Source organism: Melanerpes formicivorus, unplaced genomic scaffold (assembly GCF_026170545.1).
Source record: "Melanerpes formicivorus ecotype bairdi unplaced genomic scaffold, bMelFor1.0.p_v2 SCAF_4, whole genome shotgun sequence".
NCBI classification, from domain to species: Eukaryota; Metazoa; Chordata; class Aves; order Piciformes; family Picidae; genus Melanerpes; species Melanerpes formicivorus.
Window position 1 is genome coordinate 8,722,989 of NW_027142356.1, and position 64,594 is coordinate 8,787,582.

At 39.2% G+C, this 64,594-nt stretch overlaps 1 protein-coding gene across 1 annotated transcript; it reads right to left on the reverse strand.

Moving 5' to 3' along the window:
- Positions 1-17,210: 17,210 nt before the first annotated feature.
- PAPSS1 (3'-phosphoadenosine 5'-phosphosulfate synthase 1) lies at positions 17,211-59,948 on the reverse strand. The gene is made up of 12 exons (XM_068136883.1): positions 59,710-59,948; positions 51,937-52,051; positions 48,262-48,497; positions 47,660-47,798; positions 45,583-45,701; positions 41,238-41,351; positions 39,402-39,513; positions 35,927-36,132; positions 33,121-33,256; positions 32,029-32,297; positions 28,062-28,291; positions 17,211-18,184 (listed from the first exon to the last, which is right to left on the reverse strand). The coding sequence occupies exons 1-12, from the start codon at positions 59,767-59,769 to the stop codon at positions 18,046-18,048; spliced, it is 1,875 nt and encodes a 624-aa protein (XP_067992984.1). The 5' UTR covers positions 59,770-59,948; the 3' UTR covers positions 17,211-18,045.
- Between the last annotated feature and the right edge of the window lie 4,646 nt (positions 59,949-64,594).

Genomic DNA, 64,594 nt, shown 5'->3' on the forward strand with positions numbered 1-64,594 from the left:
AAGTATTAAGCAGCCTTTACAATGTAATTTTAAAATCATTTTATTGTAGGAAATTCCCATATCAGGGAAGACTACATACTTTGTTTGCTTATTTAATTTTGAGTGTCATTCAACAAGCAAGTTCTCTCAGAGTTAATTAACAAACAAAATTGCTATTTGCAGTAAAACTAACGGATCTTGGTGGTGTTCCTGAAAATCTCTGACTTCCTCCCACAACTGTACTGAGCATTACTTACCAAGATTTATCAAATAATCTCCTGAGATCTTGTTCTTGGGGTAAATGACAGTAAAGGAAGAAGTCAAGAAGATATTCATGGAACTACTGCAGCCAGAGGAGGCTACGACAGTGCCACAGGGACTGGAGTCTCTCCTAGGAGGAAATACTGAGAGACCTGAGGCTGTTTAGACTGGAGTAGAGAAGGCTGCAAAACGATCTTCTCAATGATGTTCAGTATCTGAAGCATGGGTGTCAAGAGGATGGAGCCAGACTTTTTTCACTAGTTCCCAAAGACAGGACAAGGGACAATGAGCACAAACTAGAACACAGGAAGATCCATCTGAACAAGAGGAAAACTGAGGGTAACAGATCATTGGAACAGGCTGCCCAGAGTCTCCTCTGGAAATACTAAAAACCTGGCTGGAGGCAATCCTGTGCAACCTGCTTTAGGTGAACCTGCTTTAGGCCATGGAGGTGGACTAGATGATTTCCAGAGGTCCCCTCCAACTCTTACCATTCTGTGATTTCAGTTTCAAGCACACAAAGAGAACAGAGGAATTCAGAAATACTCACATCTGAAGAGAGGACATCAAATGTACCCAGCATTAGGTTTTTAGAACAGGATGACTTATGAATTATTTTCTTAACTTGTAATTGTTTTTAAAAAATCTATAATACTGAAAATCTGTAAGGTTCTCAGCAGGCTGCTTCCCATCAACTCCCAAGCATTCATTTCAGCAGGCATGTGCCATGTGTGCCAGAAATCAAACAGTCATTGTTATCTTTAGAATTTTTAGTCACCCTTAAGAATCTGATGTAGTAACAGCACCCTCTGCAGCAGAAGATTTTAAAATGATATCATCAGGTGCTACTTCAAAAGCATGAATCATATCCCATATATCATATCCCATACACTCTGAATGGACTTTCCAGTATATTGAATACAGAGAAGAGGGGTACTATGTTTATGTACTTCAAAAGTATACAATAGTTTATCTGTACTTTCATAGAGGTTTTTTGAGTGGTTATGATGGGTTTTTTCAGACTCTTTCATGTAGCAATTTTTAGATGTATCCTAATATTCCACATTTCTAGGGTGGTATAGAATATTCAGAATTAACAGCACATTTAAGCAACTATAGTGTTCTATAGAGGACTGTTAATATCCATTTGCATGTGACACTACTATACAGTAGGCAATGATGTGATGCATGCATCCATTTGATATAAATAATGTGATTTTATGTGTATTTAATTTTTAGCAAGCTAATGATCCACTCTTCAAATGACAGGGGGGGAGGGTGTGTCTGTATGCCTGAACATACACACACAAGTGCCTTGACACTATCTGAAAAATGGCCAACTCCTAACTTGTGTGGCATGAGTGACGTGGAACTGCTGCAATGGGTTCAAGAGGTCACAGAGAAAAGAGGGCTGGAGAACCTCCCCTATGAAGAGAGGCTGTGAGAGTTGGAGCTATTCAGCTTGGAGAAGTCTATGGGGACACCTTATGGCAGCTTTTCCATACCTGAAAGGGGCCTAGAAGAAAGCCAGGATGGGACTTTTTACAAGGGCTTGTAGTGATAGGACAAGAGGCAATGGCTTTAAGTACAAGGAGGGTAGATTTAGACTAGATACTAGGAAGAAATTCTTTATCATGAAGGTGGTGACACACTGGAACAGGTTGCCCAGGGAGGTCATGAATGCCCCCTCCATGGAGGTGTTCAAGGCCAGACTGGATGACGCCTTGAGCAACCTGGTCTAGTGAAAGGTGTCCCTGCTGATGGCAAGGGAGTTAGAACTAGATGATCTTTAAGGCCCCTTCCAACACAACCCATTCTATGAATCTGTGAATTTATGAAAGTTTTTTACTTCTTACACATTTTGCTACCACTAGAAAACAAAATTACCTTGGCAGAGGCTGTGTGATTAGAGCAAGTGTACTGCTCCAAAAGAACCACTGATGGGCTCATTTAACTTTGGTTACTCCTTCTGAAAGAGAAGTAACTTACTGTGAGGCAGTAGAAGTGAGAACTTGCACACAGGAAGCAATTTGCAGGGGGCAGCTTGTTCTCTCTGTGTTAACATCACTGCTTTCCACTATCAGTGTGTGAGTTTGCACCATTGACCTCTGTGAGTGAATCAGCACTTTCCTCTTGTATACTACGAGTTACCATGCTGCAGTTGCACTTAAAAACATTAGTGAGAGGAATATGTTAAGAGGGAGAGTTACACTCCTTGGTATAAAACACTCAAGGGTTTTTATTTTTTTTCCAGCCACAATGAAGAATAATTTGCAGTTTATGAGCAAGAATTTTCCAAAAATGAAGAGTTCCAACCCTCTCCCAGCGACAAAACACAGCAATCAGGGCTGGCAGCTGGCATGCCACATTTCAGCTGGGTAAAATTAGAAATGCCTCACATGTGGGATCTTAGGAATTGAATTTGCCAAGCAAAAATGCAACAGTTCTGTGTACAAACACTTCTGTTCTAAGAGGTTTTAAAATCCCCCATTACCACAGATATTTATTTCCATCTTTATAAACTAAAATGAACCACTTTTGTTGTTGTTGTTGTTCAAAGCTTGTATTAATATCTTGTTACAAGAAAGTAATTGTCCTAAAGTAATTTTTAGGATTTTTCCTTTTTAATTATATCTTCTGTGAGGATTAAGTAAATGTCTAAATTAAAAGTACCTTCCATCTTCATACATTTTCTGGTGAAATCAAGGTACACCTCTTCCAGGTCCATCTCACAAATGGTTGCTGACACGAGTCACGGGAAACCTGCAAAAAATGCAGGTGACCATCTTTCAAACACAAAGCCAAAGCAGTGTGTTAGAACCATGCATACATGTGCATTTCATACTTGCCAAACAGAAATGCATAATAGATAATACTGGTTAATAACCTACATATTTTCAACCTTTCAATAAGCCATTACCAATGGTGGTGGAGAAAGAAAACACTTAATAACAGTGAGTAGCATAGTCTTTTGAAAGACATTAAGAGAGCTAAAACATAGTTTAGCAATTCTAATTGTGAAATGAGCTCTCACTAGAATTGCCTGCCTGCTGTTTATGATTTGCTTGTTCCAGGAGTTTCTCTGTAACAAAGCCACAAAACCACGAGGCATTTACCCCTATTGGATTTTCTGGAGTTCATAGACAGACCAAGCAGCACAATCAGGAAATACATTTTTCCACTTTTGACATCATTAGCATGCTTGTGTTCCCATCAACCTTATAAGGAAGAAGAATTTGTTCACAACTGATGCTTCTGCAACTCACATTCCTTTGTCACTGCAATCAGTGTGACATGTGTAACCTGAAAACTTCTCATTCAGGACAAACTATAGTATAGATGAATATATTCTGCAGAGTGACCTTGTGGTGAATCAGCTGTAAACCTTTGGTATAGCACTTCCTCTTACCTACAGTGTTTCGGCTGGACACTTGTACATCATGCCCAGTGTTGTCTGCAGCACCTTTCAATGGCATGTGGCCTTTTCATGAAATGAGAAGGGGAAATCATCGCATCTGTAGGTCATTTGTTCCCACTGGTAATCATGCTCTCTACAAAATACACCCTTACTTGAATTTCTTTGGCCGGTGTTGAAATACTGTTTCTGTGTCTGTCTTGAGATCAAGGATCTCTGTTCCCCCCCAGCTTTAACCTAACTTGGGCATCTCTCAGCTGGGTGGGTTTTTGACTGAATTGAATGATGGACCATTTCAAATGTCTTTCTGTAAAGTGTTTCATGTTCTAAATTTATTTTGATCTTATTCTGTTTGGGTTTTTTTCTATTTTTCCCCCCTGTGCTAACCTAACATTCAATTTGATACCAATATTCCAAATTCTGTAGAACAACTGAACCCCACTCTCCATCCTACTGCTGCTCCTATCCCATTTATAAAACTAAGAACTGCAATAGCCATTATAATCTCACTTCAAATAAAGTTTCAACATTTTTCTTGCTACAATGCCATAATCCCTTCTAGTGTTTGCATCCTACAGAATCTGCATGCTGTACTGATCTGGCCACTCCTTGAGCCAGAGCCGTTTTGAGCAGTAAATGATGAATTCACAAGCTCATGTGGAAAAAAAAGCCCACACAACAAAACAACAAACAAAACCCCAACCCAACAGAAACAATCAAGAAATCCACACACAACACAACAAAACAAAAAACCTCAAACAGAAGAAAAAAGGAGAGGAAAATTAAAAACCAACATAAGATTAGACTCAGTGAAGGTTTAAAGTTCATTCACTGACCTTGGTAATATCAATCGTGACACTGTAAGGGCTGACAAAAACCTGTTTTCTGAAACAATAGAACCTTGCATTTTGTCATTGCTCCACGTAGAAGGAAGGTCAGTTTTGTTTTTCAGATGGTAAAAGCTAAACTGGAGCTATGAAATAAACTCCTAGAGCTCACAGTTTTACATTACATTAAGATCACCTTGCAAGTTGCCTTTCATTTATTCCAAGAGAGCAAAGTCATATTACCTCTTCCAAGGGTCTCCACAAAGCTACAAATATCTTGATACTATGATCAACTAGAAGACAAACTCCAGCAATAGTGTTTAAAAAAGAAGCACACTGTTTCAAATTCCCTTCCCATTATTTTTTAGCAATAAGAGTAGAATGAATATCTTCTAATCAGTTCTGTATTCCGTTGCCTTGAGCAGTACAGGTGCCCAAAATGCAGATGAAACATAGAATTCATGCATGCTTTCAGAGGTCACATCTTCTGGGGTTGTTCCTTTCGTCTTCATTTCAGTAATCTACAAGACTCCTGGCTATAAGCTGTTCCTTCTAGCGACCACATGCCACAATTTTGCTGGCTATTTTTATTCATTAATACCAGCTGCTTCGCAGTGCCTGGAGGTAACAGGAAAAATATGTATAAGTGTTTTAACCATATGGTAAAAACTGATTAAGATCTTTTATGTAGGATAATCCTTATACCCGGGGTAAAATTCACTCTTATGCAAAGATGAGGCTAAATAGGCCTGTTCTGCACTTGAACCTTCAAGGACCCACATCAAGTTTCTGAGCCAAATCTGAATTTGTACATTTGCATTGCTTCTGTGATGGGAACAGAGAAAAAAAACCACTTCCATTAATGCGGATTTTTCCATTCAAGAGCAAGTCTTTATTATTCCTCTGTAGAAGGAGAGATTTTATCACTGCACTTAAAGCTAGAAAAGTACAGGCTCCCTTCTAGCCACTCCTCATGGCACTCTTCAGTTTCAAATGTTTTCTGTTGCTATCATTGCTAAACATATAAGGCTGTCTCTGAGATTATCTTGTTCCAAAGTTTAACATTTAGACAAAATTTGAAATGTGGATGACACAGCTGTAAAAATAATGATTTTGTGTGTTTCAATCATCTACAGTGTTAAATAAAATCAAGGACATGAAGTGCTAGCTCATAATCAAGGGCAGAAGGCTTGACTTCAGTAAACACTAAGTTTGTGCACAATAACAAGTTTTGTGTCTCTTAACCACAACAGTCCCGAACACAGAATCACAGGACACGTCAGAGCAAAATACAAGAAGATCAAAACAGAGAGGAAAATGGCATTGACAGAAGAGTAACAACAAAAGAAGGTGGAAGAGAGTCATGGACGCATATATCAAGGGGTACCATTAGGATCCCAAGCTAAACTAATTCCAGGAAACTATTTTGATTCCTTTTTTCCAGAGTTGCAGACTATTCTGCGTGACCTTTTTTCATTCCATGATGATCTGCCAATTCAGTTAACAGAGCATTTTAAATTTTGTTACACTGCAATGGAACAGACTTGTATGCACCATTTGTGAACTTTCTTTCATATCAGTCTCTCATTTTCTCCTTTACAACTACTTTCAAGTATGAAACATTCTCAATAATTATAATAGCCAGCATATTCATTGGCACAAGAGAAAAGGGCAACTAAGCCCTATGAAATCTTGTTCATCCATTTGTCTTGCAACTGGACATGGAGAAAAACACCCTTGTATCATCAAGGACATAATGTCCTCTAGACTTGCCATTGGCTTAAACAGAGAAAAAATTCCTAAGTGTTGGACAAAGTTATACCTCCTTGGAAAGTTCTCACAGAACTCCTCATTGCTATAGAGTAGAACTAATATCTTAAAATGACACCAAGATGAATTTTACCAAGTCATTAAATGAAAGTTAACAATGGACTTTTTCCTTACTACACTCTCAGTGAATATCAAGTTAATTCAAACCATGATTTTTCTCTTCTATGTAAAATGTAAGGGCTTTGCCTGAATCTAAAATGGTCTTTATGAAATCCTAGGCAGTAATAAAATCTAATAGCAGTGAAAGTCTCTTTCCCTTTAGCTGAATAGGAAAATACTTCTCAGTGATGTTAAGTACTGCCTTTTTTGCCATTGTACACACACCATTAAGTTAAAACAAAGTATGGCAAAACCACACTGAGTACACTTCTCTGAGCAGGAAGCACATCATATTGAATTACAGGAACCTTCCCTTATGTGTTGACATTGTTAGCTAATGACAATCCTAAGAGGCTTAGGAGGTTTGTCTAGGTAACTTTGACAACTGAAGTGTGTAACCTCAAAGTGCTTCAATAATATTTATTTACTACTAAATAAATAATACCCCTTTAATCTCCAGTAAGTATTTGAATACTGAAAAATATATCCTTTGCTCTTCCTCACTGATTTTCATACTACTGGCTTTGATATGCAAAGCTTGGTTGTATAGCATATATGTTTTTCTTAAATGCCAGCAAAGAAAGAATGACAGGATCTGAAAAATCATGTTGTATTATTACTGCCAGAGGCTACGCATCTGTCCTCTGCACAAAACAACCAGACTAACCAACCACTTCGCTGATAAAGCAGTATGGCATCCAGCTCATTCTTCCATATCTGCTATAGCCTGCAGTCCTAACAGGGATAATCATGTGGCTTTGTCACTGAAGGAAACAGGTGAAACTCAATAGAAACATATGTTGTGGTTAAGGTACTTTCTCTCTTTTCACGTATCTATACATGTATGAAACTACATAGCCCAGAAGCCAAAACACAAATATTTTCATTGAGGAACTAGAGTGAGAGAGAAAAATTAATTTAATTCATTATTTTCTTTATGACAGAGGTAGCCTGATAACATTATACTAAATGGGGGCTTCTGTCAGCAGGAAACAAAATGAGAACCAACTAACCAAACATCAATGGCTAGATATTTCTTTATTAAAATGATAAAATGGAGAGCAGAAGGAACCATGTTGCAAAAGTTTTGTTCAGATAAATATATACTCCAAAACTGTCTGCATTAAAAAAAAAGGTTTAAGTGAGCACATCATTGATTCCTATTCAGCTCCTGCTTTTCATTTGGGCCAAAGATCAGAGCAAATGCAAATAAGTGTGTCTCATATGAACAGCAGGTCTGGCTGGTATTTAATTCTGAGGAACACCAATGCAGTCCTGCTTGTTCAGCAAAGGGAAGACTTTTATTCTTACACACATATTTACAGAGAATGTCAGTTTTACCAAATAGAACAGAAAGGGGAAAAGAAATCCCTCAGCAGCCACTGATGTTTAAAACAATATTTCAATCTTCCAATTAAGTCATTGTAACATACAAGACAGCAAGGCCTCTTCAGTAGTGGCAGGAAAAGACCAACTATTGACTCCTGCAGTGAAACCACAATGCTCTTTTTTAGTAGTTACAGAATGACTTTTCCAGGGACAAGATTCACCTCTAAACATAAGAAGGCATCTGCCAGCACTGACTGCCACAGAAAGGTCAAAGTGGCTTCAAAGTCTACCAAAGAACATGCTAAGCCAGCTGTTCTCATAGCAGCCCCACAAAAGTCTGTGCAGCATTTTGTACCGTGCCCATTAAATTGATCCCAGAGCATAAGCAGTGTGGACATATCTGCTGTTATCCCATTGGGAATGACATCTAATTAGTGCAAGGCCGACAGGCCGAGAGAGGCTGTGAGAGAGCTCATTAACACGCCCATGTGTAAAAACCATCAGTCTGCTGATTCAGCTTTAGATTCTCAGGTTGGGTTGAAGGCACAGTACCACAGACAAAGCAAAAAAAAATCTAAAACATCAAGAAACTTACCACGTGCCAAGTGCAGCTTTTCTATCCTACAATTCAAATTTGCTATTGATTAAAACAAACCTAGCACCTTTTGGATAACTGAAAGTCATTTTTAAAACAAGAAATGGTGATACTCTGTTCTTCAAACAAGCTTAATTTCATGCAGTCAACTCTTCAGTAAAGAGCTGCTTAAGACCAATACCACTAAAAACATGAAATTCCTGTAGTATTTTGTCTGGGCTGATTTGAAGTTTTGACCTGTCCCCATCGTACTCACTGCACGACAGGTGTGTTTTTACTCAAGGACACTATGCTTCTCTTTGGCTCTTTGTTTCCAGCAAAGCCTGTAAAAAGTCTGCCTTTTCACTTTGTTCCCAGTTTATGTATCATACCATGGATGATAGAACAGCTCTGTGAACATTTTGCAAACAAAGCACTAGGGCCTGTGTTACAGTGCAAACAAGGCAGTGATAAATAATCACTACCATGATTATTTATCATTTTACCCTGAAATACTGAAGAACCACAGACTTTAATTTAGATTAGTAGCAAACAAGGTCTAATCTCTTTGAGCCATATTGCTTGTCATGGAACCATTAGAGGAAACAACATACAGAACAATGGAGAGATATGGTCAAAAGATGAAATCTACATTATTAGGAGACATTAAAAGAAAAAGGGTTCTTCAGTTTCTTAATTTGAGTTGCTTCCACGTTTGCACCATTTTCCTTCATTTTTGAGGAGAAATCACTTTTATAGTTGAATTAAAGTGATACCATAGCAAGAAAAAAAAAAATCATAGATAATTGCAGCACTCTACTTCCAGATCTAGCACAAATTCTTTCATCTGTCTTCACACTTACACGGTGTTCCATAGATAGAAACATAAAGATGTAGAGCAGCTACACACAATTGCAAATATTTTTACCATCTCTCTGGCTACAACAGAAAACCAATTTCTGCTCAATAGAGAAAAATTACAAGATTTCTGGAGCTGCAGCTGCTCTGCCTTCACAGCTCTATTTAAGAAGCAAAGGTTTAATCGGTCTGACACTCACTGTGTTTTGGATTTGTGTCTAAAACAGTATCACTAACACACTAAAGTTTTGACTGTTGCTGGACAATGTTCACACAGCATCACAGCATTCTCTGCTCCTCAGCAAACAGGCTGTTGACCCTCACCCACAAAACCACAGACAATAAGACACGCTCAAGAGATAGTACAAATAGCAAAGTTCACTGAAAACCATGCTCAAGAAACCAAAAATATCTGGCTGTCAGGGAGATCTGGCATTTGCCACAGTGAGAAAGCAGACAAAAGTCCCCAAAGAACCAACTTCTGGAGCCCCACAGAAAGAGCTAGAGTCCAGGCAAACAAAACGTATGAAAGGTCAAGGCTATCAGGACCAAGGCAATCCCAAAGCAGTCAAGCTTAAGGCAGCAGCCACATACAGACAACTCTTGCTTTTCTAATGAAAAAAGGAAGTAGGAGAACATTGGCATTCTCCATGTTTTCTTCTTACACCTACAAGGTTCAACATTTTGTGCACACAAAACGATTCTAGACGAACATTCCACCAAATAAAGTAGTGGCGTTTACCTTGACAGGAACATACTCAGCCCTTGAATACTGCTTAATCCACTGAAAATCTTACTTTATTCTTTCATTTTTAGTCTCATTTCTTCATGTGCTCCTATGCTTTGTAATAGACACATTAATGGACACTCATTAATTGTTACTCTAGAGTGATGGTTTTAAGCTTGTAAGCTGCACTTCCAGAAAGGCTCATACATTAACATTACAGGAACCTCAGAAGAGAACCACAATAACAAGATAACAGGAAGACTAATGCTTACTAAGACAAAAAAACCTCAGCCAAACAAAAAAAAATCTACACACCTGTAGTAGTCTGCAAACAGGAAAAAAAATAAAGGCCTTGGTTATGCTGGCCCTGACCAAAAGTCAGAAGTTCCATTGTCACAGAACTCTCTCCAGCCCCTTCCCTCATAGATTTTAGGTTTGGCTGATGAAGATGTAAACTGCATGAGTTCTCTTGTAAACTTGATGATTCCCTTGGCATATCTAAGGTATGAAAATTTTCAGCCTAAAATAAGAGAATATTTTGCAATAAAAGGAAGAAAACGATCCAAGAGCAGAATATACTGTAAGCACATATTTTATTCAAATTGCACGTGGAGATTAAGCAGACATTGAAAGTTCCACAAGAATCATGAAACACATAATAAATTCATACTGCATAAAACCTTCTTCAATGCCGGATTTCTTCACATCATTGGTAGCCTCTGTGGGGATACACAAAGGCATAAATTTCTCAGTTTCAGTGGGCAGAACATCTTTAATTTGTACTGATCACTTTGCAAGTCACTGGCTAAAAAGCTCCTAGTGTATGTTCTTGTTTCTATATGGCTTGCTAAGATAAGCCTGTTGCTACCACCCTTCCTGTCACATTTAAGAAAACAGTGAATTACCCCTTAAAGTCTCTGTAAATAGGAGATTTAGCATGCACTCTGCAGCCCATCAATGCAACCAGATTAATTTCTCCACAGGAAATCAAACCTTTCTTCAAGTTCACATTGATGAACATCAATCATGTCTTCCAGAGTCAACATCACAAAATTGTTAGTTTCAAGATCTACCAAAATGTGTAGGATAATAATCAAGCCAAGACTAGGTAAAGAGGTTGGATTTTCTTCCAATAGTTACATGGATATGCAGAGAAATCTTAAGTAAGGCACTGTTGCAAGTTACATACAGATGAAAAATGTGAATTAAGCATGTCTAAATGAAAAATGTGAATTAAGCATGTCTAAATGAAAACATGGTTTTGTTTTTCTGTAACTATCCAGTGTAGGAATGGTCTAGATAGGCCACGATTTTCACTTCATCGTTAATCTTCAAACTGAAGACAATGCAATTGTTTGAGTAAGACAGAGAATATGCTGGTCCCCCATCGAGACATATTTAAGTATGGAAATTGAGGATCTGGACATTATGTGTCATTTTTCAAGTACATTAAAAATGTGAAAAGGGAGGTGTTTATGTTCCCCAGAAAACCACTGCCTGAAGAATGATTGTTTCTTTCTGCACATCTTTTAGACAAAACATGCTGCTTTGATTGGGACTTATATGCCAGCCATGATTAGAGAAAAGGCACAATGTTCTTTTGAAAGAATTGCACATTACAAGATGTGGTCTTTTATTGTTAGTGCTTGAACAAGCCTATCCTGGGACTCTGCACCTTCAACTCACCATCTTTAAATACACTTTTCTCCAGCATTTTTAAGTATTTGACAAGAAATCCTCACAGCATGAAGGAAAGAACCAAAAGCTTGTATTAAAAGACTGGTTAGAGTTGTTTAACAGTTGGTGAAAATTCTGTAAGCAATCTTTGCATACGACTTTGTTTTCTTTGTAGAAGGAAAACTGACCAAACTACTAAAATAGCTACAAATGTTTACAAAACACCCCACCCAAACCTTTAAAGCATTAATGCTCTTTGCAAAGCCATTTCATTGTGGAGCTCAGAAGTGTGCATGTATTCAAAAGGATTGCTGCCATTCTGAGTGTCTAACTACCAAGTAAGGCAAACAGTTTTCTAATTTTCAGAAGAAAAAGTATTTTTCCTTTAAGAAATAAGGAACAAAGGAGTTATAAATAACTGTCTCCAATAAAGAAGTGTCAGTAATACTTAGAATGTTGCCCTGTACTTCTGATGTTGACTCTGATGGCAAGTTTATTGCTCTATTGTCACATAGTATGATAGGAAATTGTTGCTCATATAACACTGCATCCTAGTTTAAATATAAACTAGAATAGTGCTAAACTTTTTCCTTGTGGAAAGTCATGTTTAAACATGATCTTGCCTCATAGTTGTCTCCATTGTGTGGAAAGAGTTTAATCAAATTATGCAAACAACCTTAGAGAGGCAATCTAGCTGCAGTTTTACCTTCTACCAGTGGGCAACCAATTTGAACCCATTACTTATGGGTCAAGGAGGCTCTTCTGATTCCACGTCTTTGAAAAGGCTGTGGATTAGATCAAATGAATAGTACAAAAGCCTGAATGTTTTCTCTTCCTCTGAGGAGCCCTCCTGAAATCACAGAAACATTTCCGTGTTGGATGAGTGGGTTTGTCTTCCTGAACAAAATGTCATGTTTTGTAATAAGATGTTCAGGAAATACTCACAGATGGATACTGGTGTGTTTTGTCTTCTCTCATCACAATTATTGCAACAAACTTTACAATCAATCATTACAGAAGTAATTGGTTTAGACCACAAAAATTCAGACACTGGTTATGTGGGTGGAAAGCCTGGAGATGTGCAGGTATTTAGTGAAAACAGAGCTTAGACCATGAGTTTCTTACTTGCAATAATAACTGCAGTTAAGAGATGAAAATAAGTGGGGATACTGCCAAACTGAATTCTCCTAAGATGCAACTCAGAGCAATGAGTATTGGACTCCACAGACTAAATAGTTTTGTTTGCAGAGGATGTAACACAGATTTGGGCACTACTTTCACCCCACTAAAGTTTATAGTGAAACTGGTATCCTTATGTTTGGGGTTTTTCTCCATAGACAGGTAGTGTCCTGACTACCATGACACTTCAAAGGATCGTGTATGTGGATTTTAATGTGTAGGTTGGATGACTGTCCTTAGACTGTCCCTGAGTTCTACTGCATATAAAAACCTCTGTAGTCTCTGTTTTAAGTAGGAGGCATTTACTGGCTAAGAATTCCATATGTGGGCTGAAAGATGTCTTTTCTACCTTTCACTGTAGTTGTCTTTCCTCTGCACTTCAAAATGTTATCAAGATGATGTTTCTAGGCCAAAAAACTCTGGAAAAGTTGAGGGCATGATTTGGGCTCATGTACATATATACCCTCCCATAAAAAATAGTTATTTTAATAAAGACTAAGTAGCAAAAACTGATGCAGGTAAAAAAATTCCCAGCAGACAGAGTTTGCAGCAGACACACACACACAAAATCTTCAGTGGACACTTTGAAAGCCTAGTAAAGATCCAGGTATATTACTAATCAAAAAGCTTTTGTGAGATGAGAAAACAAACTTATGAGAAGCCCTGCTATTCCAGCCCTCAGGCTTTCTTCAAGGTCAAACAATACAACTGAGTAGAAAACCCAGCAGCCTTCCTTTAAATTACGTTTACCCAACACCTATTTGGCTCCTGGCAAAAAACTCTCATATGCAATGAACTGGCCACTGAAGGCTTTAAATTTACCCTTGGCAATATAGCTTCTCAGCTCCATCTTGAAAAAACTCTTAAAGATCAAAAAGATTGAACAAATATCACTTTCCTCTTTAACAGCATCTAAATCAGGAGTTTTGGTAAGCAAGTTTCTGAGACCAGTTCACAAAGAACAAAATACTAGTTCTGAGCTATCAGTTGCTTTCATTCTAGCATTTAATTTGGTCAGCTCACTCCAGCCTGAAGTGCCTCATTATTTTAGTGATGGTGGTGAAAGATTCTGTCAGGTTTGAGGAGAGAAATGCCATTCCTACGCCTTTCTTCCTAGCATACAAGCACCACAATAAACCCCACTTTTATAGATGGATAAACAAACATGCATGCAAAGATAAACAACAATTCAGTTTCTGTCTTATTTTTTCCTGTGGATTCCCCTATACTAAATGGAGGAATCATTTTCTCTTTGGAGATGGTGTCTTAAGTGGAGTAGACTTATCTTCTGTTTTACAGGGATACAGAGATGAGGGCTTTTTTCCCCTCTACAGTGCCTAGCACAAAAGCTTTAAGGTTCACGACCAGAGATACAAGGGATGGTGTGTGTGTAAATATTGGAAGTAACACAAATACACATACTTGGTTTCAAAGCTGTCAGCATTTATAGGGAAAGGAAGTAATACATTGATTAGCTCCTTTAATCTGTCAGGAAGGGAAAAGTTTCTGGGCTACTTTGTTAAGTACTTGGTCAGGATGCTCAAAGTAACTTTAATTCTTTGTAGCATGGAAAGGCAGTGATTTTAACCCTTTGTGAGACCCACTTGTGGAACTTTTTTAAATGAAGGAAATATGAAATGCAAGGGAGGTCCAAACTGAAGAAAATTGCAGTATTGGCTACATACCTTATGGTAGCCTTGTTCTATTTCCACCACCACTCCAAGACATCCACTCATTTCCTCCCCTTCCTGACTTGTACTGAATTATTCCAGATGTAGAAGCTTGGTTAGCTCCAAGCTGCATCTAAACCAATCTGTGACCTAGTCTACGTTTTGTATTTTGCATCTCCGATGTATTACTGGGTTGCTAGTGCTCAGATCCTCTACTGGAAAAAAAGAATATTAAAAAGAAAAAAAATCAGAGAGAAATCAGCTTCCCTGGAATTCATCTACTATTTTTTCCATGACAATCTGTAGAACCCTATTTGAAACGTTGCCCTAAACGTTCATGTTAGTCAAAACCAGGCACGGAAGAGCTCACAAGGGAAAACAGACTTCTTAGCCATGAGGTTCTTCACAAAAAAAAACTTGCCTTTTTTCTGAAGCTGCTCATAGGTGCTGAAGGAATCATATTCATCTGAAACTAGTAATTTCACCTAGAAAAAGTAGCAATTCTGTACCATTTGTTTTAACCCAAGAATTAGAGTTTGGTAATCTCCACTTACCTCATGAATCCTTGTCATTTTGGAAACGGCTGCAGATTGTCCTTGTATCAGCCATATGATTTGAGGGTGTTATTACTTTCATACATTGCATGCCTGATACAGCAGAATGATCAGCTACAAGTGAATAAACACCCTGAGGCTACATAAAAGGATGGGATAATAGCCATAAATTACCCTCTGCAAGAGTAGCAGGTATGAATAGGGTAGATGCATGTGAAGGCAAAAGGCAAGGAAAACATTTCTGGACATTTTTCATCTTAATTAACAGAGTAAAACTTCTTGATTATTATTAAAGAAAAGCAACCTTTAGAAAAAGGACATACTTGGATGTTTGATTTTGCAGTTTTTATAAGAATTAACACCTCTCTAACTGCTTAGATTTGTGATTCACACATATATTAGTATTGCCCAAGTGGAAAAAATAAAAAAGAGAATTGGTTTAGGACCTTAAGAAATGAAACAATGAAGCAGTTAGGTCCTGCTTGTCCTCATATCCGCTACGTGGCTCAAGAGTATTACTTTCAGAAGGCATGTTCCTGAGATCATTGTTTTTCAGTGACAGAACAGGTGGTGGGTGCAACAACCATTAGCTCATTAATCCTCTTGCTGCCTTCTGCAAGACACCTTAACTGTGTTAGGGCTGGCCAACTGACAACGCTACCCACTGACATAAGGCAGAGAAAAGCTTAGGAAAGACATCAGCAAAGGAATAATTTCTGGAGTATCTCTTTCCTGTAAGTACAGTTTCTTTAAATAAGGCAGCTGCAGACACAAAGGAAAATTTGAACCCTACAGTGAAAACTCATATAAGAAAGAATTGTATAGAACAAGTCCTGCCCAAAAGCTGAACAGATGCTCCTGTTCTTAATCAGCATTATGCTGGGAATGCTGTGGCTGTTGCCTTAATGCTAGAATAAACCCAAAAGCTTCCTTAACATGGAGCATTGCAAGGAATGCTTTCCAGAAGCACTGTAACAACAGGGCCTCGGCAGCAAACCAGTTAAGTATCAAAACTAGATCTGCTTGATATCACTGTATTAAATTTGCTTGAAGACATTCTTCCTTCTAAATTAATTTTACAGAATGATTCACATCCATGCTCACCACTCCCACTTACTTTCCAGACTCCATATAGCATATAGAGCTTTTTTTAAACCATTAACATCTGTAGACTTTCACCTGTGTTTGCTATTCTGCCAAAATATTTTTATTATTTTTCATCACAGCTAGCAGAAGAATCAAACCTGGTAGCAAAGCGTCCAAACTCCAACTTCCAACAGCAAATCCCATTTTAGCAGCTGATGATTCTTGTTCACTTTCATGTTAAACTTGAAGTTTTGCATGACCAGCTGCATATAGATTAACTGACTTTCTTCTGGATTTCACACATCCTACATACTGATGCAATCTATAAAGAAAGCCAAGTTTTAAGAAAATCCGTTCAGCAGTTTCAAAGAGAAACTTTATACTATCAAGACATAGTCTAAAGTTATTGTGGTTGGCTAATAAACATCTCTTATCTTTTCCCAGTTCTGCCATACTTTGTATCAGAGGTAAGAATTCCATTAAAACATACTCTCTACATCTCTTCAAATTCCTCACAAAGGCAGGAAACAAAAGGAGGTAATTCTGAAAACATTTGTCTTCATTACGACTGTGAACAAGCAAAGATTGCAAGTAGCATTCATTCCATTCATTACACAGTCTTTCCACACAACCTTCCCCTCATACAAAAAAAGTCTAGATTAACAGGCCCAGTTGCAGGCCAGTATTAACACCCTACAGCCAATTTTGAGATGGTTTCCCCCTATATACAGTTTAGGAACAGAAGAGTAGGTTTCTGTGAGAAGGGTGAGATTTTAGCTAACAGGGGTTATGAGTGTCCCACTGATTACCTGCAAGTGCTTGAAAAGATCCCACCAGCTGAGTGTTCTTTTACACTTAAAAGAAGTGTTATAATTATCTTATTTTATGTTTTCCCTTAACAGCTAATGTTTCACATAGGCAATTAACCAACTTCAGGATTTTGGAAGAATCCTAAAAGAAGAACATATGCTTTGTCTTTCAAACAAGCAAAGATGAACAAAGAGAAGGAGCTTACTCTTAGGAGACCTTGAGAAAAACCAGCCAGAAAAGTAACCACAGGATTAAGCATTAGTACTAGAGGAAATGCCAAGATCTAAGGATTTTTTTATTTTTTTATTTCTCTTGCAGTAATTAAACATTAAAGGTTGGTTTGCCATACTTCTTTAATAATTATAGTAAGCTGAACAAATATAATCGGAACAAAAATCTCACGAGTTATATCAAACGAAATAAAACATACTCTGCTGACACCTACGGCAACAAGTACATATTAAAAAAGTCTGGATTAGTTATCAGTTCAGAGTGAAGACTAGGTATGTTCATTTGGCCATCTTTACAGGTCCCACAGCAAAAAAAAAAATCACTGTGGACAACTCTATGAACTCCAAAACTAAACAAAGAACGCAAAGAAAGTTTAATTATGCTACAAAAAGACCTCTGCTTTTTTCAATACATATAATGCGGGAAAAAAGTTAATTGCTCCTGGAGATGATTATGTGATAAAGATGAGGGCACTTTTAGAGATGTTTCAAAACTTATTTACTTCTTCAGTTTATCATAGTTAAGGGTCTAACCATTACATTTTGTCCTACAAACTACTAAAACTAGACACTACCCAGCAGTTTAAATAACATATGAAAAAAAGCTGCATCTTATTTAACAGCTGCGGAACTCATAGGACAGAGTAAAATATATAGGACAGTAAAATATATATAAAAAAAAAGACAAGAGTTAAAAATCCTACTTCAAGAATATTAACTGCAATAAAAGACATTAAAACCAGCAGATAGTTAGGTGCCAGGACATAATAGAACCCATAAGGACAGGCAAAGAATGATGCTAAGTTGGGGAGAAAGCGTCTGTTTTCAGAGAAGAACTTCCTGACAGACACCACAACAAAGCAACATGAACCGTGACTGTGTGGTCCCCTTCTCGTAAATAAATCAGGCGTCAAAGGTTGATCTGCAGTTAATAAGAGGCCTAAGCCTTCTCCAAGGATTTGTAGTATTCTGTTAGCACAGTCCAAGCCTTAGGAGCCATGAAGCCTTCTGGTGGGTTTTGTCCTTCTCGAGCCAGCTTGCGCATGCGGGTCCCCGATATAAAATCAAAGTCGTCATGGCTGAGAGAGGAGGAGTGGGGGCAAAGGGGGAGAGAGGAAAGAGCAAGGGTGGAGAAAAAAAACAGAACATAGTTTAAAAGCAGGTAAAGTTGCTTATATTCCTTCTGCTTTCTTGATACTATACACATTGCTTCTTGGGAATATGCTTTATCGTAACTATCATTTCCAGACACTTGGCGAGTAAATCCCTGGAATATACACCATCTACAACCATCAGCTTAGGTAGCTCCCGAGGTTTTGAAGCATGATCCAGTTATCTGTGGACTGTATCAAGTCTGTACTTTCATTTAGCCTGGCTCACTCTTTACGAGGAAACAGGGAACTGCTGTTGAGAGAGAAACATCTTCTCCACCTCTTGTCTCACCCCTCTGCCAAGCAGCAGCACCTCACCCTGTCATGGCAACACATAAGCCCTATATGCAGGTTTAAGAAGATCACTGTAGTGCCACTAGAGAATGTGAAAAAACAACATTGTACATCCTTTAGTGAGGGACAGTTGGCAAAACAGAAAAAGTAAAAGCCTGAGACTAGAGGCAAGTTCCATACTCAGTGGCTACTGCAAGCCACTGAGCGTGCATACACATATACATATGCATAGCAGTAATGTGGGGCATACAGTTCTAAAATAAAAAAGTAGAGAAATAATAAAAATATCTTCCCTTAAATATGTTTTCCCCTTAAAAACAGAATTCAATGGACTAATGAACAAATTAACCCAAATCAGGATTGTTTACTGTTGTAAACCTGACAACAAATTAACTTCTCAGGTATGTGCTCATAAGCAGCAAAAGCTCCACAGGCAAAACTCTCCCTTCTCACAGGACTGAAACAGTAAAGGCAAGGCAAGAAGGCCAGAGTTATACCAAATGCTATAAAGGAAAAATTATGCAACTTAAATTAAATATGCAACTTTTTTACTTATGCCATTTGCCCAATTTGCATTGTGCCTGCATTACTTATTCTTTCCCTGTTCATTTGAAATAAAACCAAGTATTGGTCTCACATGCACATGCCTCAAGACAGAATCAAGAGCACTCATCAGTGGGCAGAATTTGGCTCAAAGTGCTGAGCTATGCTCAGGAGGGTATGGAAGTTAGCAAGATGCAGAAAGCATTCCACACTTCCCTTTCAGAAAACCACTAGCCCCTTATCTTTTTGATGTAGATTGTATACACTAACACACAGCACTGCCATACATCCTCCTTTCTTATTGCTCTCAAATTGAGGGTTTGGGTTTCTGAAGCACCACAACAAGGCAAAAAGCCCTGATGTGCTTTAAAGTCTGCAAAGTACAAATTATGTAAAAATGAGAACTTAGAGTTGAGGTAAGTTCATGGGAGAAAGAGTTATGTTACTGCTACTTATAAAGCCCACAAATTTTGATTCTTGGCAGAGAGACGCTCACTATTAACTATCACTGCTTGAAGGTAACTTGTGTTCTCTGTAAAAATCTCTTTCTGTAAAATATATGTAGGGAAGTGGTAACCCTGGTTAATTCTAGAAAAAATACTAAGCCTCCAGATGATTATGAGGAAAAGAGTGCAGCAAGTGATACAGATTTCTCCATGTGTGCTTTTCTCCAGTGTCCTAACACTACCAAAGTTTGAGCATTAAAAACGGGAAAAAAAGGAAAGGAAAAAAAAAAGAGCTATCTGCTTTATCCCTTCCCACTAAGATTTTACACAAAATGCACAACTTCCTCTAGCGCCCTACAATGAAAAGAAAGGTAACTAAGACAATAGATTTACATCTGTCATAAAAGGTTGCTTCAGTAAGACCTCAATTTCTTTAGCAGCTTCTTATCTTTAGTTGCATAGAAAGTAGCTCTAGGTACTGGACATACCAATAGAGAAACAAAACCCAAAAGCTAAGGAGATCTATAGTAACTATAAGAAATGCAAAGAAATCCATGAGTGAGGCTCATTTAAGAAACAAACTACATTCAGTATCTCCTAACACTTCTAGAAAAATTACCTGAGTCAGTAATCATTGAAGTGTCTCAAACGGAGCTTTGGCAATACATACTATTATGTTGAAAAACATGGAGTTCTGCCATTTTTTAGAGTTACTGAAATTGCAATTTTATTGCTTCTGGTTTAATCTCCACTTTCATACCTAACACAGAGTATTCAAATAACCATTCAATACTCATTGTCTTCACTGATGACAAAAATCAAATCCTTTGGGTATCATAACATTAAGTTTCCACTAAGCACTTATCAGTACTGGCATTGTGGTGTGATGTGAACCATGAGCATTCTGGAAAAAAACTATATGAGCAATTTGCTTTTGTGAAACAAGAAAACAAAGAGCATCAAGTAATTTTCTCTACAGTGAATTTTGAGGATATTAGGAGTTACTCTACATAAAATGGGTTCAAGTATAACTGAACAGGGGGAAATATTTGACCATTGAAGCTTCTGTGAAATACAAATGCCAAAGCCATCCAAATTCCATTCTCAAGTGAGACTGGGCTCTCTGTGAAACTTAACCCCAATGTATTCTGAGTGTGGGATTTAAGTGCCTTTGAATTCTCTATTCAGTGGCTGCTGGAACCAGATTTCTTTGGGCCACACTGTACGTTAGTAAATGCTTGTAACATTGATTTAACCTTTTACTAGCAATTGAGTTTGACTACTACTGACGTAATAGTTGGTGCCAATACAATTAAAAGCATTCTCCAAAAGGAAGAGGGGAAAAAAAGGCAGAAATAAATCCACAACAAAAACTTGTCAACAGAAATGCAGTCATTGGTATTTGTTCCATGGCATAGTATCCTGGAATTCTACTACAAGCACACTGTGGAAAAAGCCTTACATACACACACTGCGAAATCCTCTTACTTATAGAGGACAGAAAATACCAAACTTTGCTGTGCCCTCATACACCTAGCAGAAAAGGAATCTTTTCTTACATTACAGATTATGCCCTCCTTCCACACACACAGCTGTGTGTGTATACAGACACCCACAGGTGCACAAGATAAGATTTTCTATTTGGAAAGCAGTAAGTGATTTATTCAGAATAACGCAAGAACAAACCTGTGCTATTCATTAATCTTCAAACTATTCACAATAACTGAGCATCAGAGTCAAAGGACACTACTAACCACACAGAGATAGTTAAGAATTCACACACCAGTTCTTTCAACTACAAAGACTAACATATTAATCTATTAAATGGATTTCCCTGTTTTGGTGTGCAGTTATCTTTTCCCATATACCGCTAAGTGACTCCAGCAACAATGACAGCTCTTTATGTTTTGTTATGAGCTCAAGCACCCTAAGAGTGTACAAGGCTAAGATTTCACAGATGTTACAGTTCTGTGACAAAACAACAAAGTAATCACCAGTATGCAAGCGGAAAATGACTGTATAAAGATGCTGGCGGTTCTACAGGAAAGCTCTGTTGTTATCTCTGAGGTGTGAATGCAGTACCTTAATACAGTGACTGAGGGAATGTTTTTTTTCCCCTAAAATAATTATTCCTTCAGGTTTAATCCAAGTACAACTTGGAATTTGCATCTGCTTTTTCAACTGGGAGCACTAAAGATCAGTCATAGTTTTGGGAACCCCAACCTCTCTTAGGGCAGCCAGCACCATACGAATGACCTTCTTAAAATTCCCATTCCCTGTGCAGTGTGATGCCTGGTGCTTTCGAGATGCCAAGAAATTACTTTTAAATACAAGACCCATGATAAAAATGTAAACCACTCATTCGTAGTTTTGTCTATTCATACAAATATGAGGCTTGGAAATGAATTTATGTAAATAAAACAATAATGTGACTTATTTACTCTGGTCTGGCTTCAAAATGACTGCCACATTCTACTCAGCTGGTAAACTTCAGATCTGATTTATTTCTAGGACAATTCACGGTGTCCTCTGGGGTTTAGTCCTTTAACAGTTCTGCATCTCTGACTTCATGCTTCCTGAACAGGATCCACCATGAGGTAAATCTAACTTTACAACTCTTTTCAGAAGGATTGTCACTAAATTTAAATTTGCCTTTGCAGTATCAAACGACAATTTATACCGTAACTCCTAGAGGAACAGAACATTGTCCCTTACAAGTCTTTGTTATGTCAGTCTATTTTATGCCTTGGGAATGATCCCCGATGTTGAATGAACCAGCTAGTATCAGCTAGGCTCAAAACCTAGGTGGCCATGCACAATCTCTGTGAAAGTAGAATATTAGAAGTGAATAATATCAACATATGCAAAACAAATCCCTTTCCCTGCTGTGAAATAAATTCTTTTCCAATTGGTGGGAGAGTTTCGGTCTTCTGAGCTGTTGCAGTGTTCCACTGTATCCTAAATTATGTGCTAATGTTAATTGAGAAGCCATATTTCACACAACTGAATTAAGGAGGACAGCCAAGTGTGCTTATCTCAGCCTCTATCATTTTAAAAATTAGGCAGCACTCCAAACAAACCTGTGAACTGTATGTTCTTAAGCAGTCCTGGCAAGGGCCAGGGAATAAACTATGACATTAAAATCTCTTCTCTTCATGGATCTCAAGTTTCATTCACCTTTTACAGAAATCATGAACAGCCGACTATAGTAACCTTACTTATGGGTTTCTTTTAACCAAAATAATCAGTTTTCTTTCAGGGAAAAAAAAAGGAAGAAAAAACAAGAAAAGACACCACCATTTTTCCAGACACTGCTGTGGCTTTTTTAATTGCCAGACTAATTTCCTTTCTAATTGCGTTTTTTCTCAGCAGCAGTCTGTGGCTGCATTTTACAGGACTGATCTTCTGTAAAGAATTGGGAATCTCTGCTCACCCAAACAACTACTATTATTAAGCCACCAATCCCAAATTACACTTGTCTGTGGTAACCATTTGAGAGGCCTTTTTGGCTGAAGAAACACCCTGTTTTTCTGAAGGGATTTCAGCACTGGGTAGGGATTTTTGGGAGGCAGTGATGGTTTTAGTAAGTTGCTTGGTTCTCGGGCTGCTTTTTCATTTACTACTCTGTCTAGTAGTGGTTCATGCTCAGACATTCATTTGGAATTTCTCCATTACAACTAGAATTCTACCTGCAAACTTGTCCAGAACATGTTTGGACATATTCAATTATGAATCCAAAATTGTATGAAATCTAAAAAAGTAAAAACAATAATAAGCAAAGGACAATTCCTACTAGTTTCTATATAGAGAATTCTGTGCAAGTGGAAATGCTCAAGCTTCCCACAGAAACTTTTATTAGGCTTTCCCTCTGACTTCAGCAACAATAAAGAGATTTTGACCAAAGGAAAAATAAAATGAAGTGAGCTTTACCTATGCTGCTATACAGAGCTTCAAACATTCCTCAAATCTTAGTTTTAGACACATCTTTTTCCAAATTATGTTTTAAGGCTGTGGGGTTCCATGAGGTGCTAAAACAGTGCTAAGATGTTCCAGAAACAAAAAGTTGTGTTGACTTCATAAGGTCTTAATATTTTAAAAGGTAACTTTAGTAAAAAAAATGTATACAACTACAATTGCTGTGCAGATAGTATAAAAGCTTTCATATCAGTCTTGTCTAACCCTCTTTTTGCACACACAATGCTCCATGATTACCCTGAATGCAACCAGGATATCTCTGGATATTCTTATGAACAGAGGTATGTGTAGATACACCTGCTGCCAAGTGACTTCAGCTCCAACAACAGCAGCTCAGCATTGTCCACCAGCAGCATGAGGCCCTGTCATGCTCCAGGCTGTTCCCAAGCAGAGGTACCAAGTCTATGGGAACTCCACAAGCAGCGTGTGTTCTGGAGGATACTGATGGAAGTGAGAAACAAACTTAACTTCTGTAATAAACTTTACAAAGCTGCACTTCCATGGGGACCTTTGGAAGCTGAACACCTTAAGAACAATGACCTCTTAGAATCACTGCACCTGAGAAGGGCCTTTGTTTGGAGGCAGGGACAGTGGTATGCTTTTTGATGCTTCCCAGGCTTGCTACCTTGCCAGGTCACAAGCTGCTTAGCCACAGCAAGCTATCATGTAGTTGCCCAGTATCTTATGGTACGTAACTGACTAGTATCAACTTGGCACGTGAAAACCTACCACCACAGGCATACATATAATGCCACCAGCATAAAAACTGAGCAACAATATTTAGAGATGTCACAAGCAAAGCAACTCTCTGCCACTGCTAATGCTGCAGCCCCAACATGTCAGACATCTTTCTGTTAGTGGAATCAAGCTTATCTAACTTCTCACCACTATGCAAAGATTCATGCCCCACCATTCCTGTGGCTTGGGATTGCCTTCAGAAGGAGAAAGATAATTCACCAACATCAGTAAAGAGCTCAACTGCAATAACCTCTGCTTGACTTTGCTGCTGTGCCAGGTGTGGGTCCATCTTGGCCAAATCAGAAAGACCTTCAGGATAGTAACTGGCATCCATTATGGCTTCTCACAAACACTTTCCCTGATATTGATGTCTAGGAGGCCTGAAGGAATAGAAGAGATGACCACTCGTGGAGAGAGTAACTGCTTCCTGCAGCTGAGACACACAACTCAGCTCTAGCTCAGTCCAAGGGAGGCCCATTAACCATACCCTTCTGTACATCCATTAGTGATGTAAATTCTTGAATTGCCTACTTGCCCGTCAAGAACTGACAAAGACACAACAGAAATGAACTTAACTGTTACCAAAAAAAGTCAGAGCAATGCTTCTGTGCATACAACCCTCTTCCCCATAGGCTGCCTTTTTCACCAGGTAAGCAGTAAGCTCAGGATACATCACTATTTCATATCCAAGGGTCTTGGGTCAGTAGTTCACATCAGTACCGATCCTCTCATACTTTCTGATAATCCTCTCCTCCTTGCCATCCTCCTTACAGAGTCAAACACCACATGGTCCAGGAGCCTGCCACATTTTCAGTATTATACAGACCATCTTGAAATGCAGCCAGTTGCACCTACCCAAGCTCTAACTCTGTCTTGAGCATGTCCAGAGAAGGGCAATGAGGCTGGTAAGAGGCCTTGAGCACAAGCCCTATGAGGAGAGGCTGAGGGAGCTGGGATTGTTGAGCCTGGAGAAGAGAAGGCTCAGGGAAGACTTTATTGCTATCTACAACTACCTGAAGGGTGGCTGTAGCCAGGAGGGGGTTGGTCTCTTTTCCCAGGCAACCAGCACCAGAACAAGAGGACACAGTCTCAAACTGTGCCAGGGGAGGTTTAGGCTTGAGGTGAGGAGAAAGTTCTTCACTGAGACAGTTGTTAGCCATTGGAATGTGCTGCCCAGGGAGGTGGTGGAGTTACTGTCCCTGGAGATGTTCAAGAGAGGACTGGACGTGGCACTTGGTGCCATGGTTTAGTAGTCATGACGTCTTCGGTGACAGGTTGGACTTGATGACCTTTGAGGTCTTTGCCAACCTTATTGATTCTGTGATTCTATGAGCCTACCACAATGTTCTTTCCATCTACAGCAAGCAGGGTCAATAATGGCTCTCTTCAGGCGGTCTGCATGTGTCTGCATTGCCATCTAGAGGACTGCTGCCACACTCCAGCACACTCTAGTTTACAAAGAGTATCTAGGGAACAACGGGACAAATGCTCTTTAAACATTAGACAACAGTGGAGCAAAACTGCACACTAATAGCAGCAGTGTCTTTTTTCTAAGACAGTGACACAAATGGAAAAAAAATGCCACAGGCATGATGAAAGGATAACAGGGTGTGCATAATGCCCTGTGACCAAAATCTGTTACCACAGCGAGTTTTTTTCATCATTTGCTCTGGCTAATGACAGAGGTATAGCTTTACTCCCCTTGATCAATGATCACAGAATCAATGTTATTCTACAAAGACATTCTGTTCTATGCAATGCTAGTTCTGACCTGTACTCCCCTTCTATTCCAAAATTATTAAGTGACACATCAGTATTTCACCTTAATCTTTGTGTTTTTATCATTGAAAACTCACTGAATTACTGGGACAACAAAAAGGACAAATACCCATAATATCTATTACAACAGCCTTTTGTTACAATATATACAAGTTTGCATAAAACTAACAATATTTACATCACCATCTAGTGACTGTGTACAACAATGAGGACTTCTAGATGCATCTCAAATAATAATGGAAGGCACAAGGGCAGTGAAGTATTCAACACCTATTTAAGAGGCAATAAGTTTAGGAAAAGACTTTCATGTTATACATGCCACAATTATACTTCCCTCTGATTTTATTCCTAATGAAAACATCATCTGTATCAGGGCATAGATCTGATCTGATGTTACTGTCCATAGCTTCACTTGAGAAAAAAGAACCCTGTTGCAATGCCCTCCAAAGAAAAGCTTCATAGCACAAGGAGAACCTTATGCTGGAATGCTGTCTATAGGGGAGGGAGGATGAACAAAGAACATTAGCGAACTACAATAACTAAATAAATTTAACTCCCTGATTAGCTTCAATTTTAAAACATCTGCAATGTAACAAATCATCAAATTTCTAAACACATATGGACATCATAGAGTAATACACAATGAAACTATTTTAATTCTTGTCAGGTTTCAACAGATTTGCCTTTATCATGCTGCTTATGATTTCCTAACAACAGAAGAACACACCAAGAAGTTGTATTTAGTTATCTAAGAGTTGATAACACTTTTCAGCTTTTAAAAATAAATGCAAACTAATTCAAGTACTTGAAATTTACTGCTGAAATATAAAGCAGTTAGGTAACTTATAATCAAGGTTAAGACAGCATACTATCTATTAATAAATGTAATTCACTGTAAGAAAGACATAAGCTGCTGAATAAAACTTGGTTGAGTGTCACAAGCCACAGTGACATCCTTGGAGACTGTTACACACACTGTGCCTGCAGCATAAGCAGCTGAAGAACAAGGTAAGAGATGAGCTTATTTTTACAAATCAATCCATCTTGAATTCATACTTTCAAAGATAAGCTGTGTTGTACAGACCTTTTAGATGTTATATGTACAGATGTTTTAGAAAAACATCTTTCTTGACAGTTTGTGCTTCAGTACTAACTACCTACAACTGCAGTTTGTGCTTCAGTACTACCTACAACTGCAGTTTGTGCTTCAGCACTAACTACCTACAACTGCAGTTTGTGCTTCAGTACTAACTACAGCTGCAGTTTGTACTTCAGTACTAACTACAACTGCAGTTTGTACTTCAGTACTAACTACAACAAAAGTATAGTTCAATAATCTGAATTAGGAGCTTTGAACAGAAGTCATCTTCAAGTTCCACTTATTGGCACCACAGCAACACAAAGCGAGTTTTGGACTCTGCTATGCTACACAAGTGGAAAATAATATTGGAACATGCAGAAGGTGAAATTACCTGTCCTGCAACAGGATCAAAAAATACCAGAAAAAAAAACAAACAGCTGAAACTCCTGTGACATACAATGGGCTTAGGGCACCATTTTGCGTTGTTGTTAAAGTAAGCAGTTAATTGTCACCCTGTCTTGTCCACTACCTTTCCCTGCTGCACACTCTCATTATTTCTCTTCATTCATAACTGACACATGAGAAACATACTTAAAAAGATAAACCAACAAAAAAAATCAATCTTATCACTACAGTAAATAGCAATGTTTTGCAGTGGATTTAGAAATCAGTGCCAACGTGATACAGAATCAAAGAACTCCACTACCTGGCAGGAAAGAGGAAAGCTTCCACTGGCAGCTAAAACTGGATCAGGATAGTTGTGCAGTGAAACTGCACCCAGATGATGCTGAAGTCAAGTTGGATTCATGATCTAAACCCACATCTAAACACTGCCATCTTTGATCAATTTAATGAAAAACTAATTTAGTTAAAACCAGGGGGGTTTATGTGGGTGGGTGGTAAAAGGCAGCTATTTCTCAAAAGGTCTTAAAACGAAAATACAACTTACTGATCAGAGTTATAATAATCCATGCACTTCTTTTTCTTATTATAAGCTGCAACTCTGAAGGGTACAATTTCTAGTGCTCGGAGGCCTGGAGCCATTGTCAACACCTTGGCACCATGACTTGGTTCATACAGATCTTTTCCAGTGTCAGGGTGTGGCATCCCTGCTGGATCTCGCCCTACAATGTAGAAGTTAGCTCCTGCAACCATCCGTGATCTGCAGTGCCACTGAACCTAGAAGAGACAGGGGAGAAAGTTAACAGAAGAAATTGCTTAAAATATGACTCTTAAAAAGTGTGTGCATTGTGTAATTACTTTTTTCATTGCCAGACATGATTTTCACTATGGAGCCACAATGAAACAAAGAATCAGTCACCAAGTTTATAGCTAAGGCATATTATTTCCTTGTTTCATTTGCACCTAGCAATACTTTTAAAAGTTACTTCAGCACTACGTTTGGAACAGTATAAGCAGGGTAAGGGTAAGCTCCTGTGTTTCTTAGCTCAATTCTTCCTGATGTTGTCACCCTCCATCCCATTCCTTTATCTAAAGGTCAATAAAAACCCAACTGCTTTGGGAAGCTCAGTGTATATTGCTCTATTTTAATACACTTTATAGCAGTATATTGCTCTGTTTTAATCACAGTCATTTCTCCAAAAAAGACACCCTGACCAACAGATAGCTGCCAAGCACATCATCCTAAGAAAGACAAGATAGCAACATCTCTCAAAACATCTGTCAAACAATAAAGGGGATGGGAGAGAGCAAGGTAGCAAGAGGGGAAAATCCCACAGATCATAGGACAAAAGTTGTTGCTACTACTTTGCAGTACACAGACAATGCAACAGATAAATTCTGCTTCCATTACAAAACCAATTTGCAACTACCTGCTGCAAATCTTTACACAAAATCAGTGTTTCATATTTTAGTCACTGTGTATGCTGTTCTCTGCTAACAAGCTTTAGGCAAAAAGCTCAAAATTGCGTAACTTTCAAAGCACTAACTTAACTTTAAATTAGTTCTATAACTAATCATCATAGAAACCATATGAGGAGGAGGCTTTGCATTCACTATGGATAGAGTTGTGTAAATCAACAGTCAGATAATGAAATTAGGAACCAGCCATGAGTTATGAGGTACCACAGGTATCCGTTCTCTTTGTGACCACGGCCAAACATTGCAGGTGACTGATTCCACTGCTATCACACACAGAGTGCTATGGAAGCATATGGATGCCAATCACTATGTTAATAATATTAATATTTATTTTACAAGCACAGAGAGGGCCAGACACATGACATCCCAGCACACAACAGTAGCTAGCAGCATATTGTCTGAAACTATTGTAGCAAAGCTAAGAAATTTAGTTTCATGGTGTCATTTGTTTAACAGCAAAACTCCATTTTGAATAAGTGAAGCTAAGTATTTAGAAAATGCAAACCACATTTGAGGTGCAAAACTAGCAGCTCTTGTCCCATTTCCATACATTCATACTACTTCAGAACATACTTACTTTCCTAAACAAGTATATTTATTGCATTTTTAAATGGAATTTTCCCTTTTAGAACTTCTTTTCTTCCAAGGCAATTATCAGGAATGTTAAAAATACAGAATGCTACAGAAACCAGTCTGGTACCAGTACCTTTTAAATTGTCTATGGAAAATTACTAAAGGAAGAGTGTATTTTATTACTTGGAATACAAACATTATTGTCAGGGTGTGCTCCAAGGTCACTGGAAATGCCACATGGGTTAGGAGAAAACTCCTGTAATCCTCAGAATAAGGATTGTGGATTTTGTTCCTTCTCACGTGCTCCTGAATACAAGACTAAAGTAGAAGATTTCTGTTGATTCTCACTAAAGGGGAAGAGTCCAAAATTCCCAACAGTAACTCACATGCCTCAACTAGATCTGGACTATAGTACTCAAAGGCAGTACAAACTTGACCAGTCAATTAGCCAGCAGAAAATAAGTGACACCTGTCTAATTTAATACCGCTGCTGAGATCTCCTATCTATTAAAAAGCTAGCCACAGACTTAACCTCTTGAACCTGGTCAGAATTTGAACTTCCTGTGACTCAGGGAGGAAAGAACTAAACCAATAACCTAACCAAAACCACAACAGGGGAAAAAAAAAGAGAGAGAAGTAATGAGATGGAGAACCAATATTCCCTAAAGGAATTGTCCTTAAGTGAGAGCATTTATTCTCTCTGCTGCTTCCCACAAACCTCTAGGGATCCCAACCCGAGACCTGGCTTCTAAATAAAGTGTTGCCAAATAATTTTTTCTTACAAAAGTCTTGAAACAATTCTCTCTGAATTAAGTTTACCAAAAAATAAACAAAGCCTTTACCACCCCACTGCCTCTCTCTAATTTGTGTATAGCCCCTCCTAACACAAGGTTTTTACTTAATCACAAAACTAAAGTATCAAAACATTCAGGATATGAATGGTTGGTATGTTACCAGATCTTATAATTCACTCTGAAAAAGACTGTGTAAAGGAGGAAGGATGAATTCCCTAATACAATTATAAATCTAAAGAAAGGAGCATATAAACACAGGATTGTCTCGCAGCATTTCCCCAAAATCCTCCAAAATAGAAGTTTCTTCACAGAAAAATGTTTTGATAGATGAGAGGGGGAGCCTTGGTTTCCCAAGGAAAATCCGTTTCCTCTCCACATTTAAAAAAAAATACAACACACAAAGACCAGGCATAGCATAAAATATTTCAGTGCAGATTTTGTTTTAAACTCTTGATGTATTTGAAGAATAGAATAGAATTAACCAGGTTGGAAGAGACCTTTGAGATCATCAAGTCCAACCTATCATCCAACACTATCTAATCAACTAAATCATGACACCAAGTGCCCCATCCAGTCTCTTCCTAAACACCTCCAGTGATGGTGACTCCACCACCTCCCTGGGCAGCCCATTCCAATCTCTCTTTCTATGAAGAACTTCTTCCTAACATCCAGCCTAAACCTCCCCCGGCACAGCCTGGACTGAGTCCTCTTGTTGTGGTGCTGGTTGCCTGGGAGAAGAGACCAACCCCCACCTTGCTACAACCTCCTTCAGGTAGTTGTAAACAGCAATAAGGTCTAAGCAATCTCTCAGGATCTCCTCATAGGGCTTGTGCTCCAAACCCCTCACCAGCCTTGTTGCCCTTCTCTGTACACCTTCCAGCATCTCAACAGCTTTCTTGAACTGAGGGGCCCAGAACTGGATGCAAGACTCAAGGTGTGGCCTAACCAGTGCTGAGCACAGGGGCAGAATGACTTCCCTGCTCCTGCTGGCCACACTATTCTTGATGCAGGCCAGGATGCCATTGGCCTTCTTGGCCACCTGGGCACACTGCTGGCTCATGTTTAGCCTTATTGTCAACCACTACCCCCAGGTCCCTTTCTGCCTTGTCACTCTCCAGCCACTCTGACCCCAGCCTGTAGCACTGCATGGGGTTGTTGTGGCCAATGTGTAGAACCCAGCACTTGGATGAGTTAAATCTCATGCCCTTGGACTCTGCCCCTTTGTCCAGCCTCTCAAAGTCCCTCTGCAGAGCCCTTCTACCCTCTAACAGATCAACACCTGCCCCCAGCTTGGTGTCATCTGCAAATTTACTGATGATGGACTCAATACCCTCATCCAGATCATCAATAAAGATATTAAAGAGCATGGGGCCCAGCATTGATCCCTGGGGGACATCACTGGTGACTGGCTGCCATCTGGATGTGGCACCATTCACCATCACTCCGTGGGCTTGGCCCTCCAGCCAGCTCCTAACCCAGCAGAGTGCTGTGGTCCAAGCCATGGGCTGACAGCTTGGTCAGGAGTTTGCTATTGGGGACAGTATCAAAGGGTTTGCTGAAGTCCAGGTAGACTACATCCACAGCCTGCCCCACACCCACCAGGCAGGTCATCTGATCATAGAAGGAGATCAGGTTAGTCAGAGGCAGGACCTGCCCTTCCAAATTTACCTCAGTTGGTCCAGCATACATCATGGGGGAAGGGAATATAGCCACCACTGTTGTTTCAGGATTCAAGACTCCCTCTTCCAGTACTGCAGCATGTTGCTTCATGCGCCACATGAGAGGAACATCATCCTCCTTTGTCCAGCCTCCAAGTGGGTGCAAGAGTAAAACAGGGCGCCTGTAGCCACGTTCCAACAGCTGTTTATGAGTATCCTGCATTAAAAGAGCATGCCCATTGTGCACTGGGTTGCGTAACTGGAACGCAAAGACAGCATCTATGGGGAAAAAAAATAGAAATAAAGCTATACGGGAAGTAAGTTATCAAGAGTTGTACGACCATAGAAAAATGAGCTTCAAACAGTACAAGCTTTTCCTGAGTTCTATTAAACAAGTATAACAGTAGTCATCACAGGTCATTAAAGGATTATGGATTATTATAAAATCTTTATACCCATTGCCTCATCACCCTCATGGTGAAGAATTTTTTCCTTATGTCAAAGCTAAATATAAAAGGAAAACAAATTACACTACCTGTCATAAAGGCACCTGACATGCAGCTTTATGATGTGACTCAGCCTCTCATTTATTTGCCTAACACAACCATTTTAGTGATAAAAAGCTCTTTTGTTCTTTTGTTCGTTTTGTGCCATACAAAGCGAGCATTTAGCTCACAATTTTTAACTGCAATACATTTCACTTTGCACCAGTCTACTTGCATACTACCATCATGAGCTCTGCACCCCAGAAGCAGCATGGAACAGATTTAAAACCAGAAGAGCACTGAAAGCTCAGCATTCAGCCATGCACCTAGGTTTTAGCTGATTTTTCTGCCACATTTGAACATTGTATTTTCTTTAATTAGTAATATCTCTAGTGTGGATGAAAAGATAAAATTCAGAACTTTAGGCATTATCAGCTTCTCTTGTGTACTTAGGTAAGGCAATGGCTAAAAATTAATACCAATAAAGGCAAAGAATGGCACTTCAGAGAGAATTCAAACTCTTTATCCTAAAAAAATGCTAGCCTCTATTGCATTGAGGCAGCAGGCATTTGAACAAATCTTTGCAGGAAGAAACAGAACAAGAATAATTTATTCACCAGCATTCATATCCTTGAATTTCTGCCTTAGCTCAGTTGGAGTGAGACGGTATTGATCAAGTCCATCATTCCAATAAATACGATCAAGGACCTGTAGATCTCCACCTACAAGCCAGTTCCCTTGCTCCATAACCATCTAAGAAAAGAAAGAAAAATTCTTATTAGGCTTGGCTGTTGGCTTTTCCTGAGTATATTAAGTGCTGCAATGGGGCCATAGCTTTACAGAATCACAGAATCACCAAGGTTGGAAGAGATCTCAAAGATCATCAGGTCCGACCTGTCACCACAGACCTCATGACTAAACCATGGCACCAAGTGCAACATCCAGTCCCGTCTTGAACACCTCCAGGGATGGTGACTCCACCACCTCCCCAGGCAGCCCATTCCAATGGCGAACGACTCTCCCACTGAAGAACTTTCTCCTCACCTCGAGCCTAAACTTCCCCTGGTGCAGCTTGAGACTGTGTCCTCTTGTTCTGGTGCTGGTTGCTTGAGAGAAGAGACCAACCCCCTCCTGGCTACCACCACCCTTCAGGTAGTTGTAGACAGCAATAAGGTCTCCCCTGAGCCTCCTCTTCTCCAGGCTCAACAATCCCAGCTCCCTCAGCCTCTCCTCACAGGGCTGTGCTCGAGGCCTCTCACCAGCCTTGTCTCCCTTCTCTGGACACGTTCAAGTGTCTCAATGTCCTTCTTAAACTGAGGGGCCCAGAACTGGACACAGCACTCAAGGTGTGGCCTAACCTAGATTAATCTGATTTGACAGTCAAGTCAAGCATCAACGTTAGAGAAACCAAACAAAATAACAGTCACTGGATTTGGCAGTCTCAAGTCAAGCATCAGTGTTACAGAAAACAAAACAACAATCTGGAACATAGTCCAGGTAAGTTATACATGGTGCAACAGAGATGCACAAATCTTCAGTGGGCATATGCCTTTCTTTCACAATAGAGAATTCTTTTAGCATATAGAATTCCAAGTAGACACTATTCTTAACTAGTATGAGTACATGACAAAAAGAGATAATGGCTGGAAAGTCTAATGTATTAAGTACAATGAAGTTGCACACTTTACAGTCAAAGCAAACACCGTTCCAGTATCACCCTCCCCTTTACAATCTGGTCAGCAAACAGAACAGTTCTGGTTAACTACTCATCCACTTTGATTTGCAAATAAAATCAGAATCTTTGAAGTAGAATAACTTTTGGATTAGCACTTTACCAAGGCAACATACCTTGTACACTCACTAGAACCCTTTCAGTATCTTCACATATTACCTCACACTTTATCAAAAAATAATCATGGCAAGTTGCTTCACATACTTTAGCAAAGGTCTTTGCAATCACTTGGAATGTGTTAATTTCTGGTAATGCATTTGCTTTTGATGACAGAACTGCAAAAAGCTTCTAAGTTCTATACACATTTCTGATAACTTTTTAGCCTCATGTAGTTTCAAGATGATAATCAATGTTGCATAACATGACATTACACACTAAACTGACAAGTCGAGATGTCAAGATTAAGCATAGATTTTTCAATTTATTTTTGCTTTGAGACAGAGGACCTACCGGAATTAAATGATGCTAGTCACCACCCCAATTCCAAAGAAAATGCCAGACTAACATCTAACCAAGGTGAGAGGAAGATGTGACAGAGATAAGATGCCATGAAAACGCTGTGCTACAGCAACTCGTAGGTACCCAAAGCACATTCTTACACTGTCATGGCATTACTATACACCTCCCTATAGACAAAAGGACACAGTTCCTCATCTTCTCCATTAGCTTTGGCCTTGTCATATTGTAATTGCTAATACATTGTAAGTCATTCAAATCCTTTCTGCAAAATATTTGTGGAACTTCTTAAGATTGTGGTAAGTTTTCAGTCAAGGGGTAATCTTACATTCATTAGCACAGAACACACTGAGAGCTTTGAAATTTTTCCAGAACTCTTACTTGCATCTAGCAGTAGATGTCCTTTTTCAGCTATACTCCTGTATACAGCTTCAGGCAGTAAAAGGATGCCATTACACATTAATAATTACACAATAATAAAGAATCTTTAAAAAAAAAAAATCATAGTTCCACCTGCTTGACAGCCATACAGATACTTTTAGAACACAAAGGCTTTCCCTTTTTAAGGGTATGCTGAGGCTTGCTTGAGAGACAAATCAGAAAAGAAACATAGTTTGGCTCTGAAGAGCTAAAATGAAGCATTTACATCACCTTGCAAAACCAAAGACAGCATTGCAATATGCATGCTACAATGAAAATATTTTAGTGTGACATATACATAAGGTCAAGACAATAAAACAACCTGGACAAAATGGATGGGAAATAACTCCCCAGAGAGTTAAATGATGAGCTCTTCAAGAACAGGGCCTATTTCAAAAGCATCAAAACCAGGCAGTTTTCAAGTGCTCCACATGCAGGCAGAACAGAAGTTTTCTTGACATCACAATGCATTTATCTGCTGATCCATCTGGCTATACAGAGGGATGTGTTTCCTAGGCACACTACAGGGCAAAGTTCCCTGTTCTGCAGCACAGATTTTACAGTCCATTCTAAATTCATTTCATGTGTACTTACTGACATTAGATTTTCACATTAATTGCAGATGACTCCACAGCTGCACAGAATGATGACGACAACAAAAAATCACCTGTGTTTCTGCTCCAATGTTTTAATTAGTTCTCAAAGTAGTTTTGCTGCTGAAATGCACCAGTCACAGCTACCATCACTTAATTTGCTGTTTCACAAACAGCAAATTACAGCTAATAAGACTAGACCTTCCATTTTTAAACACACACCTTGATATAGGGATGTTCCTTGCATGTTGTTCCCCACTGCCTAGCACAGCGCTCTTCTTTCCTGTGCTCGTAGAATTCAGGATTACGGAGAATGGCCACGCGGTGCCCTTCATACACTAGTGCAATTGCTGTACACCCATCCAGCCTGTCTTTGTCTTCTTGAGTAGCTGTTAGCACTATAGGCACTGACAGATTAATAACTCCCCCTGCAGAGCAAAGAAAATAAAAAGAAGCTACATAGCACACTGAAATACACAAGTGACATGTTTAAACAGATAAAATATTAGGCAACATAGCTACTGGAGTAGATAAAGTGTAAAAATGAAATAGCATTCTCAGTAGCCATACTTTCAGTCCATAAGTAAAAGTTTGATGCAACAGAAGTGGGTAAATGTATCCAAGCAGTTATCATATATAACTCAACTACTTCAAAAAGTGACTTCTTGTTTACTGGGAACTGTTCAGATTTCAGCATGCATAGTTCAGAACAGAACTGTTAAGTCAGGCAGACATTTTACACAGTTTGTTCAGCTGAAAGCTCGCCAGCTACTTCTAAAACTAAAACAACACATCCAAATTTTAAGGTTATGTGTGGTCCTCATTTTTAAGCACTTACTTCACTGCTAGTTGCTGGAAGCCTTGTTTTTCTCAACTACAAGATTTGAGCAACCCACTGGAGTAAACACTGTAAGTCTCATACAAAGGCTTGAATTCTAATAAGCTAACTGAAAGAGTACAAAACTTTTGGGTGGTCTCCAGGAGAAAAGTCACTGTGCCCCTTCAAGTCAATGGGGGTTTTGCTATTGGCTGTAGTGGAGCCAAGACTCAATTAGGCTGATTTCCCTGTTATTTGAGCAACACTTTTTTATAAACCTTCTCTCAATTTTACCTTAAGTGTGGTAGGAAGTCATAAATTATCAAGCTGGATGAAAAGTTTAAGAGAAACATAGGTTCCCTTTTTCCTTCCTAATGCAGAATCAAAAGCATGCTGTGCATCTCCTAAGTTCAGTCTTAGTGTTCAGACTTATTTTTAAAGCAATAGGTCTTATAATTGGGCTTGGCAACAATCATAGATAAGGTGATTGACCATCCCTAACTTGATAATATAAAAATCCTTTTACTTTGCCAAGTAAATAAATATCTCAAAATGAAAAGGCATCTCAACTCTGTTGATTCTTAAAATTTTGCCAGTGACCAATAACAAATTTGCAGTATCTCTGACATGTGTCTTCACCCACTGGACAAATGAGGCAAGGTACTGGAATGAGTTTGTTAAGTCACAAATGAGTTCAGTGTCAGCTGAAGACTATTTCTGGTAGCAAGCTTTAAAGTGAGGATTTCAACACACCTGCACTGATCTCCATAATGTAGATGTCAGTCAGTAGGAACATTGCCTTCAGAGCCCAAAGGATGAGTTGCATTGCACAGATTAAACAGCATCCCTCTCTTCCAAATCAACCCCCTGGAAAATGACTGCTGCTGTGAGACTCCAGAGCTAACACACCAAGCAGGGAGGAACGTAACTGTTGCCACTACCACAAGCAGCGAAGCAGCCTTAAACCAAACATGTTTTTCTCAAAAGTTTCTCACACATGAATTTTGCAGTAGGTATCTAAGAACACAAAAGATCATAGCATCTAGAGGAACATGACTGTTTTGTTTAACCATAGGTCTGAAATAGCATCTAGAGGAACATGACTGTTTCGTTTAACCATAGGTCTGAAATAGCATCTAGAGGAACATGACTGTTTTGTTTAACCATAGGTCTGAAAATTGTTTCCATCAATAATTAATAAGATATTTGTTATTTTTCATTACTTTTTTTTAAACAGTAAATATGATAATAAAACCAATTGTAAACTTGTAATATTGCCACATATGAAAAACTCACACAAGGTCTTAAAATCCTCATAAAAATTCTGATTTACAGCAGAGTACAGGACAGAATGAGGAGCTACAAGCTATTTTAGCAGTTGAATGCACAGCATGCCATCTGCAGAGTACTTTTCACCTGGATGTATACACAGATGGTATATGCAATTAAAACAGAACTAGCAATCCAAAATTAAACTGCAAATTTTAGATACTACAAACTAACAGGGTGGCATTATGTTGCCAAGTCTAGTATTGGAGAAACTTACAGAAAAGGGAACTAGAAAATGTAAAAGGGACCACACATGTCTAGATCATTGAAAGGCAGGTGACCCTGTTGTTTAAGGAAAGAGAAGACCAATGCAGAAGGAAGTAGGGAGACAGAAATTTTGATTATCTCTTTGATACTGAGGAAAAAAAAAAAGAAACAAAACTCAAACAAATGATAACTGAAAAAAAAAAAGCCACACATAAAACACCACCCTATAATAAAGCCTTCAAAGGGGAATATATGAAAAATGACAAAGAATTACAATCAGATTCCAAAACCTGAGGATATTATCACTTGTTGACTTAGCCAGCTGGTGAAGCAAAATAAAAACTTATTTGTTTAAACCACCACAGGATATTTACTAAGTCAAAGTAATTGAATTACGTGTGACAATTGTCTGTACTCAAACCATCTCCTGAGACTCTGATTTCATATTTGTATACTTCCTCAGTTTAGGAAAGATGTTGACTTGCTGGAACGAGTCCAGAGAAGGGCAACAAAGCTGGTGAGGGGTTTGGAGCACAAGCCCTGTGAGGAGAGGCTGAGGGAGCTGGGGTTACTTAGCCTGGAGAAGAGGAGGCTCAGGGGAGACCTTATTGCTGTCTACAACTACCTGAAGGGAGGTTATAGCCAGGTGGGGGCTGGTCTCTTCTCCCAGGCAACCAGCACCAGAATGAGAGGAGACAGTCTCAAGCTGCACCAGGGAAGGTTTAGGCTGGATGTTAGGAAGAAGTTCTTCACAGAAAGAGTGACTAGCCATTGGAATGTGCTGCCCAAGGAGGTGGTGGAGTCACTATCAGTGGAGGTGTTTAGGAAGAGACTGGATGGGGCACCTGGGGCCATGGTTTAGTTGATTAGATGGTGCTGGATGATAGGTTGAACTTGATGATCTCAAAGGTCTCTTCCAACCTGGTTAATTCTATTCTATTCAATAGCTCCAGCACTCTAGTCATTTGTTGTCCTTTCTTTCATGAGCTTTACAGATCAAATCTGTAGGCGCACAGAACTAAGCTGCAATTAAAACATAATTCTAAATTCTAAAATCGATTTCTTCTAAACATATTAGAAATATGGCTTTTAGGTTTACATGTTTTTTTAAAAAGAAATATTTGACAAACATAATTTATAAAGGCAAAAAGACATTCAAACTCTTAACCCAATGGTAGGTATAAAAAAGAATAAACCAGTGTGGTTTAAAACTGGTGATTATAATGCCCCAGGTTGTGCACAAGCCTGATAATGTGTCACCATAGCACCACCAAGTAGCAAAGCATCAGCAGTGTCCCAGAAGTAAGATTAATTTGCTCAGTTTTACAAAAGGTTGTACCCTACCATCAAGGAGACAGTCAAAGTGAAGGCACTGCAGGTATTCCCTCTCTCTCATAAAGCCGTTCAGAGGTGTTGCCCAACCTTCTGCTAGAACTTGCACCCACTGCATATCCACCTTGTAACGAAATGGGAAATAGACATAGAGCAGATAAAAGTTGTTACTGACTGACATGAAGTTATTAATCATAGCATGGTATAGCTGTTTCTCAGGTCTACAATTTGGAATCGCATTTAATCCTCATTTCACATTTGTGATTATATGCCAGTCCCTATACTCAATAAAATATTACCACAAAAACATTGGAATTAGAGGGGTGAATATTAAGAGGTCTAATCTTAGATTAGAAAGAAAATTATTGTTGCAGAGTCTAATGAGGCAATCCAGAAGTACAATCCTCTCAGGACTAGTACTGACTTATTCTAGTTTAAGAGGTATCTGCTTACAGGGAATTTCCTTCCTTAGCTCTTAAAAGCAGTCACACTGACTTAGTGTGTGGCCTCTATTATTTCTGCATTACTAAGACTTGGTCAAGTCTTTGAGAAGGACAGGCTTGCATGTGTGAGGTTCTTTTGCAAAGAGCATGACTAATTGTATTTCACTGTTTAATTTATGCTTAGGCAAGAACACCACATTTTCTTCCTAAACTTATATTACATACTTGCTTGATAATTAAGAATCCACTGGTTGCGGAGGGAGGGGAGGAAAAAAGGATTTGTTTTCCTAGATAGGGAGCAATTTAGAATGGGAAACTACACAAAGTCAGTAATGGTGACCTTAAATATATATTCCTCCTCAAAACAATTAAGAGCTTTACAAATTCATATGTGAAAATGCAGGATACTGCAAAAGGCAGTATTTAAATCCTAGTAGGTTAGGCAGTAGAAGGCTAGACAGATTTTAAAACTATTTAATTTGCTGCTTAATATGTTGTCTCACTTCTTCAAAGTCAAGTTACTGCAGTTGTTCATCAGAGTACAACTCTGAACTTAGCTTCCAGATCAAATGCTTAGCTTTAAGTTCCATTAATATTGACAAAAAGCCAGTGAAAACACTCATGCATTGTATCTCTGTTTAGCCCTAGTTCTTCAGAAAAAGAAGATGTGGCAGAAGAGAAACACAGCCAGAAGTAGCTTTGTCTAATTTATCTGAGTTGCAAAACAATGTGCTTAACTAAAATAAGAAGAGAGTTGATCAAGCTGATCCATGCTTTTCCACATGTTCTCTGCTGGAAGCCAGACACCTAGTACGTATGTTCCAATCATAAAAAAACCCAAACCAATCAAATAGTAAAGTAGGTCTGAGCATTTCTCTGGAGACTTCAGTTTGAAGCTGTTTGAGCCAAGTATACTAGGTCACTATCATTCAGCTGAAAGTTATCAACAAAGAGAATCAAGAAGCAGAAACTAATTTCCACTATATTTCTAAGTTACTACAATTCAAAATACAATACTTTGGGTAAGTAAACTAAAAAAATTAATTACTAATTCTTGCAGAAATAACTACTCATACAAGACACACCAGGCATGGTTTAGTCCATGGATGGCAGCGTGTGAGGAAGATAGGGAAGGAAATCAATGTACATTTAACCTCCAGTTATCCTGAGATAAACTAAGTAATACTATAACAAACATCATTTATGAAATTACAAAGATTCAATTGTTTTCTACTATGTGATCAAACAAAACCCAGATATTCTGATTTCTCTCATGAAAACAGGGGAAAATTGTATCAAGACACATTCTGTAACTAGCACAGGTAGTTTGATTATATGTACCTCTGCTGAGCAACAGATTAGACTATCTTTCAACTTCAGCAATGAGACAATGAACACGCAGTACCTTATTTATTTCCAAAGTTAACAGAGACTCAGCATCAGATTTGGCCAACTGTAGCTTATTTTCTGGCACATAAAGCTCTTTCACTTCATAAGAGGCATCCACGGGTACAATGTCCTGTATAAAAGGAATAAAGAGAACTTAGTGTTTGCTCAGAACGCTCTTGAACACTGAACATGTGGGTCAAGAAGTAAAATTCTGATAGCACATCACTCTGTAGCAAGAGTTTATTCATTAAGTAATTTTTACTAGCTTAAAAACCAACACCATTCCAAGATTAGGATACAATGACAACCAAGTACTGGCTCAAGCCACTGAAGTGCAACATTCTGACATGGTTTGTACCCCATATAACATTTATCTAGTAAATATTTAGCTACTGAACTAAATGTATTTTTTATAACTTCTACAGCAGAAAGACAGACTTTATGCTTTTATACTTGCTAAAGAAGTAAACAAATTTTAGAGACTCATCATTTCTGAATTTAAGTCATTCAATATAAAACATAAATTAAAGTGGTAACATGGAGGTGATCTAAAACCTCTCTCTCACAACTGGGATTCATACAGAGCTACAAATTCAATGTACTAGCTACCACTATCAACATAACACCAGTGATGTAATCCATATCCTAACACCTAAAACATTTAAATGTATCAGATTTTTATTAAAAATAAAAAAAAGTCAAGTTTTCTTCATACATTTTAAACAAGATATTCTCCATGATGCTCAAGATTTAACTCTTAAAATTTTCCTAAGACATGGATATAAATATAAAAATGTTAACTAAAACAGTCAGAAGCCCGTCATGATAAAACTTTAAAGAGTCTCTGACAGTGGATAAAGTGATCCAAACTCAATCAAATGTTCCAGTAATATCCAGTAGCAAGAAAATCAATGAAAAGGAGCTGACTGTTCTTCTTCAAGCACATTTTTCAGAGTTCTGGAATTTTTTTTAAAATAGAGCTTTAGTTTTTGAGAAAAAAAACCTGACCCTTACAGCAAAGTATAGACAGACCCATAACAAGAACAAATAAACCATCCTTATTTTTCCAGTATAAGCAGCACAGAGTAAACAGGTATGACTGCAGGAAGCGGAAAGTTTGCTCAAGCATTTTTAAGCATTTAGTCAAGCATTTACCAGACATTAGGCACTACCTCCATGGAAAGTAAAACCAAGGGAGTGGGAGGATGAAAGCAAACAGTAGATAAAATGCCTGTCAGAGTAAAAAGACTGGCATGTCTCCCTGGCTGTTACATAATTCATATCTCCAAAGACAAATAAAAGGAATAGAAATTGTGTTTTACAACAAAAGCTCAGTCCATTACCTATCAGACACCATTTGCAAAACTGATTTTATTAGAAATTAAGTTAGGCAGAACCTGCCTTCTATTTACTCTGCCTGAGCAGCAGCATTACAGCCCAGGATTGCTGCATTAGCCTCTGCCACAGCAATTAGCCCAGAATCAAATGAAGGTACCACCTGCTGTAATGAACAGCAGAGCTTACAAGCAGAGAATAACAACGGGTACACATTATGCTGCCTGGCAGAAGATTACCCTCTTGACTATAGCTCATTACCGTGATAGAACGTCCTAATTTTACAAACCATCAAAAGCTTAAAATAATTGTGCCTATTAAAAAGGTCTTTTCTAATATTATCCTATTTTGAGTGCCCCACTAATGTGCAAAATGATGAAGAAGAAGGTTTCCCAACACAGTTCCTATTAACCTACCTCATTATGAGGATGTGAGCAGCCTGAAGACAGTTCTAGCAACACTGAGTCAGACATTTAGAGAATGTGTAGAATTAGTAAATCTGGTCTCCTTTGCAGCCATAAAAATGGTATTTAGAACACCTTAGATTATTTTTAAGAAACAGCAAGAGGGATCCATAGGTCTTTAAACTGAATGAATTTTAGGAAAATGCTAGGCTAGCAAGCCATCTAGTGACCAATTTAAGGTAGTAACTTCACTCAAAGGTTCACTTAGGCAAACAAGAAGATACACAGTATTCCTCAACATATATTATTTCTCTAGGTATTCATGTAACAGCAAAGTAGTAAAAAAATTAACTAGTTGCTTTATAGGAATGTGCCTCCTCAGGCTGCAGTAGGAGGTTCTTTGCTGATGATGTCTTATTCTCAACAGTCTATACGGAAAGGGCAAGCTCCTAGTAGATGGGCATTCACAAGTGACATCCAATTTGCATTACTGAATGACAGCCACCATCTTAACAGAGAGAGAGAAGATTTTTCTGGACTGAGGGCCTCTTTCTGCCCATCAATTGTGTTCTGTCACATTTCAAATTCACTTGAGCCATGGAAACTTTCTTTTGTGACAAGAAGACTTTCTGACCCCAGGCATTCACTGCTGTTTCTTCCAAATGTGTAAAAACACCCTTAAACATATTTGGTTTGGTCAACATAAGCCACCTTTAGCTTACATAGTACATCTACATCAACCTAAATAATTTTGACTAAAATATACCTAAGAAATAGTCATGACAAACCTATCAGTCAGCAGATCTAACTGGCTGATCACGGCCTAACCTGAGTCTCTGCAATAAACTTCTTGGCTTGGAACCAAAACATTGTGCCATTTCCCAGAATACGGAAGTTAAAAATAGGATAAGAAAGCAAGAGAAATATAAAGAAAAACAATGTAAATAACAACATCAAAATTATACACAGTTTTTAAGCTACTGCAACCTATTCCCATGATATCTTGTAATGTATTTCCAGAAGAAAACAACCACAACCAAAGCACATGTACCTCAAAAAAAGGAAATCCATAATAGAAAATGCAGAGAGTTCCACTTACTTTTTTGAGCATGAGAAGAAATCAATGTTTTATTGATGTGAGAGTTACAGAAGCTGGATACTGAGGTGGTTTTTTTTAAATGATGTTTAAAAGGTCGTTTGGGTTTCAGCTCACTCAGGCTTAAGTCTTTACCAGTATGTTTATAACTTTAGTGTAACAGTATAAATATAGTATTTATAATTTCCTTGTGCACTTTTACCCTTGCTTAACAATGTAGGTGACATTCCTGAGCCATGACTTCAGAAAATATTTTCCAGACTAAATACTGAACTTATTCCGCAGTAAGAAAAGGAGAACTTTGTGCAAGGGGGTACATCACTCTATCTGTTGACAGGAAAAACAAGAATGAAGATACTGAAACCTTTACAGTCCAAAGTCTGTGCTATGCTTTTCTGACTCCAATGAAAAATACCAGCAGAGTGAAAAACAAATTCATCATGTTCAAAGGCACACAGCCCTTCTGAATGAACAACCAGGAAAAAGTACTGAAAGCAGCTGGAGGGGAAAAAAAACCAACAAACTTTTCATATGACTCAGTAGCTCTAGAAGACACTCATCAGTACTTTGGACTCTAGGTGTCTAAAAAGAACTTTGAAAGAAATATTGCATTTACAATACAGATTCAACAGTTGACATTACTCTTCTGTATGGTTACCTCCCTTTTTCTTCCATAAAGGACTGAACATGTTTCTGGAAAAGACTAAGAAATTTGTTTCCCAGTTCTTTTCAAACATTGCAAAAATTTCTAAGAACCAGGTAATTCTACTACCTATAAAAGAATAATGTTTTAAGTTCTTGTGTAATAAATGTGTATGTGTACATATGGATCTATTTCTATCTCAACACATATTTATAGAGTTGTTTGGTTGGGCAATGAGCTGAACCCACTTATTAGACCACAGGAGGAGGCCTGGAGGCTTCAAAAGGGATAGCAAAAATTTCAGGCATGAACAAGGAAAGAGACCTACCTTTTCAGAAGCTATGAAGCATTAATTCAACTCAGCCCTGTCAAGATCAGCTTCCTAAACTGGTCATTACATAATTGCAGGACCACATTTACTAGTGTAAGAAAAACAGTGGAAAGAAGAGAAACCAGACACAGCCACAGCTTTGCCTACTTAACCAGCTCCAATTACCATATATACGCATCCTCACCTCTTCACACCTGCAGTACATATTAATTTGTACACTATAGAGACAAAGTAAAAAATTTCAGACTCACAGAACTGTTAGCAAACAATGTAAAGTCAGCATTCAGCATTGGTTCTGCAACAACTTTTTATGAGTTGAGATAATATCAATTAATTTTCCGCTAGTCCAAATCTTTTTTTTCACTTAGAGATCAATGTTGTTGCAATATTTAGGTTTAAAAAGCAAACACAAAATAGGACAACTTTTAAAAGCTAGAATTTAAAGATGTATAAGCCTTTATCTTCTAAAACCTCATTGCTTTTCCCAGGATATACATTCAGATTGTAGGCTTCAAAAAAAGTTACTAAAAATATATCTGCATTTCTGCTCACCCTTTCTTGAAGAAGCTCCACAACTTGTTGTATACAATCATTCACATCACAGGAATCTGTTTTCAGCACAAGTTCTGGGGCTTCTGGTTTTTCATACTCAGAGTCAATCCCAGTAAAACCTACAAAACATGAGACAAAAAAATCTTAGGTGACTTTTTCCAAAGGAATAATCCATTGTAACAATGTTCACTGAGTTTTCAAGGTATAAACCAACACAATAAGCAAAATAAGAGTTTCAGCTTTCTTAATACAGGATTTCTTCAGGAAATTAACAATTTCTGTTTCTTTATCAGAGCATCTCCTAATCCTACTACATAACTGCATCAAAGTTCTGTATACTGCAGTCCAAATTTTTGCTGGTGAATTTGTTTGATTTATACTGTGAATAAAGAAAGGAGCACTGAAAGAACTATGCACATCAACCCAGAATTAGTCCTCCATCAGCTGTCTTGTGTTATTAGCTGTTTTGGTTTATTTGAATACACAGTCTGATGTTGAACGACCAATATATGTAAATATACACTTCTGTCAACAAGCAGTACTCTGAAGACTAATCTGTTAATGTAAGGCATGTGTGTACTATAGTTATTATAGCTACTGTCACAGATTGTACAAGCGACATTTGTCTTGGCCTACTTAGCCAACAATTTGCTTTGAAACAGTAGACTCTGACTAGCCATGCATAAACAAGAAGGAAAAAAAATGAAGCCCAAAGGCAAAGTATACATCCTCTACAGTTGCAACTATTAAACCTTGAGTTTTTCACTTCAAGTACTCTCTAAATTTGTAGCTTAATACCCTATCCAAGAAAAAAGATCAATTGCTACCGTAGGCCATGAGATAAAGAAAGGCTGGCATCTGCTCCAAAAACTGTACACTAAGTCTCTGACTACTGAAGGAGCAGGAACAGAGGAAAAAGAAAGAGCCCCCTCACCACTGTTAAAAAAGATAAGAGAAGATAATAGTTGCTGACATTCCTTGTGAACAAGCAAGTTCATTTAACTTTCCTTCTTCATGTATCAGATGGGTCATAAGACAGAGCAACTGCTAAACCCACTTGTAGTTTACTGACACTTGTAAAGTAACACAATTCCATTATGAGGTTTGTAATATTAACAAAATAGTAAGGAAGTTCTACAGCACAAAAAAAGGATTCTGGACAGAATTGTATCATTATATTGTGCTATCTCATGACATCTTGTTTTGATTCTGAGCAAAACTTAGTTCAGCCTCATTTATTCTTGGTCTTCACATGATGCATTTAGTAGTACTAGAAGTATCAAGCAGATTTCTTAATTTTATGTAATTTTTTTATTAATGGCAAGTTCATCATTACAGCATCTGAAAACTGAACTCCTGGAAGCAACTGCCTTTAAAATTGCTTTGCTTCTTAAAATGGGTAAAAAGTGCCATCGTCAACCTCTGCAAACAGAGAAAAGCAGCACTTGAAGCCTTATTTGCAATCAGTGATCACACATTTAAGCATTTTTTTATTGCAGACTGTAGTTGAACCTTTGTGTGAGGCCAGTCATGGGACAGGAATTCATTTTCATAAGTACCAGCATAAAACCCTAATTTCAAAATAAAATTAGCCTCTTCAAAAGTGTTCTTAATGACCTTTACAGCAAAATAGTGATCATGTTTTATGTTTTTTAAGAAGTTAGTAACTCTTATTAATGCAGTTCTTTATAGACTTCAGAGAGGATAAGGCTGGTTTTAAACTAGTCAACAAAAAGGAGACAGACTAATCCTGAAACATAGCAGCTCACAGCAGAAAACATGGAATCTGCTCAAGGTTTTTCAATGTGATGATAGCCACTTCTGCCCTTCTACTATCCTTATGCATTTAGTTAGTCAGATGCAAAAGCTGGGTGATCTCAATTGTCTGCTTTGTGTCACCAGTCCAAGCTGCATTTTATGGATCTTGAGCTCCCCAAATTATTATCAGAGGAACTGCTCCTACCACTATAACCAAGGGAATAACATGCTCACAAACTTGAGCACTTCCATTTATGTGGAGTCAAATTACACCAATGTTTCGCTTAGGTAGAAAGGATGTGACTACATCTAGGTTTACCTTTAATTTCTCCAGCCCTGGCCTTCTTATAGAGTCCTTTAACATCTCTCTGCTCACAGACATGCAATGGGGCATCCACAAAAACTTCAAAGAAAGGCAAACTTGCCCCTTCATGAATTTGTCTGGCATTATTACGATCCTGAAAGAAAACAAACAAAAAACCCTAAAAGAGTACAGTCATGCGCTGTTCATGTCCTTCTGCTTTTGAAGTTCATTTTAAAGAAACTGATTTAAAATCAAGCAAGTTTTAAGAGTTTGAGAAAATACACGATTCAATCCACAAGCTCTATCAATTTGGCTACAGTTCATCAATGGCAAACATTGATATGAAGATCTGAGATACTTTACACTAATCTGTTTTCTTAAAAACAAATAACCCCCAAAAACCCCAACAAAACAAACCCAGGCATAAAGTGCAGTATTTTCTGTACCTGCCCCTGTGTTAGCAGTTACATCTCTTAAAAGCACAAACGTCATTTAAAAATAACCATGAAAATGCTTGATTCTGGCTAAGTTCAGCAAGGGTTTCCCATAATTAAACAGTAACTTTAAGTGACATTTTATATTTTTCTTATACTTTATCCAGAGCTTTTCACATTTACCTGAGTATAAGGAGAGATGAAACTAGTAATGCACACCAAACCAGCATCTGCAAACAGTTTAGCAACCTCAGCAATACGACGGACATTTTCTTCTCTATCTTCCGGTGTGAAACCCAGATTCTTATTAAGGCCTTGACGAATATTGTCACCATCCAATGTGTAGCATGGAATGCCATGGCATACTAAGTACTCCTCCAATGCCATGCTCACTGTAGTCTTCCCAGCACCAGACAGACCTAGAATATTCAATAATAATATAAACACATATTACAAGCATAGAAACAAGCTAGAGCAAATTGCAGTGCATGTACCACTGCTGGTATGAAAAAAACCAAAGTGCTTTTCAGCGATGCTTACCTGCAATATAAGCCAAGGGCCTTTTACACAGTATAGCATGACAGCACACAAAGTTAAGTGTGCAAATTAAAGACTTTGGCCTTGGCAGCCACTTACAGAGGTGGTGTACATTCCTCAGTGCTGCTGCTGGCAGTTGTTACTACCTGAGCAAACTAAATTCAGAAACTTAACACAGAGTTGTCACATTTACATCAGAAATGGAGGATCTCATAATGAAGTGAATTTCAATCGACAAAAGAAATGGGATGAAAACAAATCACACACCTTACTCCTTGCAGAATAACTGCACACACAACACCCACTCACTCAACACTCACATGCAGCAATCATGTTGCCCTAACCCAAGCATGTTAGCAACAAGCAAAGACAATTTTAACACTAAACTCGGGTCCAGTTCAGGATCTACAGCAACAAGCCTTTAAACAACTTGCTGGCACTAAAAATTCTACTTTTTTCTTTAAGTCAGAGAAGTAAAACTCTTGATGTCTGTAACATTATTATCAGGAACACATGCTTCAATTTATGCAGAACAATCATTGCCTAAATAGCACAAAAACTCAAATCTTCATAAAATGACATTAATCCTTTAAGGAAAAAAATAACATTTTTTAAAAAATAACAGTAAACTAAAAATAAATTCTTAAAAATACCACTAGTAGGTAAAGAAAAATGTTCTGACCTTTATTAGTGGTGGTAAATGTTTAGTTTATCTTTCCAAGAAAGAATAAAAGAGAATCCCACAAAAGAACAGTTTGTTATTTACTTCCAAGGCCACTACAACAAAGCCTGACAATCATGCTAACAAGCACATTCTAAGAAAACAGAATAGCTAAGGAAACCCTCACAACCGTAATAGTTTAGGGTAAGAAGAGGAGTCATTGCATTGGTTCTTCCTTCACTCAATTCAAGATCCAGAAAACAAAGAGCAGTCCACTGAAAAGACAAGATTGTTTATCCCAGGACAAGACCTACATAAGAAGCTCAGCCAACACCACTCTCTGAAGAAATGCCCCGGTGTCCCTCTCCTGGGTTTCAGTATGGTTTCGTTCATACTCAAAACTCTCAATAATTTGCAGCACTTATCATCACCTAGAAAAATTATCTGCATTTTCTTGGATGACTCAAGTGCCTTGTGTCAATGCTTACCTGTCTACTCTGAAAAGCCCAGCAGCTATACATAATGAAGCTGAAATGTTATGACTTCGGCCAGAATCAGCTTCCAAAAGTGGCCATCCTGATCTCTTTGACCCCCTCTCTCTCCACTGACTCCAATCTACCTCTATTATTCCACCTCCTCTAGTGCCCATTAGCAAACTCAGTTTGCTAATCTTGGGGAGGGGGGGAGATGGGGGGTGTGTCTGCATTTTTCTCCCTTTCTTTGTGTGTATGTGGAGGCTGTATTAAGTTCATTGCTGTTGAATCAGCTCAAGCATGGGCTGGGCAAGCACTCCAGTTTGTGAAAGTTAAGAGAAGAAAAACAAGGCTGGAAATAGAACAGTCTCCTTTTGGCATCAATTAAGTGCATCCCCATCCTATAAAATAAGCATGGGAGTTCAAATTAAAATTTCAGCAACTTTGTAATTTGTCTCAGTGATCTAGTCTTTGACTTGCAATTTTTGTCTCCACATCTAGCTTATTATTCACTCAAGTTCTCACTCTAGCTGCTCACACATATTTGATCTCCAGCATGTAATGAAATGCAAAAGTTAAGATTATGTAATAATGAATTTTAAAAAGAGCTCTGAGCTGAGAAGTCATTAAAACACCTTACACTCTCCAAATGGCCTATTATTTTACATGGGCAAGTAATGCTTTTCCATATTTTTGATACATTCCGTAGAACTGATTTTTTACTAGGACCCCATACTTGACAACACAAGACGTTCATTAGAATTCAGCTCTCAAATCTTAGCTTAATAATGAAAAGTGATCTCTGAAATAGCACTCCCACCCCATGACTGCAAATGAGGTGATAAAACCCTGAAGGGAATATACCACTGATCCACCTATTATTCTAACATGTAGTAGAGTTTAGAAGACTCATGTTTACAGAGTTCTGGAATGGGAAGTATTGCTCACTTCACTACATACAGTCCATTTCAGTCCCTAACATTAGTGCTCAAACTACTTCAATAACCTAGCTTCCCTTACACTTCTCAACACCTTACAGCCTTCCTACTTTCCTGTGTTCTATCACCACCCTTCTTCCTGAAAAGAAGGAAATAGGGTATTAAGATTACATTTATTTACAATGAATGATGACTGGAAAATACTGCCAGGTAGATAACTGAGAAAACATTTTTATCATGAGCTTTTGCAAAAGGCTATTAATGAATTACGAGGAGAAACAGAAAGGCAGCCTGGCAAATCATTTGAGTGGTGAAAGACTAGCCGGAGCTACCTGACAGAAATAGGGAAAGAGGGAGCTTCATTCTTTTACTGAACAAATTCAGGACAGCAAGCTACTGTATCAAACCTGCTAGGAATGGATTTGTTAACTACTACTTCACCTTACATGCACACTCATTAGCAGTACTGGAAACAAATTTTACTTAGTGTAAGTTCTTCTAATACTCTCCAAAGATCTTTTCTGTCACAGTACAGCAGTACTCTAAATGATAAGCAAACTAATTAAATAACATTTTGTTGTATTTCTTTTTCCTTTCCAGTTTTAACTGCAAAGGTTTCCAAAGGAAATAAGTTAAAGCTTCCAGAAACTTTGGAAAACAGAACAAAAAATCCCCTCAGCTGTGAACCAAAGCTGTCTTCCAGAATTTATGCACTCCCTCTTTTGACAGTCAAAACAATTCAGTTATAAAATGCCAAGATGCTAATTTCAAAACCAACTCCTACTATGCATTGCCTCAATATGCAACTGTTGTTACAGGTTTATGCTGAAAATTTATTTCTACCCAAGGCTACAACATTACAAAGAGACTTTTACAGAAGAGAGTCAGAAACACAGAATCTAAAAACCCTCAGGTTTCATTTGTTAATAGGTAAAATAGACAGTGTGAAGAGCCAGAACTGGTTAAAAAAAAAAACACTCCCTTTACTCTAAAAATCAACTGGAACTAAGCAGCGGGCAGTATCAAGTAAACAAGGTTCCTAGAGCAATGAACAAAATACGTTCTCAAGTTACTATCCCTCCCAGAGCAGTTTCTTGCTAGTCTATCTAAAAATAGTAATAAAATTGCATCAAGGTCTTAAATTCCAAAACCATTTAATTTTGCATGAAAAAACCCCAGGAGCTACTGCTAACTAACTTTTAAGAAGAATAACTAAACCATAAGGATCCTCAGAAATCCATGACTGTACCTGTTAACCAGACTGTGCATCCACGAAAACCACTTCTTGTTCCTACCACCTGGCCTCTCTTATTCCTGCTGACATGATGAGCTTGGTAGGTAACATTGGTTGCCCTCTGCATTCCCTGTAAAAGAAATTGTTGATTAGGTCTTTAACCTCTGGAAGGGTGAACTTGCAAAGCATAACAGAACTTATTCATAGGCACAAAGAAAGACCCAGAAACAGACCAATGGAAGTAAAAACAATGCCCAATCCAGCTGCAGCACAGATCAAAGGACATGAAGGAAATTAGAAATGCCATAGACAGCAAACCACTTCCCTTCTGTGAACCTGGTGATTGCTGGGTCAGTCGACTACTACTTTCAAGCATAACCTGCATTAGAAAAATCAACTACAAAAAATGGGGATGAACTGCTAGAGCTCTTAGACTTGACTTTTATTCAAGTCACTTAAATCTAAGAAGATTAAATGGATTTCCTCTCTCAGAGCTGAACATTTTGGTCAAAAACCAGCCAAACACTGGCTCATTTTTCACTCATAAGAGGCCTTTTCATTGCAAACTACACATGTTTGGTCTAACTCTTAGTTCAGCAGACATACCTACAAAAACCTCTGCCTTTACCTTACGGTACGTCTTCAGAATTGAGATAGTTTATTTAAACAATCAGAATATATACCTACTTTTTTAAAGTGAGTTATTAAATAATTTAAAATACTATTTATCATATGGAGATGCTTTACAAATATCTTACAAAAGAAAATACTGCTGTCTAATAACATTTCACAATCTAAGGCAAGGGAGGCCACAGGAAGATAAGCCTCATTCTCTTAAGCTTTAATGGTATCAAGTTACATGAACTTTGCTGATAAAAGATCAAGACCTTGTATAACTAGACTGAGCATAAACAACAAAACAGAAGAGAAGGCTTTAAAAAAGAGGGATGAGAGTGATTAGTGGCATATGTAATGCCACTTTGACTTCTTTTGCTTACAAACATATTGCAAGATATTTGCACTGTCTTGTCCATCATTGTACTAGAGCTACCTGGAAAGGACTTCACTTAGGATATTTAACCAAAAAAAGAAGAAGAAGAAGAAAGAAAGGATATTCATCTATGGAGTACTAGCAGAGAGTTGTTCATAATTTTAGAAAGACACATCACAAAGCAGGGTCAACAGGAAAATGGTAGAATAGAATAGAACAGAATCCACTTCTGTTCAAGATTTTAAATACAACAGTTCTACAAATGATGTGACAGTCCAGCATCTAAAATATGCTGAAGACTGAATACCAACCCATAAGAAACCACCAGGTTATAACCACAGAAAATGAAGTTACACTTGCTGATTGTGTTAACTGCAAATAATTTCTCTCTTAAAATAAAGCTGTTTATTAGAATAGAATAAACCTTTATTAGAACAAACCAAACCAGGTTGGAAGAGACCTTCAAGATCATCGTGTCCAACCCATCAACCAATCCAACCCACCCAAACAGCTAACCCATGGCACCAAGCACCCCATCAAGTCTCCTTCTAAACACCTTCAATGACGGCGACTCCACCACCTCCCCGGGCAACCCATTCCATAGCGCCTACAAAGTCAGTGCAAGGCATCTAACTAAAACCAGGAGTCAGAGTCAAAAAGTCTTTCTTCTTGTAGTAGAAAAAATTATGCATTACATAAAAATCAAGAGATGTCAGTGAGCAATTGCATAAACTGTGGAATTAAAAAATGAGTACTTAGACTTTAATTAAAATAAAGATATGCTGTGCCTAATGAATTTACACAGCAATTCAAACTCATACACTAATAGTAATCTTCTTTCTCATTAATTCCAGTTGTACTGTATTGTACCAGGCACCAGACAAACAGACAAAGCCCAGCCTTCATGCCACTCGTACATTAAAACATAAAAATACGCACACTTTGCTTTTGACTCCTGGCAATGAGTCTACTATCACACTCAAATACTCTGGAGGTCAAATGTGTCATCCAAGGAGACTTCTAGTCCCTATTCAGTAGGTTACATCACTTTTCTTTGTTTGCAGAATTAGCAAAGAGCCAATGAAACTGATCAGGGTATTACACTAGGCTTACAAAACACATGAATCCCTGAGGAAGCATGCAAGAGGGATTCTTAAAATTACCAAAGAGATACAACTTTTAAAATGAAAAAACAAAATAGTGTCAAGCAAGGAATTTGCAGAGATGAGAAATGACAGCAACAAGGCCAGCAGGTTTCTAGAGTACAAGGCACAGCAACACAGCAGCCAGTAAGCTCAGCATTGGCACAACACACCTGCACGTGCACACAAGCAAGATAGCTCAGTATGCATTCTTGGCAAAGCAAACTCCACCTTATCTTCCTTATCTATCCTAGCTTTCCAGCTAGGAAACAGCTTTTTATAGAGGTGCTCTAAAGAATAAGTAATATAGCAAATCATTCTCTTTTGCTGCAAAAATCCTAGTAATGTTTCCTAATCATGTCCATGTTGCCACTAGATCATACACTACCATCACTAAGCAACAAAAGCTAAAGATTGGATCACAGAATGTTAGGGGTTGGAAGGGACCTCTAGAGATCAATGAGTCAAACTTCCCTGTCAAAGCAGCAATACCTAGGGCTGGCCACACGGGAACACATCCAGGCAGGTTTTGAAAGAGAAGGAGACTACACAACCTCTGACTAGCCTGTTCCAGTGCTCTGTCACCCTCACAGTAATGAAGTGTTTCCTCATGTTGAGGTGGGGCCTCCTGTGTGCCTGTTGTTCCTTGTCCTATCACTGAGCACCACCAAAAGGAGACTGGCCCCTTCAACTTGATGTCCACCCCTCAAATATTTATAGATGCTGATAAGATCCCCCCTCAGACTTCTTAAGACTAAACAGTCCCAGGGCTCTCAGTCTTTCTTCATAGAAGAGATGTTCAAGTCCCACAATCATCCTCATAGCTCTTTGCTGGACTCTTTCCAGCAGATCCCTGTCTCTTTTGAACTGGAGAGCCCAAAACTGGACACAGTATTCTAGGTTCCAGGATCCTCAACAACCTACATTTTCAATTACTGTCCCTGATACTTACTACAAATATTGATGCGGCACAGAAAAATACTTAGGAGCAAAAATCAGTGGTTCACATGAATGACGCTCTTAAGTTACTTAGCTAATCTTCAAATTCCCATATATAAAATATGAGTATCAAGTGATTAAATCAAATGGTCATGCAAAATGATAGCAAAAACAAAGAACAGTCATTTCCTTTTACACAGTATCAAAGCATTGCTAACCTTGAAGAGTCCTATTATCAATGTTAAATGGAACCTAAGAAAATGAGTAACAGAAAAACCTCCATTTGATGAGCAAGTACAGTTTTAAAGAAGCTATTTAAAACTTCTTAGTCTAATTACATTCACTGTAGTAGTCACTGCTGAAAGGACACACTAGATTTTTGTAAAGCAGCTAATGAAAAAAAATTGCATTAATCTCAAAGGACATTTTAACTGCCTCTTTTTTTGTTTTTACAACCATTGGAAATTTCCTCTCTGACCTGCCCACAAAAACATTTTTTCCATCCTGTGTTGCATATTAAGCGCTTCTGTACTACTTACACAAACACTGCATTTTACTATCTGGCCTTCTCCACACCATGATAAATAGAAATTATGCTTCAGTCCAATGAGTCTGATTATAACAATGATATCAGCTGAGAAGGCTGACATCCTTCCTTCCTTCTCTCCCACCAAGCTAGCTGGTTTCTCACGTGAAATCTGAAGTGCTATAATAGGCCAATATCTTTGCAATGAAGATTAAAAAAATTGAGTATTAAAGTAACAAGCTTTTCACAGATGTACACTGAAGAGCTCCAATGATAACAGAGAAAGGAGGAATGACTCTGCATCTTATTTTCTTTGGCATAAAGGTAAACTTCCAGCTTTGCAGGTTTGTGACTCAGGAAACGAATACAGACATCTATGGGAGCAGAAGAAAGAAGACGGGGACCAAAAGGAAATACCAACTGCCAATTTCTCTATGTAAAGATCTATCAAGATAGACTTGACCCATATCTTTTATCTTATCTTATTCTTGATGTTTTGCCCAGTTGCAATTACATTTTTTTTCTTGCCAAAGCCAAATCTGACTATCAGGGCCAAAGACCTTTGATGCAAGAAGTCTGATCAGACATCCAGATGAAGAATAAATACCAAGATCAAAAGACAGCTGTACAAAAAGATTATTGCTTGTTTGTTTCATAGTTAACCAACAGATCACTATACTGGCATAAACTGAATTCATTCTTCACTAGTTCAGAGCAACAATTAAACACTGCTTCTGCAGTCACTTCACATCAAGGAAGGAAGCAAAGCTGTCAATATCAAGCGGAGACTAGAGACAGCGTTGATGTTAGAAGCATCTGGAAAGAACTGTGTCAAAGCATGGTTCTATACAAACCATATATATTCAAGAAGCTGTGGCTAACTCCACGTTCTTCTACTCTAGGATGACACTGTTGATTCCCCAAGCTAACAGCTCCCATAAACTAACAATGGCTACCCATCCAGCACCACTTCTGAAGTACAGTTTTATTATTAAGGTCTTTCCCATTTCCCAATCATCTCAGGTATTTTCTATGCCATTTGCTAGCCTGTTCCCCAAGTGCCTCTTATAAGCCAGGGATACCCCAATAACAATACATTCTTATGACATTTATTCTTCAGCATTGATAACCAAATGAAAGGCGTCTTTTTCCCTCCAAACTGCTCCCCTCAACATCCAAACTCCTCAACAGCAACTCAGACTGGACACTGCCAACTTTGTCTGCCTACAAACACACACAAGGAGCATACACATAGCTCCTGCATAAAAATTCACCTCCCACCTACCCCACTTCACCTGAGAGCCTGTCTGTTTGTATATGTTCTCAAATTCTCAAAAATTCTCAAAAATGTTCTTAACTCAGCCCTGGTGAGACCCCACCTGGAGTACTGTGTCCAGTTCTGGAGCCCCTATTACAAGAGGGATGTGGAGGTGCTGGAACGTGTCCAGAGAAGGGCCACAGGGATGATCAGAGGGCTGGAGCACCTCTCCTATGAGGACAGACTGAAGGAGTTGGGGCTGTTCAGTCTGCAGAAGAGAAGGCTCCGAGGTGACCTAATTGTGGCCTTCCAGTATCTGAAGGGGGCCTACAGGAAGGCTGGGGAAGGACTTCTCAGGATCTCAGGTAGTGACAGGACTAGGGGGAATGGAATGAAGCTGGAGGTGGGGAGATTCAGGCTAGATGTGAGGAGGAGGTTCTTCACCATGAGAGTGGTGAGACCCTGGAATGGGTTGTCAAGGGAGGTGGTCGAGGCCCCGTCCCTGGGGGTGTTTAAGAGCAGGCTGGATGAGGCTCTGTCCAGCCTGATCGAGTGTGGGGTGTCCCTGCCCATGGCAGGGGGGTTGGAACTAGATGATCCGTGTGGTCCCTTCCAACCCTGAATGAAACTATGAAATTCAGGTTTGAAAATTTGTGCTTCCATTTGGACAGCTGTGCTTGGGAAAGAAGGGCAAACCCAGAAATTATGTTTTGTATTTATTTTAAAAATAGCAACTCCCTCTATTCCAAATGGATTCCATAGTCTGCTATAGCCTGTGGCATTACATTGTCTTGAACTTGTAACAAAAATTCTTACTTTTATCCTCACAACTGCTCTTCAGAATGCAGTTTGCCACAGAGATACTGATACAACAAGGCATCTAAATACCTCTGCATCTAGCACCACCCAACCTGCCAAATGCTCTCCTGTCACTTACACAGGCTAGCTCATCTGTGCCAGATGTGCTAATGCTGGGACAGTTTCAAAAATCACAGCAGCAGAAAGCAGACAGAATGCTCCACTTAACCATAGACACAAGCAGCTTGATGATAACTGTACTATAAGGAACATATCTTCACTTGCCACCTGCTACAGTAACAACATGACCAAAAGCAGAGACAGCTTATTCACCAGTGCTGGAGTGGAGTCATTCATTAGCAGCAGAGAGAAAGGACAAAAACAAAGCTGGAAGTGTTTCTGCTGCATACGCTCTTAGAAACAAGCCCTGGAGCAAATTACCGTTAGGAGTTACCCACATAATGAGGCAACACCTTGGTCGCGTTAGGAATCCAAGCTACTAAAGGAAATGTTCCACAAGCCTTCCCATCAAGTTAGCATAATGGCAGTATTTGTGGCTATGCTGTGTGCTGCTCTGTAACTGAGAGTTTGCTCAGAGGTGGGCTTGATGAGGGAATTTCCACAGTGTATTTTGACAAAGTTTGGAAGACAAGGCTCCTTTATAATTTCTACTCTCCTAGGGGCTGCCAATTACACCAGGGTATAATAGGTTGCTTAGACATAGCTCTCAGTTGAATAGTGCAAACTCAGAAGTGCCATACCGTTTGTCTGTGCAGTGTGTGAATCAGCAGTACATATTTTCCTGGTGAAGTTTATTGGGTTAAAAAGTGCATTTCAGCTGAAGAAAAAGCGGAAGACTTCCTTTTTTTGCCACGTAACACAGAGGACTTTGCTTAACTGAACTCAGTAGCAGTTAATGTCAGTTGTTTCGGGTTTTTTAAAGTAAGATTTTTCTGCTTCGGACAATTCCATTTTGGTTTTGTTTATGACTAATTAAATCATACAGAGTAACTTTTGAATGTAGTTTGCTACCCCCACCCAGACCTGATCTATTTGACTGTCCTCACAGCATCTCCTTTTGCCTTTTTCTCACAGAAACTGAAAGAATGTAAATTACCAAGTTCTCTCTTATGTAAACAAGTTTGAACTTGTACACAGTGGAAGAGGCTTGGACAGACCATCTGAATGCTTTTTAGTATAACACCAACTTCCCTGTTTTTCAGGCAGCCATGAGACTTTTCCTTTTCTTTAATAGGTTTGTCACTTTCTTAGGAAAGTTGTGGCCTGTACTTCAAAGCCTGTTTTTACACTGTAACTTTCATACTAAATATTTTCTAGATCTTATCTGGGGTATCCTTCAGCTCAGCATTATTTGAAGAAAAAAACCCACTTTTTCTTTTTTTTTTCCTTTCACCTCCTTTGCATCATCACAACTATCAAATCTTCTCAAAGGCCTGCAGTGTATCTTCTAAACAGCTGATTTTGGTCCTCGCTGAAAACCGATCTGCCCCCATCTTTATGACAAAGAATGAAGGCTTTGGTTAGATTTTTTTTAAGCCTTTTCTCGGCACTTTTCCACATAACACCCACCATATAAAGAACCTCAGTCTTTAGCCAGCCCAGGTTTATGAATGGACACATTGTACACGGCATTCTTACAGTCTTAACTCTTCCAAGGAGCTGGAAGCTGAGGGCTCATGACAGCACAGACAGGGATGAAACCCTCGGTCCTCTCCGGAGGGGCTTTCTGCCCTTCTCCACAGCTAGCCCCCGCCTTCCCGTGGAAAACCAGCACCCCAGTACGGGGGCAGCCGCTGTGTGTGCCCCAGTGCCACCCCCACCACGCTCCATGGCAACGCTTCTCTGAGGGAACGTGCGTGGATGATCTGTTAAAGATCCCGGCTCGCGGCACCCCCCCACGCCGGGCGGGTGGCCGGGAGCGGGGCAGGGAACTCCCTGCGCCGGGATGGTGGAAGGGAGCAGGACAAGGGAACCCGCTGTCCCAGCTCCCGCTCGCTGCCACATCACCACGGCGCTCGGCCACTTCTTCGTTTTCTCTCCTCCTCCTTTTCCCACGCCTCACTGCCCCTCACGCCCACCTTTCCCCAGGCGCCCCGCTCCCCCGCCCGCTCACCCAGCTCGGCACTCTGTTGCTCAGCTTGACTTTCTTGCACTGGCTTTCGGGCAGCTCCATGGCGGCGGGGGGGCAGTGAGATAAGAAGGAAGAAGAGGACGCGCCTTCTCCACTGATGCTTGATGCGGGTGAAGCCGCTGGGAAGTCGTGCCGTCTGCGTATCCCCGCCCGCGGCTTAGCCAAAGGTGGTGCAGGGAGGAGCCGCAGCCCAGTGCGGGGGAGGCGAAAGGAGCTCGGGGCACAGGATCCCAACCACACGCCTGCGCTGCGCCGTGACGCGCGGTAGAGTGGGCGGTGGCCGCGGGAGGCGCCCGTAGCCGCTTCCGCTGTCGGCACGCCGGCCCGGCCGCTGCTGCCCCTGCTGGGCGGTGAGGCCTGTAGGGCTGGGCTGTCAGGACGGCTCGCTCTCTGCATACCCGTTCTGCGCTGGGGCGGCGTTGTGGAGGTGTTCGCTCTTGCGTGTGATGCTTTGGATCCTACAGTCTACCCTGCTCCTTTGGAAGTGAAGAATACTACAGTAATAGCGCAAGAGGAAACGGCCTCAAGTTGTGCCAGGGGAGGTTTAGAAAGGACATTAGGAAAAATTTCTTCACCAAAAGGGTTATTATGTATGGGAGCAGGCTGTCCAGGGAAGTGGTGGAGTCGCCGTCTCTGGAGGTATTTGAAAGTCTTATAGACGTGGTGCTGAGAGGCATGGTTTAATGGTGGGCTTGGCAGTGCTGGGTTAATGGTTGGACCAAATGAAATTAAAGGTTTTCTCCACTTTAAACAATCTTTTGATTCAATGAATAAGAGGCCGTCTATCTGCTCCAGCTGCTGAGATCACTCAGCTGGCAGCAGGAACCTAGAGGCTCCTCACCTTCTCCTATTTCCACACAGAGGTGGAAAACTTGGGAGGGCGGGGAGTGAAGTGTCCTCTCATTTCTACGACAGAGGCAGGGTAAAGAAATAGCCAAAGCAGAGCACTCTCTCCTGTCTCTGAAGAAAGACAAGGTTATGCCGTTTCTTTTCTGAAAGTCTTGAGAAGCAGCAGAGTGGGCACAGGTGGTGATGGAGCCATGACTGACTTGGAAGGCAAGGACTCTTGGCTAAATCTCCAGATTTAAATGGATTTTCCCTACAAAGCTACTCCTGTACTATGTTTTAGGAAATGTCTCTCACTGTGAATTCAGAAGCCAAAGTTCTTGGATTCTTATTTCTAGATAGGAATTGCTTTAGCACTTGGGTGCTAATCTCAAGGTGGAAATGATGCCATGGTAGCTAGCAGGAGTTACATTTCCTGTGTAAATACTAGTCTGAGAAAGGAATTCGGTCTGCACTTAATTGCTAATCTTACACTGGAAATGGGCTGTAGTAACATGAGTTGCATTTACTGTAAAAATATTAGCTGAGTTACATTTACTGTAAAAAATATTGCAATCTGCCTGTAGATTGTTTGTTCTCTGTTTAAACGGGAAATGAAAAGGCATGCTTTGTGGTTGAATGTTTACTCCTGCTATATCAGACAGACATCCTTCAGATGGTTTTAAGGGATTGGTTTTACAGCATATTGCGAAATTCAGATTAGAATCTGCAAGATAGGTGACCTCTCTGAAACTAGGAAAAGTAGTTAGAAGTGCTTTCAGACAATTGGAACGTCACATACAATTAACACCATTGTAACAAAGGAATGAACAACTGCAGTTGTTAAGGCTTGACTTGAATGACAAGGTGGTGCAGCACCACAAGCCACTGCTCACGAGGATCCCTGGCCATATATGGATAATCTCACCATGCCAAACAGCGACAGAGGCAGGGCCTGGATTTTAATTACCTATACCTTTTGCACAATGCTCTTCCCAGCGTGGGAGAAGAACCAGCATACTGCCATGGAACAGTGAGCTGAGGGCTTCCCCTGCTGACTATTGGGTTTTGGCTAGGGCATGCTCAGTTAACTGTTTTGCACAACAGTGTTTTATGTGGCTTAAGAGCAATTCCGAATGTTATTTGTGAGCACATTCTTTTTTCAGATTCTACTGATACTTTATTGATACAGATTGGTACTGTTCATTCTGCAGTCTGTGAGACAATAGTGGGAAGCCCAGAGCTTAAAAGAGTTGTAAATTAAACAAAAAAACACAGGTAGCACTTAACTATGCAAGTGATGTCTTCCAGGTACATCTGGCTGTCTTTAATGCTCACACACTGACTGGGAGCAAGACACGTTGGATTTTCATTACTTGTCTGCACAGGAGTTTTGCCTTGGTCAGTTGTTTTCTAACAAGCAGTCACATCCCATCATGGGATTTTTTTTGTTTGGTTTGGGTTTTTTTGTTATCTATTTTCTAAAGAAACTATGTTGGGTTCTGATTCAAGGGTTGAGAAAAGAAGGCTTTGAGCATTGCAAAAGTTTTAGGCAATAGTATTTACAGCTTGTAAAATCACAAGAGAATAAAATGCAGTTGTAGTGTTCAAGATGTATTCACCATACTGCCCAAATGGACTGAAGGCAGGGAGCCACATGGTTTCTTCCACAAACTATTGCAAAAAATCAGATTAATAGACCATAATCTAGTGAAATCTGAAGTGTGACTGCAAATATAGATGCTGGTCAGGCAGATAACATAATCTTAGAGGTAACTGTCCTTGTTTAACCCGATCCAGCAGCTAATTACTACCCAGTCACTCACTTCCCCATGGTAGGTTTGGAAAGAGAACTGGAAAAGTAAAAGTGAGAAAATTTGTGGGTTGAGATAATTGCAGTTTAATAAGTAAAGCAAAAACCGCACACACAAGCAAAGCAAATTAAGGAATTAATTTATTATGTCCCTTTGGCAGGCAGGTGTTCAGCCATCTCCAGGAAAGCAGGGCTTCACCGTGCCTAAGAATTATTTGGGAAGACAAATGCCAGCGCTTCAAATGTCCCAACTTTCCTTCCTTCCTGTCCCTGGTTTTATATGCTGAGCATGACATCATATGGTGCAGAGTATCTCTTTGGTCAGTTGGGGTCAACTATCCTGGCAGTGTCTCCTCCCACGTTCTTCTGCACCTCCAGCCTACTTGCTGGTGGGCTGGTAAGGAGCTGATAAGACCTGACTGTGTGCAAGCACTGCTTAGCAGTAACTAAACCATCCCCATGTTAATAACACTCTTTGCAGCACAATTCCAAAACGTAGCCCTGTAGCAGCTACTATGAAAAAAATTATCCTGGCCAAACCCAGCACAGTAATAAAATATATTTCTAAGTAGCAATTCCTAGAAGATGACCTCTTATAACTGCACTAACTTTCTGAAGTAACGTATGCATATACAGTATATTAGACTATTAACTATACAGTAAAGCCACATGTGTAGATGAGGCATACCAGGCAATAACCAGCTTTTACAGAGGCTAGTGTCATGTGCATAGGTTGTGTCACTAGCTCTTGTCAGTGCCATCTCTGTGAAAATGTAAATGTATTTTTGGTGTACAGAAGTTTGGCATGTAAATCCAGGCATTTTGCCTCTTTAATATCTCAACTCCTTAAACTTATCTCCTTAAACTATTAAAGGGGCTGATGAGAAGAGCATTCTTTAAACATAGGAAGCAAATACATGTTAATTTATAACAGCCTGTGAATTCTTTGTAAGGTTATGTGTAAATTCTGCATGGCTATTGAGGGGTGAGTTTCAATTCTACTTTCCCAACATCTTTCGTGATGGATTGATTTTAATATCCAAGCCAGGTGTTTTCTGAACTTCAAAAGCAAATTTCTGTGGGAGCCTTTGGTGAAATTAAAATCAATTACCAGTCTCTGATGAATTGCTGTTATTTCTTAATCTGCTTCCAACCTGAGCTCAGAAACTGCTCTCACAGCAGCAGGTGCTCTCATAGTACTTCTCCATGGAGCCAATGTGCTGTATTGCCTTGTGCCTTCACTAAATGTTAAATTCTGGTAAGAGAATGACAGCAGAAATATTACAAGCTCAATCTTCTAGTAGTCTGAGTTTCCTTAAAAGACCCCTTCTACCTCTGGAAAAACCACCAGGATTTAGTATTCCTGAGTTGTATTCTTGACCATGATGGTAAGTAGAGTTGTAGAATCATAGAATCACAAAATGGTAGGAGTTATAGAAGGGGCTTCTGGAGGTCATCTAGTCCAACCCCTCTGCTACAGCAGGTTCACCTAGATCAGGTTGCACAGGAATGTGTCCATGCAGGTTTTGAATGTCTCTACAGAAGGAGACTCCACAACCTCCCTGTGCAGCCTGCTCCAGTAGCCTCACAGTAAAGAAGTTTCTCCTTAAGTTCAAGTGAACATTCCTATGTTCTGTTTTCTACCCATTGCCCCTTGTTCTATCAATGGGCACCACTGAAAAGAACCCTTCAGATATTGACCAGCATTCATAAGATGCCTTCTCAGTCTGCTCTTTTTCAGGCTAAAGAGCCCCAGGCCTTTCATCCTCTCCTTGTGAGAGAGTTGCTTCAGTACCCTAATCAGCCTCATGGCCCTCTGTTGGACTCTCTCTGGTAGTTCCCTGTCCAGCTTGAACTAGGGAGCCCAGAACAGGACACAATACTCTAGGTGTGGCCCCACAAGGGTAGAGCAGAAGGGGCAGGAGAATGTTGCTTGACCTGCTGGCCACATTTCTGTCACAGAACTACTCTGTAAAATGACAATAATATATTCAGATTTACTATTCTTGTAGGAGCAACAAACCCAAAGCATCCAATGATGTAGTACTTAATTCCAAAAAGGGAAGTTACATAAAAATTAAAGTACTTGTAAAAACGAAGTTCCTAGAATCTTCATAGGCTGAGCAGGGACCAGTCAAAGAAACTCTGTTGGATCCTGTTTTGAAGGTTGGGAAAAACAGACTTTGAGTGCAGATGAAGTTTTTGATAAAGTGGCCTACACCCACATCA

Bases quoted from the DNA above. Each gene is read 5' to 3' on its own strand.
- PAPSS1 (XM_068136883.1), bottom strand. From the start codon at position 59,769: ATGGAGCTGCCCGAAAGCCAGTGCAAGAAAGTCAAGCTGAGCAACAGA. The intron at 39,514-41,237 runs GTACTGCGTGTT...TTTCGTTACAAG, and splicing joins TAACTTTGGAAATAAATAAG to GTGGATATGCAGTGGGTGCA. The intron at 18,185-28,061 runs GTAAGTTGTATT...CTCCTCTCTCAG, and splicing joins GATTATTATAACTCTGATCA to CCATGACGACTTTGATTTTA.